The sequence below is a fragment of the Lactuca virosa genome, chromosome 7, assembly GCF_052849685.1.
Source record: "Lactuca virosa cultivar CGN04683 chromosome 7, Lactuca_virosa_CGN04683_v6, whole genome shotgun sequence".
In the NCBI taxonomy this organism is placed as follows: Eukaryota; Viridiplantae; Streptophyta; class Magnoliopsida; order Asterales; family Asteraceae; genus Lactuca; species Lactuca virosa.
In genome coordinates, this window is record NC_136432.1 from 70900270 (window position 1) to 70972358 (window position 72089).

General features: G+C 38.5%; 2 protein-coding genes across 2 annotated transcripts; one reads left to right on the top strand and one right to left on the bottom strand.

Annotated features, from left to right (window-relative positions):
* The first annotated feature begins 18406 nt into the window (after positions 1–18406).
* LOC145123956 (ARM repeat superfamily protein) lies at positions 18407–23587 on the top strand. Its single transcript, XM_079059146.1, has 13 exons — positions 18407–18991; positions 19303–20370; positions 20445–20855; positions 20931–21109; positions 21179–21329; positions 21406–21612; positions 21693–21806; positions 21891–22052; positions 22118–22246; positions 22332–22433; positions 22526–22605; positions 22679–22810; positions 22923–23587. Exons 1-13 carry the CDS (start codon positions 18479–18481, stop codon positions 23485–23487), a joined length of 3813 nt encoding a protein of 1270 aa, XP_078915272.1. The 5' UTR covers positions 18407–18478; the 3' UTR covers positions 23488–23587.
* Positions 23588–24270: 683 nt separating this feature from the next.
* Positions 24271–28293, bottom strand: LOC145124243 (3-oxoacyl-[acyl-carrier-protein] synthase II, chloroplastic-like). Its single transcript, XM_079059509.1, has 14 exons — positions 27668–28293; positions 26882–27087; positions 26589–26792; positions 26385–26495; positions 26196–26291; positions 26032–26077; positions 25699–25778; positions 25546–25614; positions 25368–25452; positions 25111–25265; positions 24953–25033; positions 24777–24836; positions 24541–24694; positions 24271–24452 (listed from the first exon to the last, which is right to left on the bottom strand). The coding sequence occupies exons 1-13, from the start codon at positions 28047–28049 to the stop codon at positions 24578–24580; spliced, it is 1692 nt and encodes a 563-aa protein (XP_078915635.1). The 5' UTR covers positions 28050–28293; the 3' UTR covers positions 24271–24452; positions 24541–24577.
* Between the last annotated feature and the right edge of the window lie 43796 nt (positions 28294–72089).

The window sequence follows — 72089 nt, forward strand, 5'->3', positions numbered from 1 at the left end:
GACACAGGCATAAGATTGATAGGAAAAGAATAATTGTCTAGGGTAAGAGTACAGCCTATGAATATGTCGTTAGTGCTCTCCTTCTTTCCGTTAGCCATCTCGATGGTAAATGTTTTGGTTAGAGGTTAGGATTTACATTTGATTAGATGTTTGAATGTATGACTAACAAAACTCCTTTCCGCACCAGAATCGAAGAGAATACATGCATAAGAGTTGTCAAGGAGGAACGTACCCGTAACAACGGTAGGATCAGCAACTGCTTCCTCCTGGCCCATCACTAGAACTCTCCCTGCATTGCCACCAGTTGTTGCGTTGGGGCAGTTTCTCCTGAAGTGCCCAGCCTCTCCACATCCATAACAAGTTTGACCAGCGCCCGCTCCCGGAGCATGGTTGGTTGGTTGAGCTGGTGTCTTGCAGTATCGAGCTGTGTGTCCTTTCTTTCCACAGCTGTTGCAACTCAGCTCACGGCAGGGTCCGTGATGATGGAAGTTACACTTGTTGCACAGAGGTAGTTTTCCAGCATAACCACCGGTAGGGGATAGGGTGGTTGGAACAGCAGTAGGAGCAGCAGCAGGAGCAGTAACATCATGAACTGCCACTATTTGTTGTTTCTTGGAGGGCTCCTGCGAAGACTGGCCCTTTCGTTTGTTACCAAACTTCTTCTTCTTCCCACCGCTTTCCTTTTGTGGTTCAGAGACAGCTGCCACTTCATCCAGATCGATTCCATGATCGATCAGAGTCTGTGCCAGATCCTTGGCGCTTTCAAATGTGGTCGGCCTCGCAGCCAAGACATTTCCTTTTGTTGGTTGTGTCAGCCCCCAGATGTACCTCTCGATTTTCTTGCTTTCCGGGGTGACCATTCCCGGACAGAGAAGTGCCAGATCACAGAATCTAGCAGTGTAAGCAGCAATGTCAGAACCCTTCATCTTCAAGTTCCAAAGTTTGTGCTCCAACTTTTGCACTTCGCCCCTCGGGCAGTTTTCAGCGAGCATGAGCTCCTTCAATCTTTCCCAACCCATGGCATTAGCCACTGGCAGGGTTAGGGTTTTGACCCGACCATTCCACCAGGTCAAGGCTCTGTCGGTGAAGGTGCAGGCGGCGAACTTCACCTTGTTTGCTTCAGAACAAACGCAAATTTCGAAGATGGATTCGATCTTCTCGAACCATCGAGTCAGGGCGATGACACCTCCATTTCCGTCGAAGGACTTGGGCTTCGCAGTCATGAAGTCCTTGTAGGAACACTCTTTTTGATGTCCCTGACTTCCATCTTGTCTCTGTGGGTCGGTTCTACCTCCAGCCCCACCAGCATTCACTTGAGCCATTGCTGCAGTCACGGCGGCTGTAACTGCTGCCTGAAACATGACGGGGTCGAACTGTGGGGGTGGTGGTGGAGGCGGAGTGTTGTCGTTCCTTATGATGGGTCTTGGTCGAGGAGGCATCTTGTTCTAGAAACAATCAGGGAGAAGAGGATGGTAAGTCCTCGAGATATAAAACAAAATATATCTCATCCTGATAATGAAAGTATTCTACCGAGCGATAAACACAGAAAGGTTACTAATACAAGTAAGTTATCGCTTAAGGAAGAAGAGGTAGCAACACTTAGAGTGAATCTGTATACTGAGTTTGGTCTTAGCGAAAATACTCCTATAGTATTTTATGTGAGATGATGTTTGGTAAGTTTTAGGCCTGCTGTAACACCACAGTCACTCCCAAGCACATGTTGGTCATGTCTCGACTGAATATAGTTGATCAGGTTATATTCACCCTAGACATGATTACATAACTGCCCAGGTTTAACCGCAACGTTCCAGCATCCAAATACTTTTGTTCTTTTCTACTAGCGACACGAATTTTGTTATGTATGCATGCTCGTATACTTTTTATAAAAATACTTTATATTTTGAAAGTATACTTTTAGCGTAGAGCACTTAGGCCCCTTAGTGTTTATAGTTGTATACCACGTAAGGTTCGGTATACGTAAGGTTCGGTATAAATAAGGGCTCTGATACCAATCTGTCACACCCCGAAACCGATGGCGGAAACGTTCTGGGGTGGAGGACGTCATGTATAGCATCACAACCAATGAATAACAACAATCATAGCAACACAACCATTACAGTGAATACTTAAGTAAAAATGTTTACATCAATTCTGAAACTTGTTTGAATTACATCATATAACTTGTATGAATATAACATTAAACTCTTATTGCTTCAACTCTTCAAAAACCCAGCAGGCACCTGTCTACTTATTTCGTGAGAATACAAGCAGTTTAAAAGAGTATCAGCATAAAGCTGGTGAGTTCATAAGCAGTGGTTTGTAGTGAAAATCGTTGATGAGTTCGGAAAATATTCGAATAGTTTCAAGAAAATCCGATATTTTCCTTAGTGAAAACGTAGTGTTATCAGTTCTGTAATAAACCATGAATATCTGTATGTTTCCAAGAAAATCCGATATTTTCTTTAGTGAAAAGGTAGCGTTATCGATTTCGTATAAAACCATGAATGTTCGTTACGGAAAACTGTAGTGATGTGCGAAAATATTACCTCATGTGACTAGCTAAAACTAATCATGAAGTATGAGTATTTTGCATGTGAAACCATTGCATAATCGGTTCTGTTTGAAAAACCCTGGCCTTAGCCAGATTACGTAGTGTGTATCAGTTCTATTTAGTAAAAATAGAACTGTTGAAGAATGTTAAGTTGTAAACTAAAGGTGATTTATACATATTGTGAGTCGTATAACCATGCTTGATATGACTAGAGACCTTTCCAACGTTCTTCAGGCGTCGCGTTAAATGACATTTGTACATCTCAGGCGTGCCCGCCTAACTGTAGCTAGCAGTCCAAATGTGGGATTGTCAGCCCCGAATAGATCTATTCACAAATCTCACGCTCTCCCTCCAGGAGACTCTGGTTATACAGTGGTAGGATTTATCCCTGTACACCTAAGGGTACAGTAGTGAAGTAGCGCCTCACAGTATCGTACAATCTAGTTTACATGTAGTGTAGTAGCGTTCTACCGTAGTGAAAATCCGTATGTATACCGTATATAATGATAATTACAGTTATGAAAAACCATGATAAAGTGGTGATGTAACTGTAAACTAATTTTGTCTTCGTGCATATGTTTAATAGTGAAAGTTTATGTACTCGTGATGTTTAGAAAATCCCAAACTATACCGATTATAGTTTGCATGAATAGTGAATAGCGTGTCCGAAAAACTATGCAAATTTTTGTGAAAACGTCCCTTATCCTCAACACAGTACAAAAGGGTTAAAGTATGAGATTTGCATAAGTTTTGAAAACATTTATGTTTAGCTTGTATTCCCCCCTGAAAACATTGAAAATATGGAAAAATGTAGGGGTATGAACTCACAGTTCTTGTTGTGAAATTGCTGACTGAAATGAAGATCCTCGAGTTGTTGCACGCGACACTTAACGGAATCCTATTATCAAATAAATACATATATGTATCTAAATTAGCGATTTCGTTAGATAACGTGTTAGAGGTACACTTGAATTCGGTTGAGGAATGTTACCGGGACTTGATCGAATCGAAGAAGGTGAGTTTTCAGTCAAAAACACCACTAAAAAGGTGTTTACGGTCGAAGAGGAGTTTACGGTTCTTGAAGGCTTGGACCGTAAACTCAAGAACAGAGTTTACGGTTTCTGAAGGTTTGACCGTAAACTCAAGAACAGGGTTTACGGTTCTTGAAGGTTTGACCGTAAACTCAAGAACAGGGTTTACGGTTCTTGAAGGTTTGACCGTAAACTCAAGAACAGGGTTTACGGTTCTTGAAGGTTTGACCGTAAACTCAAGAACAGGGTTTAAGGTTCTTGAAGGTGGACCGTAAACTCAAGAAAAATGGTTCTGATTGCTGATTTCGAAGAGATAATCGTTTCCAGGCGTTCCAAAGTGACTCCAAACTTGGTTTCTCGATGATTTCCGAAGTTTGAAGGCGTTTTGAGTGTTTACGGTTAAGGTTCTTAGAGAGAGAAAGAGAGAGTTTTTTTTTACCAGAAATGTCCTAATGAAGGTGGAGGCATCGTATTTATAGGGGTGTTGTGGGGGGTCCACTCTTCACTGACCGTAAACAGGTTTACGGTCGTAAACGAGTTTACGGTCGTAAACTAGTTTACGGTCGTAATCCTCACTTAGACCGGAAATGTTGATTTTTCGAGATTTTTGGGTTTCCGCGCGATTTTTGGTTCTGACTCGTAAATAATTTAATTAAATATAACTAGATTATTTTCTAAACCAAAAAGTTTGACGGAAAAGTTAACAAATTCGAATTTTTTTTAACGAAACTCGCGTAATCGGAAACGGACAAAGTTTCGGGTTGTCACAAACTTCTTCACTTCTTCTTCAAAATTTTCGAGAGTTAGGGCTTTTCAAGAAGGTTATTCCACAATAATCATCATGATTGGTAAGTTATTGTTTAGATCCATAACCTAGTCTCTTTATTTCATCAAAACTTCTTCCTAACTCACACAATTTTCGTGATCTACTCCTTAGAAGCTTCTTAAGTTCGAAATCAACCTAAGAAAGCTTGCTAGGGCCGAAAAATAGCATCAAACTCTTCCCTTTCTTCTTCAAATCGAAAACAACAAGCAAAGGTGAGTTCATACCCCTCTATTTTCGGTTTTCACAAGTTTTATGGGGGAGAATACAAGTAAAATGTGTAGATCTATGTGTATGTGTATGTTATGTGTGCTTTCATGTATGCATGTGTGATTTTATGTGTTTATGTGGTAAATATGTAACAAAAAGGAACGAAATCACGAGATCTATGGCACAAGAAGGAAAATAAACATGATCTAAAATATATTACACTAAACAAGTCAAGAAAAATTACCCTCTAAAGTTATAATAAACATATTGCAACATAAAACTCATTTTTGGACTATATTTGTCAAATAAACAAAAGTTGGGTTAAAAATTGTCATTCACGGTTTTCTTAAGGACCAAATGAGTCAAAACAGTTAAAATAAATGTTTTTATGAATATTATGCTCTTCAAGGGACTAGAAATGTAATTTGTAGCTTAATGGGCCAATTTTTGGGCTTTTCGGTCCATAGGCCCAAAAATTGCGAAAATATGGTTTTCAAGGGATTGAAATGGTAGATTTCTCAAAACAGGGGGTAAAAGGGTAAACAAAGCTATTTCAGGGGTCAAAATGACTTGTTTTCCAAAAAGGATAAAAAATGTAAAGTTTTTGGAATTTGGGCCAAAATTGTAAAAGTTGCGAAAAGCTTGGACTTTAACTGAAAAACTCTTTGTTAAAGGGACTGAAACTGCCAAAGAGTAAATTTTGAGCTAAAAACATTACTTAAAAAAGTCTATGGATCAAAAATGTCTTTTCTTTATATAAGGGACTAAAATTGTCATTTTTATTAAAGAATGGCTGAATGGGTCAAACCAATATTTTGAGTCAGTTATTTTATTATTAAGATATTTGGGTCAAAAATACCAAATTACAACTTATGAAAATAGAATGAAGAATATACATATATTTTCAAATATTGTTATAAACAATCGACAAGTTTCGTGCCGTTGCGAATTTAACAATTGTTCAATCAAGCTTCCGACAATTATACTATACCTAAAACAAGTAAATATTCAAATAGTTGGGCTTGAAAGATCCTAATCATGCTTATTGGGCCTTCGTGGCCCATTGACATGACTTTTGGGCCTAACGATGATAACACATGTCTATTGGGCCTCCTGTGACCCAATTACATGTTTAAGGGACCCTCAATGGCTTTTATGTGCTATTGGGCCTCAGTGGCCCATTAGCATTGCTAGTAAGGTCCAAATAAATCAAATGTGAAATGGGCCAACGCGTCCTTCGTATAACTAACAGCCTTAAATAACACACGTAATTAGCAGGACCTTGTAATCCTCTTCTCCTCGTTTGTTAGGCTTACCTTCAATTCAAGTAAACAAATACAGGTCGTTAATCAATGGTAATCAATTTCGTTTGGATTGATATGCAACTATAAACCAAAGAGGGACTAAAACAACTCTGAACAAAACAAATAAAACACAACGATAAAACACCTATACTTGTACGATATCGGGAAAAAGAACATAATACCAAATCAAATAAGATGATACTGACATCTCGGTTAAGTCGGGACTGTTCATAGTTGTATTAAGGGGTGAATGTAGCCTGATCAACTACATTTTCTCCGAAGTACAACTATCACATGCCCCGGGGAAACCTCGATGGTCGGTAAACCTAAAAACATACCCCTTTGTTACCAAGAAGAGAACATCAACTCAATTTACATAATAATTAAAACATCTTAGGAGTAATAATAGTTTATTCATATACCTCCTCTCAGTCACCATGGAAGGGGAGCACCAGGGCATTCAGTTTCATCAGGTCTTAGTGGCCCACGGGATGATCGAGGACGAACCCAAGGGAGATCAAGGGGGATAACACGGCGTTGGGCCCGACGAGTACACGGACACGGACTACGAGTTTGATGGGACCGATGATGACATGGAGGAAGAACAAGACACAGATGAGGATTCCGTCACACCACCTACCAGCGAGACGCAGCAGAACCACCCTGCCCCACCAGAGAACCCCGTGAGAGAGAATCGTTCACCGGAAGCTGAGATTGCCGCTCTGCGCCAACAGCTATTCGCCATGGAAGCACGAGCGGTGCAGGCTGAACAGGAAAGAGATGAAGTCATTGGATAAATGACTGAGATGGCCCAGTTGTTGGCACAACACTTCGGTATATGACCTCGATGTCGTCGTCGGGCGCTCCTTAGAGTGTTAGGACCAGCCTTACCCTACTAGTACTATGATCTATGCTATGTACCATCGACTCTATGTTTAAGTAATTACACTAATCATAGAGTCGTTACGCTGCCGAACTTGCACCACTTATGTATGCTCTTTCGAGCAAATTTTCATGTATCAAAGTACGAATATTATTAATGGAAAATATATGTGTTCTATTGTGATGTTGTTATCTGTTATGTGATTGTATGTTAACATGTGAAACTACTTAAGTACATGCAATACACCTAGTTTATAGGACCACAACCTCACAAAAATCATAGGCACTCAACGTCTTTCCGTTCAATGACAGAAAGATGCCTCAACGACCAACCCGTGGAAAACCTGAGCCAACCCCACCAGAAATCAACTCAGCTACATTTCAAGCAGTTGTATCTGCTGCGGTCACCGCAGCCATGACGCAAATCCACCAAGGGAACAATGGTGGAGGCAATGGACAAGGGGCTGGAAGTTTGAACAACGGAATAAATCAAGGACCTACCAAGACATGCTCTTACAAGGACTTCACCAACGCCAAATCACGAACCTTTAATGGCACAGGTGGAATGATAACCCTAAAGAGATGGATTGAAAAGGTGGAATCGGTATTTAAGATATGCGAATGCCCCGAGGAGATGAAAGTGAAGTTTGCCGCATGCACATTCGTCGACCAAGCTCTCACCTGGTGGAATGGACACGTAGAAGCCATGACTCTCCCCGTAGTCAACGTCATGCCGTGGGCGGAGTTGAAAGAAATGTTGATGGCCGAGTACTGCCCGCGAGGCGAAATTCAGAAAATGGAGCAAGAGTTATGGAATCTCACCGTCCGCAACTCCGACATTGATGCATACATATCAAGGTTTAGCGAACTGTCAATGTTGTGCCCTGGCATGATTACTTCAGAGGGAAAGAAAATCGAACGATTCATCTGGGGATTAACCTCCCCAATTCAAGGAAATATGATAGCTGCAAATCCCGAAACCTTCGACAGTGCCAAGAGGTTGGCCAAGAAACTGTACGACCACAACAACAAGAAGGGCGAGAAGCCAGGGGAAACTGAAGGCAAGAAGGAGAGTGACAATAAGAAAGGAAAGAATAACAAGAGAAAGGGGCGACAAGGCTCAGAGTCGTCAAAGAAGCAACAAACAGTGACAGTCAATGCTACAACCACCCAAGTTCCCTCCACACCACATGCTCCAGTCTCAGCTACTTCAAGTGCCCCTAGGCAGTATTCCGGGAATCTCCCAAAGTGCAACAAGTGAAGTCTCTATCGTAATGGTGAATGCAGGGATATGCATTGTACCAGTTGCAATTGAAAGGGCCACACGACAAAATATTGCAGGACCTATCCTCCCCAGAACCAGCAGCAAGGAAACAACAACAACAACAACACCAACCACAACGACAATAATGCGGGACCAAGCCACACCTGCTATGGATATGGAAAGACTGGGCATTTCCGTCGAAACTGCCCCAACATCAACAACCCTGGGAATGGAGGAGCAGGGAGAGTGCTGACCATGGGTCAAGGAGAAGCGGTTCAGGATCCCGCTGTTGTCACCGATACGTTTCTCCTAAACCACACTTATGCATGCATCCTATTTGATACCGGGGCAGAACGAAGCTTTGTAAGTAATAGATTCAAACACTTGTTAAAACAACAACCCCAGAAGCTTAATGAAACCTTTACGGTGGAAATGGCTAATGGGAAAACAGAATCCACTGGGGAAATCTACATCGGATGTACCCTGACCTTGAACCATCACGTCTTTCAAATAAACTTAATGCTTGTATCCATTAGGAGTTTTGATGTGATTATCGGCATGGACTGGTTAAGCCCCCACCATGCTGAAATTATGTGTCACGAGAAGCTCGTTCGCCTTCACCTCCCAAATCGCGAAACCCTAATTATATACGGAGACAAAACCCAGCACGAACCTTCGTCTTATCTTGTGCACTAAGGCACAAAAGTATCTACGAAAGAAGGACTTGACGTTTCTGGCTCATATAGTGGATAAGTCCAAAGAAGAGGTAAATATTCAAAACATCCCAGTGGCTTGCGATTTCCCGGATGTATTTCCTGAAGATCTTCCGGGGATACCCCCAGAAAGACAAGTCGAGTTCCGAATTGACCTTGTGCCAGGAGCTACACCCATCGCCAAATCGCCCTACAGATTGGCTCCTGCGGAGATGCAAGAGTTATCCAGCCAACTCAGCGAACTTTTGGACAAAGGATTCATCCGACCCAGTTTCTCACCTTGGGGAGCTCCGGTCCTCTTTGTTAAGAAGAAAGACGGTTCCTTTAGGATGTGTATTGACTACAGGGAACTAAATAAGCTCACTATCAAAAATCGCTATCCACTTCCGCGAATCAAAGATCTATTTGACCAACTCCAAGGAGCAAGTTACTTCTCTAAGATAGATCTGCGATCTGGATACCACCAACTCAAAGTCCGGGAAGAGGATATCCCCAAAACCGCTTTCCGAACTCGTTATGGACATTATGAATTTGTCATAATGCCCTTCGGTCTAACGAATGCCCCTGCCACATTCATGGACCTAATGAATCGAATATGTCGACCATTCCTCGACAACTTTGTCATCGTTTTCATTGACGATATTCTAGTCTATTCTCAAAGCGAAGAGGAGCATGGCCGACATCTCCGGCAAATCTTAGAAACCCTAAGAATCGAAAAACTATACGCAAAACTCTCTAAGTGTGAGTTCTGGCTCCATAGTGTGAACTTTTTAGGACATGTTGTTAGTCAAGAAGGGATACATGTGGATCCTTCTAAGGTCAAAGCCATTGAAGGATGGGCGATCCCAACGACACCCACATAAATTCGTCAATTTTTAGGTCTCGCAGGCTATTACAGGAGGTTCATTCAGATATTCTCCAAAACAGCCAAGCCACTTAAATTGCTTACGCAAAAGGGTGTACCCTTTGAATGGACGGATAAGCAAGAAGCTGCATTTCGAACTCTGAAGCAAGCACTCTGCAGTGCACCAATACTATCACTACCAGAGGGAACAGAGGACTTCGTAGTTTACTGTGATGCATCGAATCAGGGTTTAGGCTGTGTACTCATGCAGCGTTGGAAGGTGATAGCTTATGCGTCCCGACAACTAAAGACACATGAGGTGAATTATACCACCCATGATCTCGAATTGGGAGCTGTGGTCTTCGCCTTGAAGATTTGGAGGCACTACCTTTGTGGTACCAAGTGCACCATTTTCACTGACCACAAGAGTCTCCAACACATTTTAAATCAAAAGGAGTTAAACATGAGGCAACGAAGATGGGTTGAGCTGCTGAACGATTATGAGTGCGAAATCAAGTACCACCCAGGTAAGGCTAACGTGGTAGCTGATGCCTTGAGTCGAAAAGAACACTCGAATCGTCGTTTGAAGACTCTTTTAATAACCATTCAATTCCATCTGTCCACGCAAATCAAAGCAGCCCACTTCGATGTTATGAAGACAGAAAACAAAACAAGCGAAGCGTTACGTGGAATAGAAAAGAATTTCGAAGTGAAGGAGGACGGAGCATATTATTTCATGAACCACATTTGGATCCCTAAACTTGGGGGATTCAGAGAAGTAGTCACGAATGAAGCCCACAAGACACGATACTCCATCCATCCGGGTTCAGATAAGATGTACTTGGATATCAAGCAGCATTATTGGTGGCCTAACATGAAGGCAGAAATTGCCACTTACGTTAGCAAGTGCCTCACGTGTGCTAAAGTAAAGGTGGAATATCAGAAGCCCTCGGGATTACTACAACAACCAGTAATTCCCGAGTGGAAATGGGAAAGGATTAGTATGGACTTTGTGACCAAACTACCCAAGACGACTGATGGTTTGGATACCATATGGGTGATAGTTGACAGGTTGACAAAATCCGCTCATTTCCTGCCAATAAAAGAGTCATACAAGATGGAGCGATTGACAAGGACCTATATCAAGGAAATCGTGAGACTCCACGGAGTGCCAATATCTATCATCTCAGATAGAGATAGTAGGTTTACTTCACGCTTTTGGCAATCGCTTCAGAAAGCTATGGGAACACAACTTGACATGAGCACTGCCTACCACCCACAAACGGATGGTCAAAGCGAGCGAACCATTCAAACGCGAGAAGATATGTTTCGCGCATGTGTGATAGATTTTGGAAGGTCGTGGGATACCCACTTACCCTTGATCGAATTCTCGTACAACAACAGTTATCACTCAAGCATCAAAGTTGCTCCTTTCGAGGCATTGTATGGGCGTAAATGTAGATCACTGTTGTGTTGGGCTGAGGTAGGTGACACTCAGCTAGCAAGAGGACAGACACCAGGCAATACATTAACGGGACCAGAAATCATACGTGAAACAACCGAGAAGATAATTCAGATCAGAGCCCGACTGCAATCATCACTAGACAGACAGAAGAGCTACGCTGATAAGCGGCGAAATCCCTTGGAATTTCAAGTCGGGGATCGGGTGTTGTTAAAGGTCTCTCCCTGGAAAGGGGTGATTCGTTTTGGGAAACAGGGAAAAATAAACCCACGATACATTGGACCCTTCGAGATTCTTGCTCGGATAGGTCTAGTGGTTTATAGACTGCAGCTACCCGCTGAGCTCAACAGTGTACACCCCGTGTTCCATGTTTCCAATTTAAAGAAGTGCTTATCCGACGAAACTCTCGTCATTCCATTAGAAGAAATCGAAATCAACGAGAATCTCCTGTTCATCGAAGAACCAGTCGAAATCATGGACAGGGAAGTGAAGCGTACTAAGCAAAGTCGCATTCCGATTGTGAAAGTTCGGTGGAACGCGAAACGTGGACCAGAATTCACATGGGAACGCGAAGACCCGATGAAGCAGAAGTACCCTCACCTATTCTCACATCCTCAAATCTAGCTTTAAAATGAATTTCGGGACGAAATTCCCTCTAACGGGGGGATGATGTCACAACTAGGAATTCTGATACGTTGTAAACACTTAACAAAGAATGACATTGTAGCTAGAACTTGAAAGCATGTATGGTGTTTATTCAATGACAACAAAATTCCATCAAATACCCTATACAAACATTCAAATAGTCAACCAAAAAAAATTGGAAACCCTAAAAATCCCGGTTTAAGTCCATTTTGGACTAGGATCTTCTTATTGGGCTCAATGGACCAATAAGCTTCCAATTTGACTATTTTGGGCTTAGAACTCTTAAATGGGCCCTAATTGGACCCATTTGCATGAAACTTAACATTTTGGGCCTCATAAGCCTATAATGGACTAGTTTATCTTTAATGGGCCTTATTGGGCCATAACAAATCTAATTAGCCCCAATGGGCCATAAAACTCATACTTTGATGAATATTGGGCCGTGAACCATCTCGAAATACCAAATGGGCCGAAAATCATCAAAATGGGCCCATAATATGGACTCAAGAACACAAAGGCCCAAATTATTCTTTTTCTTCTCCCTCTCTCGGCCCAAGTAGAAAAAAAAGAGAAATTAGGGGATTAAGGAGGGTTAGCCACCTCCTTATTACCTATGGGATTTCCATGAAAATCTCACATACTTCCATGCATCCATCCTTTCACCTCTCTCTCTTCTCCTTCTCTTCTTCTTATCTCTCGGCCAAAGGAAACACACACACACACACACAATTCACTTAAGCTTCTCTCAAGAACTCACAACAACTTCTTCACTTCTCCTTCAAAATTTTCGAGAGTTAGGGCTTTTCAAGAAGGTTATTCTACAATAATCATCATCATTGGTAAGTTATTGTTTAGATCCATAACCTAGTCTCTTTATTTCATCAAAACTTCTTCCTAACTCACACAATTTTCGTGATCTACTCCTTAGAATCTTCTTAAGTTCGAAATCAACCCAAGAAAGCTTGCTAGGGCCGAAAAATAGCATCAAACTCTTCCCTTTCTTCTTCAAATCGAAAACAACAAGCAAAGGTGAGTTCATACCCCTCTATTTTCGGTTTTTACAAGTTTTATGGGGGAGAATACAAGTAAAATGTGTAGATCTATGTGTATGTGTATGTTATGTGTGCTTTCATGTATGCATGTGTGATTTTATGTGTTTATGTGGTAAATATGTAACAAAAAGGAACGAAATCACGAGATTTATGGCACAAGAAGGAAAATAAACATGATCTAAAATATATTACACTAAACAAGTCAAGAAAAATTACCCTCTAAAGTTATAATAAACATATTGCAACATAAAACTCATTTTTGGACTATATTTGTCAAATAAACAAAAGTTGGGTTAAAAATTGTCATTCACGGTTTTCTTAAGGACCAAATGAGTCAAAACAGTTAAAATAAATGTTTTTATGAATATTATGCTCTTCAAGGGACTAGAAATGTAATTTGTAGCTTAATGGGCCAATTTTTGGGCTTTTCGGCCCATAGGCCCAAAAATTGCGAAAATATGGTTTTCAAGGGATTGAAATGGTAGATTTCTCAAAACAGGGGGTAAAAGGGTAAACAAAGCTATTTCAGGGGTCAAAATGACTTGTTTTCCAAAAAGGATCAAAAATGTAAAGTTTTTGGAATTTGGGCCAAAATTGTAAAAGCTGCGAAAAGCTTGGACTTTAACTGAAAAACTCTTTGTTGAAGGGACTGAAACTGCCAAAGAGTAAATTTTGAGCTAAAAACATTACTTAAAAAAGTCTATGGATCAAAAATGTCTTTTCTTTATATAAGGGACTAAAATTGTCATTTTTATTAAAGAAGGGCTGAATGGGTCAAACCAATATTTTGAGTCAGTTATTTTATTATTAAGATATTTGGGTCAAAAATACCAAATTACAATTTATGAAAATAGAATGAAGAATATACATATATTTTCAAATATCGTTATAAACAATCGACAAATTTCGTGCCGTTGCGAATTTAACAATTGTTCAATCAAGCTTCCGACAATTATACTATACCTAAAACAAGTAAATATTCAAATAGTTGGGCTTGAAAAATCCTAATCATGCTCATTGGGCCTTCGTGGCCCATTGACATGACTTTTGGGCCTAACGATGATAACACATGTCTATTGGGCCTCTTGTGACCCAATTACATGTTTAAAGGACCCTCAATGGCTTTTATGTGCTATTGGGCCTCAGTGGCCCATTAGCATTGCTAGTAAGGTCAAATAAATCAAATGTGAAATGGGCCAACGCGTCCTTCGTATAACCAACAGCCTTAAATAACACACATAATTAGCAGGACCTTGTAATCCTCTTCTCCTCGTTTGTTAGGCTTACCTTCAATTCAAGTAAACAAATACAGGTCGTTAATCAATAGTAATCAATTTCGTTTGGATTAAGTGAGCAATAACGGGCGACACCTCTAAGTGTCGTTCGTAGTCTGTAGTTATAATCAAAGTCTCCTGGAGGGAGAGCGAGAGTTTGTGTATAGATCTATACGGGGGTGACTCCCCCACACCTCAGCTGTTCGCTACAGTTAGACTCGGCCAGTCTAGGGTGACAAAATCTTAAGATCAATTCCGGCGTTCGCTAGAATGTCAAGACACGAACTAGTCATTATCATGCATGGTTATAACGACTCACATAAAAATAAATCCAATACTATCCGAGTAATCAAGGAAAATCATAATCATTCGTTGTGGCGGTATAACAATTTGAAACAATTATATTATCTTATCGGAAAACATCGGATTTTTCGAGGAAATCAACACCATTCACTTGTACTTTTCAATAACTATAATGCAAAACTTCTCATTTATACACGCTTTGAAATCATTCATGCACAAACTTATGGATCTTCACACTTTGGTATAACACAATTGTCTTTTCAGAAAATATCGGATTTTCTGGGTTTTTTTATAAACTACACAAAACATTTTCATAACAACCCTGCTTATGAACTCACCAACATTCAACATGTTGACGTTTTTCAAAATAACTTGTATTCTCAGGTAACAGGTAAACTGAAGAGTAATGCCAAGTATGATAGGGTGTTATGTTTTGAAAACTTTCAAACAATTTACGTTATGGATATGTAAAATTTAAACAATGTACTTGATGTGAACCATGTCAGTTGTAATGTATTGATGCATGGTGAGGTTTATGTTATGTTTCATGTATATTCATTGTGATGATATTCAATTTGAGTCACGAGAGCCCTCAGACGTTTCCGTCGTCTGGTTCGGGGGTGTGACAAATGGCGCCTAAAGCCTAATATGGCCCAATCTACGAAAGCCCAAAGTACAAAAATTATCCATAGGGGTTAAGGGGACAAGCCCAAACAAAGAATAGCCCAAAGATCCACGCCCACAACTCCTTCGGCCCACAGTATAGCGTACGCTCGGCGTACCAGGCCTGTACGCCCTGCATACGCGATCGATTCAGAAACGGGTTCGCAGCCAGTATGCTCAATGTACTCAGGAGTACGCCCCGCGTACTGGCCTGGTCCCAAACGACTTAATCACTTCAGAACTTATCATCCAATCCACAAAATGTCATCATATTAAAGTCCTAATCCATAAAGTCGAAGGCTTTAAGCCTTTGCATGGCTAAAAACGCCCCAAGGTCCAATTCTAGCATCTTAGCTCCATTAAGTGAGACATCAACTTTGCATGGTTGCACGAAACCCATCAATGTGACATTTTTATGCATTAGGGACCTCTAAAACGTCCAGATCTAGAGACTAAGTTCTTGTAGTAACTTTTACTCACAAGGACAAACCAAAGGAACTAGAATGAGCCATAATCATCCCAAACTAGATCTATCCAAAGAGATGTCAAGCTAAAAACTTTTTACCTTCAATAGCTTGCAAAAGAGACGACAACTTTGGATCTTTAAGCTTCACTCCAAGCAATGAACCTTCAATGATCTTCTATATCTTAAAAATGCACAAAAAAACACTAATATTCTTCACAAGAGCTCAAGAACATTAAAATGGTGGCTAAGCGTCGAGATTAGGGTTTAGGAGATATGGAGGTTGATAAGAGGCAAGGCTCATGGGACATAATGAGCTTATATAGGGGTAAAACCCTACATATTAGGTTTTTAGCTGGCCGGAGTACGCCCCGCGTTCTCCCACGTAAGCTTAGCGTACGTGGATGCATCCATGATCCATCGAAGAGCCAATACGCTCATCGTACTCATAGGGTACGCCCCACGACCCACGTACTAAGCTATGGACCAAAATGAAAGATTTTTGCATAAAGGGTTAAAAAGAAAACATACCAATAATTCGAATGTTACAATTTTTTTTTTTCTGTTTGGTTTTCTTTGTGCTTTGGTTTGTGAGGGTGATCATGGTCTGTTTAGGTTCTTCAACTCCATATTGATGCTCTTTACTCGTTACACAATATTATGGACAAAAGTTTGATGAGTTTGTGCTTTGCGAGTGGGCTTCTTGAATTGTTTTGTGTTTCTTGCATCTGTCGTTGAAGGTTTAGCTGATAATTGTTGCCTTAGATGAGCATTGGTATTGAACCCTTGGTGATAACCAATCTAAAAAGATAAACATGCCCAAGTATTAAAACATTGGATACTAAACTTCTTTGAGTACTCTTTCTTCTGTCTCAGGTTAGTTATTTTCTTATCTTGTTATATTTTATCGGAAAAAAATTGTGCTACGTGTTAAAAAAAATTGGTTTCGCCCATGATTAAAATGACCATATTTGTAAGCCATAATATCAAGATAACCCTATTTTAATAGTCAATAACAAAATGATCAACACTATCGTGAAAAAATGGCCTTCGAATTTGTGACATCACCTTTTTTACAAAAAAGACTATTTCGCACAAAAGTGTGCAAGTTTGTGATCATAGATTATAGAGTGGAAATTAAATTAATAAAAAACAAATTTTCCCCATGAACATTTATGATGCATATAAGGCGATAAAAATTTCCACTGCCTAATAGATGGTGCTCACTAGGTATTCATATAATTTTGTTATTTGGCAATGGATTTAGTATTAGAAGTAAACATGTAATCACTAGCGATGTTTGTTTTTAATGGCTTATATAACGTAAGTAAAGTAAAAGTACATGCAAAAGTACAAATAATGGGTAAATCAATTACGATTTTTTTTTTCCCTTAAGAGAAAGATTAACAAAAGTAAACTAATAACAATGATTTTTTTTCCTTAAGAAAAAGATTAACAAAAGTAAACTAATAACAATGATTGCATTTGAGAAATGAAGAAGTTTGTTTGGTCATTCGATAGAGCAAGAAATATGGTGGGGTTTGGAAATACTCCAATAAAAATAATGTCAATATAGGCTTTAGTCTTGATTGGTCTCACACTTTACGGTAAACCATACAATGCACTTTGAGAACAATATGGAAAGTAGGATCCGTATGCTTATATCGATATGTTTTTGCGACATCTAAAGTTTATTTAACACACTTTTATAAATATCTCAAAATCATGATATAATAAGGTGTAAGGAAGAGTCAATGAATCAACATTGGAAATAAAATATGGGCTAGAAGGTGTAGATGCGCCGAAAGAATTCAGACATCTCGAATAAGGAAAAGGTGGATGTAAAGTATAATATTTACCCATACATCCATTAGTAATTATTATAGTGGTAAAAAGTGTTAGCACCATTTTCAAACAATGTTTTGGTAACCGTGGTTCATTTAAAACAATGTTAATGCTTATATACACAAAAATAGATGGTTGACAAGAAAAAGTGATAACATAATCTATTATTTCTTATCTTCTTCTTCTAAATGACATCGTCATTGTCTATATTAAGCTATAAAATAGGATGTTGACATGAAATAGTGAAATCAAAAGATTATGATGTGGAAACTCCACATACTTTGGGGACCCGTGGTAGAAGGTTTTTGGGATGCTCTAATTTCAAAGTTTATGTTTGTCTAGGTAGGAAGTGTAATGAAGTTATCTTTTACATCTATGTTTAATATGTTTGTTTGAAAGAACATGATGAATGACTATATATTTTAGATGAATAGATATGAAACTAACTTTATAAGGCTACAAATACTTACCTCATGTTGAAGAAAATGCATTTAGAATTGAAAAGAGAAGAACATGAATTGTATCTTGAAATAGGAAAAACATAAGTTTACAAGTGTTTTCGCACTTAAGGTTATTTTAGTCATGATAGTTGTGGTTTACACATTATGAATTATAATATTTATTTTGTTATAAAAATACATGTTATGAATTTGACATAATGTGGTTACTAATGATTATTTTAGATCTTAAATTTTGTTATGTTTTGTATGTTCATGTGGAGAACTGATAATTTCACGAATGTTTAGGTGGATCACCATCTTATGTACACAATATGGATATGTTGGTTAGAAAAAAATATCGTTTAGCATATTTGGTCACCATTTTCGGGTAAAACTTATTGTTTAGCTATTTAAAAGGTATCACTCTCCAAACAATAAAACATGATGAATATCCGACAATCTACTTGATCGGGAAGGGGTAACTCACAAAATAATATAACCTCGTGCGAACCTAAAAACGCTACTTTACATGAGGGGTTATCTGTGTAATTAAGCGAAAATCCAAGGACCGGTGATGCAATTGTCGTCAAATTAAGTCTTAAGCTTCACACATCTTCAAATCTTTTAGCCTAAAACCCTAGCAAATACGCCGAGACAGAGAGAGTCGGCATCTCTGCAAAACCCTTGCATTTCCGCTTCTCTTCTCTTCATGGATGCCCCAGAGATGCCGCAGCTTATCGGCGATATGGAACACGACAATCGCTCCGACGATGACTTCTGCAACTCGATCCTCTCACGGTTTTCTAACTCCACAGACCCCCAACACCACCACCTGTGTTCCATGATTGGCGATATATCTCAAGGTCTCAAAGACCTCAACCACCCTCTTACCCCCCTTGCCTATTTCGGCGCCACCTGTACTTCTCTCGATAAGCTCTCATCTTCCGACCCCAACCCGCCGTCTCACCACATTGATGCTCTCATCAGTATCATCTCCATGGTCCTACCCCGTATTAATTCTGCTGTTCTCAGGAAGGAGTCCGACTACGTTTCCGGTCTAATCTCCCGTCTTATTCTATCCAATGGTGTTACCGATAGCGTCGTGGCTTCTGGCTTAAAGTGCATCTCCCATTTGTTAATCGTTGGTCATAGGATGAGCTGGTCTGACGTTTCTCATTTATTTGGAGTTCTTCTTGGATTTATTGCAGATTCGCGTCCCAAGGTGATTTTTTGTTGCAAGCTTTCTTTGAACACATACATCTGCATCTTTGAATATATATTTGGAGTACTAGTATTCTACTTCTAGTTGATACTTTTTTTTTTCTTTTGAGAAAGCATCAAGTTATCCAAACTTGATTCCTGTTTATGTTTGTGAGTGAAAGTTATTTGTTAACTGGAAATTTACCTAAGAAGCTAGTAAATGGATTAGCTGAATTGTTCTATATTGCAGCAAGATTACTCCTTCATAGTTCATCTTGACACATGGTTATGATAGTTAGAAAGCTTAGAATAACACATGTCTTCTTCTTATAGGTAAGAAGGCAATCACATATCTGTCTCCGTGATGTAATGCAAGGCTTCAGGGAAACACCAGTGTTGTCACCTGCTAGTGAAGCCATTGCAAGCACCTTTGAGAGGTTTCTTCTACTTGCTGGAGGATCAAATACCAACACCTCAGAAGGTTCTAGAGCTCAAGAGGTCCTATATATTCTTGATGCTCTGAAAGATACTCTTCCCCTTATGTCTGTCAAGTTCTCAACAAAGATTCTGAACTACTTCAAATCTCTTCTAGCACTACACCAATCTGCAGCTACACGTCGAATTACAGATGCTTTGTATTTACTTTGCCTCCAACCAACTGTAGAGGTCTCTCCTGAAGTACTGATGGATTTGTTATGCTCATTAGCTGTCTCAGTCTCTTCAAATGAGATGTCTGGTGATAACTTGACATTCACTGCACGACTGTTGGATTCAGGGATGAAGAAAGCTTTTTCTCTTAACAGACAGACTTGTGTTATCAAGCTTCCAGTTGTGTTCAGTGCATTCAGAGATATTTTAGCTTCTGAGCATGAGGAGCCTTTGGTTGTTGCTATGGAGGCACTCAAGAGCTTAATACATACATGCATTGATGATAGCTTAATCAAGCAGGGTGTAGATCAGATTAAGACAAGTGGGAGAAAATCTGGGCCCACCATAATTGAGAAACTCTGTGCGACAGTTGAGAGTTTACTTGATTATAGCTATGCTGCAGTCTGGGACATGTCATTTCAAGTTGTGGCTGCAATGTTTGATAAACTAGGTGAATTCAGCTCTTACTTCTTAAAGGCCACTCTTAAGAGCTTGGAAGACATACAAAAGTTGCGTGATGAAGATCTTCCTTACAGGAAACAGTTGCATGATTGCATGGGAATGGCTGTAATTGCATTAGGGCCTGAAACCTTCTTAAGATTTCTACCTCTAAATCTAGAAGCTGAAGACATCTCTAATGCCAATGTTTGGCTTTTCCCTATCTTGAAGCAAAACATTGTGGGTGCCCGTTTAAGTTTTTTCAGTGAATCTTTGCTCGATACAATTCGAATATTGAAGCTGAAATCTGCAAAGGTAATAAGTGCTCTTGAATCTTTTCTTTCTGTTTTATGTCTTGTTCTTTCTACTTACATGTCTGCTTGCAACAGCATGAGCAAGAAGGGCGAATTCATTCTGCTAGAAGCATTGATGGAGTTATATATTCTTTGTGGTCTTTATTGCCTTCATTTTGCAACTACCCTCTTGATACTGCTGAAAGTTTCAGTGATTTAGAAAAAGCATTATGCCATTCTCTTCGTCAAGAACCTGATTTTCGTGGAGTAGTATGCTCCAGTTTACAGACTCTCATTCGACAAAATAAAAGAATAGTGGATGGGGAAAGTCAAAGTCAACCCTCTGATAACAAAGTCAGTGTATGTGAACAACGTGCAGTTTCCCGCTACACTTTAGAAGTTGCAACTTGTAATTTGGATGTGTTAAGGTCCTCTGCACGTGATATTTTGTCTACACTATCTGGAATTTTCATGAAATCTGATAAAGATGATGGTGGATCTTTACAGGTAGGATTGATGGCATTTTTGTAATTGATTAGAATTTAGAACCTCTGTTGGTTGATTAAAATTTCCATTTTGTAGAAAACAATTGGTGACTTTGCATCTATAGCTGAGAAAGGTGTAGTCTCAAGGTTTTTCAAGACCACAATGCAGAAACTATTGAAGGTCACAGAAGAGGCTGGAAAAGCACAAAATACAAAAAATTCTACTTCTATGGAAGTAGACCAATCATCGAATGAAAATTCTTTGTCACAAACAAGGTAAAGCTTCTTCGTTTGACTAATAGTTTTTATAAAATAATCTAACATGTTTGTATTTTTCTTTTACAGGGTACAATTATATGACCTGGCAGTTGCACTTTTACCTGGGTTAGGTGTAAAAGAAGTTGACCTGTTATTTGTTGCAATAGAACCTGCATTGAAGGACACTGATAGTTCAATTCAAAAGAAGGCTTACAAAGTTCTTTCAACAATCCTTGAGGTATTTATTTTAATTAAACCATTAACATAATCTTGACATAAAGATTAAAACTTTACATTCTTTTTTGATTTGACAGCATGCTGATGGTTTCATTGCAAGAAAGCTTGAAGATTTACTCAAACTGATGTTTGAAGTGATGCATTCATGCCATTTTTCAGCCAAAAGACACAGACTTGACTGTTTATATTTCATAATTGTCCATGTCTCAAAGGATGAATCAGAACAGATGAAGCGTGAAATTGTTGCTTCTTTTTTGACAGAAATTGTACTTGGACTCAAAGAGGTAGAATTTCTAGAACTTTCTGAAGTTTTGTACTTTGTTGCTTATTTTTTTTTATTTGTGGCTGATTTTATGATCTACAGGCTAACAAGAAAACAAGAAATAGGGCATATGATATTATTGTCCAAATTGGTCATGCGTGTGTGGATGAAGATAAGGGTGGAAACAAGGAGAATTTGTATAGCTTTTTCAATATGGTAATGTACTTTTGTAAAGACATTTTGGGTTCTATTTAGGTTTTTTTTTTTTTAAAAAAAAGTTGGTTGCTATTTTTGATACAGGTGGCTGGTGGCTTAGCTGGCGAGACACCTCACATGATAAGTGCAGCGGTCAAAGGCATAGCTCGTTTGACTTATGAGTTTACTGATCTTGTATCCACTGCTTTCAGTGTTCTTCCATCCGCTTTTCTCCTTCTTCAAAGAAAAAACAGAGAGATAATTAAAGTAAGTATTTATTATTATTATTATTTTATATTAAGTGTCTATTAATATGGTTGTTATTGGTGCAGGCGAATTTAGGTTTGATAAAGGTATTAGTTGCAAAATCACAAGCTGAAGGGTTGCAAATGCATATGAAGGGCATGGTGGAGGCTCTGCTGAGCTGGCAGAGTACGAACAAGAGTCATTTTAAGGCAAAGGTTAGTGAAAGATCTGGATTTATATCTTGTGATAAATTGTTATTGAAATATAATAAATGGAATGGATGATGATATGTTGTTACAGGTGAAGCTGCTGCTTGAAATGCTTGTGAAGAAATGTGGGATTGATGCTGTTAAGGAAGTTATGCCCGAAGAACATATGAAGCTGCTTACTAATATTAGAAAGGTTTGTTGAAGATTTAATGTTTTTTTTCTTCTTTAAGAAATTAATTTGGAATTAAAATTAAACAAGTTGGAATGGAATGGAATGGAGTGCAGACAAAGGAACGGAATGAGCGAAAATATGCTGCTAACACTGAGGAAACCAAATCTCGTATGTCAAAAGCAACCACCTCCAGGTTCTTTTCGCTTCTTGTCTTTTAAGCAAAGATATTTTTAGATATTATTTATAATTTTATATATAATTTACAGGATGAGCAGGTGGAATCATACAAAAATATTCTCTGATGATGAAACTGAGGATGGGAATTCAGATGACATGCATCATACACATGCGGTTTCTGGTCGACGCAGCTTGGTCAACTCCAAGAATCCTTCAATCCGGTTTGTGCTTTGGCCCCAACATAATAACTGTTTTTGGACCAGTTTTGTAAAAATCAGGTATGCCCAAGGACCAAACATGTAATTTAATGTAATGTCATGATATGCTTTGCAGGTCCAAGAGAGCAGGGAAGAGGCTACCAGAAGACGATTTCGACAGATTAGAGGATGAGCCGCTGGACTTAATGGACCGTGAAAAGACGAGATTGTCCCTGAGATCATCTCAGAGTTTAAAGCGGAAATTACAGTCGGAGGATGAGCCAGAGATAGATGATGATGGACGGCTGATAATACGCGAAGAAGAGACGAAACGCGAGGTGGCGGAGGAGTATGATGCGAGGAGTGAGGTGTCGGGAGGTAATAAGTCACGGAAAGGAGGAGAGAAGAGGAGGAAAGTGGAGAGTGGGTGGGCGTATACGGGTGGGGAATATAAGAGTAAAAAGGCAGGTGGGGATTTGAAGAGGAAAGGGAAGTTGGAGCCCTATGCTTATTGGCCGTTGGATCGCAAGATGGTCAGCAGGAGACCCGAGCAGCGGGCAGCTGCCCGGAAAGGGATGTCAAGTGTTGTGAAAATGTCCAAGATGATGGAAGGCCAGAGTGTGTCCAATGCCTTGAAAATGAAGGCCTTCAAGTTGAAGAAGAAAGGGAATGGGAAAGGGAAAAAAAGACAGCTTAATTAATTTATTTTCAAGGCTAGACGATGTGCTGTTTTTTGAGTGTATACAAAAATATTTATTCTATTTAAAACATTATATAATAGATGAGTTTGCTTGGACTGCATTTTCATGTCCTTTTTCCTTGAAATTATCATATACGAGTAACAATCCTTCATTTTGCAAAAAAGTCCGTATCCATGCTAAATAATATTTAAAGTTATTTTGCGAAGTCACGTGCTATGATCGAAACCTTATTTTGTTGGTCATCTTAGTGAAAACGCTCTACAAAACTAGTTATTATATTGTTGATCGACCATTAACCTCAGTTTCCAACACCAGATTCAGATTTAAAGTAAAAGAAATAAAATCTTAACTCAATTTTAAACGTATCATAGCTCTTACAATTAACATTTTTTTTTTTTTTGGGGGGGGTGAAAATTTTAGTAAAGATTGAACTGTAAAGAGTTGAGAACTTGGATCTGGTGTGGGAAATAAATAATACACACCATTAATTAAAAGGTTATCTACAGAAAAATCCGATTTTTTTTTTCAAAAGTTTCAATAAAGTCATTAAAGTTTTTTTTTAACAGAAAAATCCCAATATTTTGATTTTTTTGTCTAAATTAACGAAAAAGTCTTTTATATTTGAACAGCAAATGATAGATTATATGATTTTTTCAAAATATTGCGACTTTTTTGTTCAAATTTTTTTTTAGGACTTTATTGAAACTTTTGAAAAAATAACCCTTAATTAAACGACTATCTGTCTATGAGGCAAAACATATGATGAAAGAAAAGTAATACATATAACATCAAAATCCAACAAAATATTTCATTCATTCTCATCTACTTTCAAAGTACACAGATGGAAGCAACAACAGTCAGGTGAAGAATATCATTACAAGAACAGCATTCACTAGCATTAGCCATTTAGCTTTCATTCTTCCTTCATCTTCCACTGTTTCTCTTTTTTCCAAACAGACACACCCCTGCAACAACAGATATACACCACTGTTTAATAATAATAATAATAATAATAATAATGGGGTGGGGTGGGGTGGGGTGGGGTCATCTTACCATGTCATATCATGTCTGAATAAAGAGCAAGTATTGTCTATTGGAAAGGTGCAAATAATATGGAAGAGTTGTGACCCCCAAATCCAAATGAATTAGACAACGCCACCTTCACTTCCAGTTTCTCTTTCTTTGGCCCCACCAACACTTTTGTATCCTGCATTCATCATATGTCATTATTGTAATAAAAGAATTTTTATTTCTCAAATAACCATAGAAAAAAATTATATAATTCATACCACCCCTTCATCTGGATTATCAAGATTGATATTTGGATGAATCCAACCTGTCCTTATTGCCTGCCAAAACAACATCAATATTCAATACCATTATTAAATTTATGGCATCCAATAATATTCAAGAAAAAAATAAAAATGAAAAGGCAAATTGCATACTGCTGTAAGTATTGGTTTACCTGTACAGTTGCAACAGCTTCCACAGCACCAGCTGCTCCAAGAAGGTGGCCAATCATGGACTTTGTAGAATTCACTCGCAACTGCAAACATTCAAATTTCATAATCAATTAATTACCCAATAAAACTAAAAATATTTTCATTAAATCTCAACTCTCACATCTTGGTTCTTCCCAAAACAATGAAGAAGAGCATTATATTCTTTAAGGTCTCCAGCTGGCGTTGATGTGGCATGGGCATTTATGTAATTCACATCTTCCCTTGCCACCCCAGCTTGAGATAACGCCTTCTCTATGCATAAAATCACACCAGCACCTAATAAAACATAATTAAAAAAAAAAATCAATTACTTTCCATTTTTTTTCTTGAACAAATTAGTTCGTATTATCATATCTCTCATTATTGATTTCTTTCTACCTTGTGGATGAGGCTCTGTCATATGATAAGCATCACAAGTGAAACTTCCACCTAAAAACTCTGCATAGATTGTAGCACCCCTTTTCTGTCCAATTTCAACATTTTTAATCACATCAAATACAAAATAAATTATTACCAAAACCATATTAATATCATTACAATTAAAAAAAAAACAAACCTTAGCATGCTCAAGTTCTTCCAACAACAAAACTCCAGCTCCTTCACCCATAACAAATCCATCACGCCCCTGTAAAAACATCATAACCAAAATTATATACATTTTTTAAATGGTATAAAATTTATATTTTAAGAAAAGAATATCTAATATTACCGTATCCCATGGACGTGATGCTTTTGCAGGATCATTGTTTCTCTCAGATAAAGCCCTGCATGCCACAAATCCTCCCAATCCTACACCATGGATAATGAAATAAATATTTATCTTTTATGACCATTTTACCCTTATTCTCTAACAACTTTCACAATACGAGTATTGTGAGGAAAGAAGAACAGCAAATGGGTATACATGAAGTCATTTGTCTAGATTAAGTAAATAAAAAAAGAAATAGCCATGTATAATTGTCTAGATTAAGTGCTAAAACTATTAAGCTCATTAAGTCAAAAAGACAAAAAACACCTTACACAAGAAAAGATTTAGTAGTACCTATAGGTATAATGACAGCATCTGAGCCACCACAAAGCATCATGTCCTGCAAGATTCTTTACACTGTTAGATAACTAAACATAAATAGCTATTTTGGAATTTTAATTAATGACTTTCTTTTCTTTTGTAGTTAGAAGTATTATAGAGTAACAAAAGTCACTTACAGCTTCACCTCTGATGATGTGATTTGCTGCATTTAATATACAGAAGTTGCTAGTGGCACAAGCTGTAGAGATAGAATAATTTGGACCCATCCATCCCTGAAGAACAACAATATGCAAATGAACATCATTTACAATTTACAAGAATCTTGAATGCTTAAAATCCTTTTAGGATCATAAAAATCTGCTCACCAGATCCATGGCCAGCATTGCGGACCCCATGTTAGTAGTTGCAAAGGGTACACAAAAAGGATTCATTTTTCTATATGAAACCCTTAAAGCTTCTATAGCATCATTGAAAACCTAAGAAATTATAAAACAAAGAATGCGTTAAAACTCTTAAGATACAGAAATAGAAGTGAAAGAATAAAGAATATGTTTTCTTTGTGAAATTACCTTCATACCCCCCATAGCAGAGCCAATCAGAACCCCACATCTGGTTTTATCTAATTCATCCATTTGATCTTCAGTTATCCCTCCATCTGCAAGAGCTTTCTTTCCAGCAGTTAACATGTAAAGCATAAACCTATCCATCCTCTTGGATAATTTTGGTGCCACCCATCCATTTGTTGAAAAATTCTTTATCTCTCCAGCAATTCTCTGTAAATTTAAACTCTGTTATGTTAATGACTTGATTCTAATCAATAACTTTATAAAAAAAACAATAAAGGGTAAGAATAAAGACATACAGTTGGATAGTTGGAGCAATCAAAGGCTTCAATTTCACTAATGCCACTAACACCCTCTAGCAAATTGTTATAGAAATCATTTGGATTGTTACCAATTGGGGTCTCCACACCCATTCCTGTAACTACCACTCGCCTTTGTTTTGTTGGTGGTTTCTTTTTTGTCACTGTTTCCATTGAAGGTTGAATGGCTATAGCCATTGCTTCACCTACATGTTTAAGAAACCAAGAATCTGGTTGGTGACTAATAATATCATGAAGACTTAATATGCGTAAGTAAATGAGATAAAGAGAGAGGAGAATGTGAATTAATGCAACCAACTTCAACCAAACCTGCATAGACTTTAATATAAAGTTGAATATATATATATATATATTTGCATGCGTGTGCATATACCCAAATTTGAAAAAAATCAGAACAAGAAATTACAGAAACTAAATTGGTTAGACTAATTTGCAACTCCATTATCAATCTGGCATTTTATCTATTATGCTAAAAGATCTGTTAGGTTTTGAACAATCAAGCATACCAGCTTATACCAGCTGCATTAACTAAAAGTTCAATTCAGTGAGATCGGGAATAGAATAGAATCCAATTAAGCAAGTGTCTGAAGCCTCAAAGTGTAAAGAGAGTAAAACTTTGTTGGGGTTTTGAGATAAGAAACCTTTTCACCCAAAATTAAGAAACAAACGGAATCCCAAATTAAAGGACAAGTGAGAATGGGGGTACCACTGAAGCGGATTTGATTTATAAATTAAAAGAAAGGGGATAAGAAGTGAGAAGATTACCTGAACGGAGGGGGCGGCGGCGCCTGCCACCAAGGGGAACATTTCCGGATCGGAAAAGGGAAGCAGCACCGAAAAAATCAGAAGAGGAAAGTGAAAAACCATTGGAGCTATTGTATCGATCGCATGGAGATAAACAAGAGGACATGAAACCCTCAATGGTATTGGTAGCAGTTAATCGTCCAAAACCAGGAAAAGAGGTGTTGGCGTTAGCGTTGGCGCTGGCGTTACATTTAGATAAGAGTCTCCGTTTGCGAGCCCATCTGGTGTTGGTTGCTTGTGGCTTAGAAGACAACAACGAGGGATGTTGGTCGTTTTGGCAAGAGACAGACATGCAGGCCGCTACTATCCATGTACAAACCAGGGAAGAGGCGGATGCCTCCATCTCAGTGATTAATTGTTTATTTAGCTTCAAACTGAATCATATATGTGGGTGTCTGCTTCTGTCGTAATATATATGTTATCTGGGGGATTGTCGAGTGAAACTGGCGTAAGGCCGTGACGGCGGAGAGACAGAGGAGGGTTGTTGCTGGTGGCTGAGTGCGTTGAATCTGAGAGAAACAAGTGAGAGAGAGAGAGAGAGAGAGAGAGATACGTGGTTCGCGTGTTGTGATGAAGAGGCCAAGTAATCGAGTGGAGCCATGGCGGAAATCTGAGTCCGTCCAACTCACCCCACTGCCCACTTCCAGAGTGGGCCCGTGTACTCTCTAGCTCTACCAAATGTCACCACATCTTCCACCTCTTTCCCTCCGATTATACCATTATCAACAATATATACCCTTATCTTTAGTACACAATTATATTTCAATAAAGCTTATCAAAGTACAAGTACTATTATAAATTAGAAAAAAAAAATTATGAACTTTATCAAATATAATACCCTAGTATAAAGATTTTATTTATTGCAAAGATGGTCCCTAATTGAAACAATATTATCAATGTCCATCACTTCTTCTTTATTTTGTTTGTCATGTGTCGTGTGAAAGTCACATAAGAGTATTTATATCGTTTCGTCCCTATCTATTTCCAGTTGCTTATTGAAAAAACAATAAGTGGATTTCAGTTTTATTCTTCAACATTTATCGAATGTAAATCCTCTCATTTGAAAATGGCTTTTATGCACATGGTCGATATACTATAACACGAACCTCTTGGACATCCAACAACCATGGGCGAAGATTTTACTAATTCTCCGAAGTGGTAATGAAAGGGTACTAAATGTGGATTTTTTTCACTAGGTTGGTCCACCAATGTGTCCAATGGCAATCGATGCCATTCTATGACTTTGTCATTCCATGAATGCCCTAGAAGCTGATAACAACTTTTTTGTTGCACAAAACTGAAGAATGTAACATTTTATAAGGACTATTTGGTTAAGATGAAATAGTGGATACTCTTTGCAAATTTTGGTTTAGTAAGGTTGCATAAAAGATGAAATAGTTAGTTTAGTTCATGTTTATTTAGGAAATTTAGGTCGTATGTTGCATGTTGTCTTTGTGTGGAAATGTAAAGTACATGTTTCAAGTAATGAAAATGAAAGACACTTACGGGCGTGGACTGTTTTATTTCCAAATTTTGTATATTGGTGATTGGAAAAGTAGGATATGTTTAACATATGTGCACCAACATAACAAGTTAGTAATACTACTTGTAAAAACATAAACATATTGGGTTACACATAAGGCTCAATCCAACAACAAGAAATAAATAAATATAAGGACTAGTTTATTATAAATCAGTTGATGGTATAATTATAAACTAAAAGTCTTAAAGAGATGAACTTATTTTGTTATAAGACAAAGATTTAAATTATGGAAGGTAAGTATATAAGATGATTATATTAATCGGATAGTTGCCTAATTTAAACCAAATCTTAGAGAAAGGAAAGCTCTATGGATTATGTAAGTATAAAAAGGTAAGCCAATCCACGAGAGACTTATCCTAATCTCGATTTCTCTCTCTTCCTCCCATTTTCTCTTTTCGTTGATTGGGAATACATACCCCATAAGGGTTCTCGGTTTTGCTAGTTCAGCAAAAGACAAAGGTTTGATATGCTTTCTTTCTCGGATTGTTGCTTTAGGGTGTGACCTCGATAAATGGATTGTACATTCCTTCTATTGTGTTTGCTTCTTGATCTTCGAAAGGAGTACATACACACACAAACCTTCTTGTAGTTTAACATTTATTGCTTGAATATATGAACATAGATCCAATGGCTTGATCATGATGTGTTTTGATTAAATGTTTATGTTGCTTGTTTTGTTTATGGAATTCGAATAAGCATCATGAACCAACAAGATCAACGCAATTGTACTATGTAGGCTTACATTAAGAAAACACAATGTTCATAACACATCTTTAGGATAGTAGTTTAATTTCAAGTATCATCCTTCTATAATTCACACTAATAATAAGCTTTTCAACAAACATTTTAGGGTTTCACCATAAGTAACACAAACATAAGTATTTCATCACATATCATATCCATAACAAATAAGAATTCACTATAAAAAACATAACATAAACGGACATAAAGGAAATGTTTGTCAATACATAACCATTACATAACAAAATAAATGTAGTTTTCCTAAGAAACTATCCCATTTCACCACACACATAATCAACCCATCATTTGTTAAATTTTGATATGTTTGCGCTCTTCCCATGCTGTACTTACCTTATTTGGAACCCCACTAGAAGATTCAAGACTGTAACGCCCCATTTTCACAACAAAAAATTTCATTTTTAATTAAAATAAAACAATATGTTCATATAACCCAAGTTAAGAAAACCATTTGTTCCAAAATACAACTGTTTGAAAATCAGAGTAATGTAATAAATGTGGAATCTACTCTGCTACTGATGAGTGTGTACAGTCACGCCTTTGCCTTCCCACGATCACCAATAGTACCTGAAAAATATCTAATCCACAAATAGCCAAAGCTTAGTGAGTTCCCCCAAAATACAACATACCACAATATACATACAATGCATGCACACATAAGCCTTCAGTCTGTCTGGCCTGCCTCGCAAGGCCTACAACACACTTTGACTACTCCTGAGCCTACAGTTTGACTGGACCACCTTGCAAATCCTACAGTACACCTGGACTGCTCTCTCTCTCTCTCTCTCTCTCTCTCTCTCTCTCTTTCTCTTTCTTTTTCTCTCTCTCCCAGAGCTTACAACTGATCCACACCTAGTCTACAACATACCGCTGGCCTGTCAGGGAAGGATGCAGGAATACATAGTAGATGTTGTCGAGGTTGAAATAGGCGTTGCCGATGTAGAAAAAATAGGTAAAAAATCGAAAAATCAAATTTTTTTCCACTACGGACAGAAAAAGTAGGTGTTGCCGGTGCAACACCGGGACACCTACTAGGTCCGCCCCTGTGGCCTGCCTGGGTATCTTGGATACAACACAAAGCAGGACCGTCTTAACCCACCACCCAATATGTCGACATATGTAACAAACAAGCAATCAAGTGAACACATAAACACATGCAACTCTCTACATTAGTCTACTTGTCTAACAGCTCACTACCGCATATCAGGCCTCATACCGTACACTATGCCACGAACAACAGATCTCAAGGAATGCATAGCTATATGTAACTACAGGTGAGATAGACATTCGAACAGATGATCCCACTCTAGATCCACAACCAAACAAGGAACAGGTAAGAAAGCCTAGATCAACTGTTCTCAGGCTATCCTATGTGACTACATACAACCCTTAGGGAACTCCACTAGACAATAACCAACCTAATGATACTCTAACCAACATACTGCTACTCTTATATCGTGACACACAATGATATACACTGTAACACATAGTATAGTGAGGAAACTCACTTGAATCGAAGACCCAAGGAAAACATAGCAGCACCCTCACTTCCTGTATTGATCGCTCCTACGAACCAACTAGCACCAAGCAAAGGTAGAACCTTAGTCAATAACCTAATTCCTCCAAGTTAAAACCAAAGTTAAACTGGTCAAAAGTCAACGGTCAATGTCAACATAAAAGTCAACGGTCAATGGTCAACATAAAAGTCAACGGTCAACCAAGTTAACCCCCACTACGATGTGGAGGCCTCTTGGCCACGCCGTGGGCACATCAGGACAAAATAGTCGCGAAGCTGAGAACCACCACGTCGTGGCAAGCCCATTCCCACGTCGTGGGAACTAGCAGATTGCCATATTCTTTATTAAATGCTTAATCCTTATAGATCTAAGCCCAAAACTTAAAATCTACTTCTTTTCAATGACTTAATGGATAAAGTTTCCAACTTTATCCATTAGGACTTCACTCTAAGGCTAGATCTATAACCCTAAGTCCATTAAGTCCTTAATGGGACCAAAACTTGTGCATGAGACCAATAATCATCCAAAACAAAGGCCTTTTTCTCACTCAACAGAACCTCTGGACCATTAGAGAGCCATAGCAAGCTCTAGAGTTTCTTAAACTCCAAGAGCATTCATGGAAGGAACCAAAAGTACCCAAAATTGGCATCAAACTTGAATCTAAAGGAAGAGGTGTCAATGTGAGAACTTTATGTTGATTAAGATGTATAAGCCAATAACTAATTTGGTATATTATTAAATTAGAAGAAAAGACATTTTTGGGTTGCCATCATAACCAATAACTGAATAGAATGACTTTTGGGGAGAGAGGCTGATTAATTAATTTATTTGATTATTAAATAAATTAGAAATTGAAATAAATGATTTATTAATATGCTATGTGATTAATATATTAATTTGAATTATTATTAGTTAATTAAGAATTAATTAAGAATTAATCAAAAATTAATTACAATTAATTTCGGGATAATTAGAATTACTTGAAAGTGCAAGGGCTAAGATGTAATTGTTCAATAGTTAAACAATAGATGTTACAGAATCTTCCCATTGGGGGGGGGGCGGTTTTGGGAAGCCTCTTAGGGTTTCTAAAATGATTTCTTATAGATAATTAAGGAGTTGGATAATTACCACATTTGAGATATTATTATAATATTCAATTAGGGTTATCCAAAGCTTTCCTTATCAACTATAAACAGGACCAAAATTTTTATCTACCTCTCCTCTCTCCTCAAGTCTTCTAGTTACTAGGGTTTTGGATACAAACCATTAGAGGCATTCAAGTTTTTGGTGCTTGCTTTCCAAGGAACTTAAGAGGATTTTGGTGTGATTATTTGCTACAATAATCAAAAGGTATGTAACCTTATTTCTATATGAATTTTGATAATGGTAGGATTTCATTAGGGTTTCTTGATATTCATAGTTAGTTGCTACCAATAGAGAAAACATAGATCATTTCTAGGTTGCATGTGAACTTAAGCGTTTAAGTGTTTTCCGCTCATATGTATTTTTTTATAACCTGGAAAACTCATAAGTGGCATCAGAGCCTTAGTTTGATAGTTGATTGTGCATAATAGTGAATGGATCAAAATTAGGGTTTATGGAATTAAATCTTAAGGCTTAAAACTTTGGCAAAAGGCTAGGGTTCTTGACACCCTAACCTTACGGTTTATAGTTTTCTTAATTTCAATTTTAGATGCCTTAAAATTTGGATAATTAAAACTTGGTAACCCTATACCCTTTTTCGAAAATTAGAAGGTATATGGGATTAAGATTAAATTTAAATTATTTTATTAATTGGTTAATTTAAGATAATTATTTAATCCCTAATAATTTAAATTATTTTATTAATTGTTTAAATGAAGATAGATATTTAATGATTTAAATTAATTTAATTGGTTATTTAAAGGATAATTAGTAAATCATTAATTGGTTAAAAATTAATTAATATATTAACTGTTAATTTCAAAAAAATAATTTTAAAACATAGTATTTTTGGAAAGTTTAAAATACACGTTATACTATATATGACTAAATGAGTAATATACTATACGTATAAGAAAAGTCAGTCAAATCGCTACTACCCCTCGTTCATGAAGTCATACTATAAGGAGGTATAAGGAAACATCTTATTTCCTTACTCTTCAAATAATATGAAAAAATTTGACCTTGTTTTTTGTTTTATGAAAATGGAATGCCTTCTTTGTTCACAATTAAACTGTATTACAGTGGTGAGTTTACTAGATTTCCATATGTGAAGTACATTGGTGGTGTTATCTCATATGTTGATATGAGATATTGACGAGTTTTTGGTTCACTAACTTGACATAATGATGAAAGGTTTGGGCTATGTTGGACCCCCAGTGATTTACTACCACTTCCGCATACCTAATGGTAGCTTTGATTTTGGATTTCGTGCTTTGGGTAATGACGAATATGTATGCAACTGAAACATCCAAAAATTATGACCCAAAAATTTCATTTTTTATTTAAGTAAAAACAGTATTCCACAACATTGTTCATATATACCAAACAAATAAATATGTCAACATCATGAAAATCAGAGTATGTCCCATAAACAGAATCCATATGGTGTGTGCGATGCAGTCAACCCGAGCTCTTCCCATTGGAACCGAAAATACCTGAAACATAAACTAAAAACTGTAAGCACAAAACTTAGTGAGTTCCCCTAGATACCGCATACCAAACATATCATATAACGGGCCCCGCCCAATGAAATACGGTCCCCGCCCACACTCGCATAACGGGCCCCACCCAATGAGATACGGTCTGTAACGCCCGTAGATCAGGGCTAGTCAATTTAGAGACAATGAGCGTCAAAAATAACTTTTTGATGGAAGATTATTTAGAAGGAGTAATCTTAACTAAGTTGTAGTATATGTTACAAGGATTCCGTACATATAAAGAACGCCGAAATCTGAGTTATAACGAAGAAGTTATCACTTGTCGAAGTTTCGCGACAGAACCGGCACGACACAGCGCGACATAAATAGTGAATTTACGTTAGAGTGATATTTGGCCTTAGCGATCTAAATGAAAGTCGTAGAATACGTTAAACCGAGAGCGTGCATAAAAAGAACGTCCAAATCTGACTTCGTATGAGGAAGTTATGATTTTTCTAAGTTTCAGCTTAGCAGTATGCAGCCTGAAGTTCGAATATGAGATCGAGGGATTTCTAGACGAAACAATCTAAACGAGAATCAAAGATCTCGTCGATAGTAGTTCAACGGTAAAAAGACAAATGAAAACGGACGTCGGATGAAGAAGTTATGAGTTTATAACGGAGTTTTCCTGTCCCGGCCTACTAAAAATAATATAATAAAAATTAAATCAAAATTAGCCGACAGAGTCTAAACGAGAGTTGTAGAGCATAATCTCACCTACGCGTGGATATAAAGAACGTCAAAAATGGAGCTCGTATGCGAAAGTTATGAACTTATGAAGTTCGGGGCGCGAACCCCAACACTGTGTCAGAGTTCACGATGTGAACTCAGTGCTGACGTCTTCTGGAGCCTGACAGACTGAACATCGCGACTACGCACCTGATGACGTCCAAGGCCACGACGTGAAATGATGGTTCACGACGTGAAAATCGAAAAATCAGCCCTGTAAAAAGAATCGAAGGGCAGTCGGTTTTGGTTGCTACTTTCTTACTCTCTCACTCTCTATACCCTCTCTAATCCATCTGGAAGCACCCCCGAAGCCCCGATATCACCCCGACTGTAAGGGTTAAAATGTTGTAATTAGTCGAAATATATTTTGCCTCTTCGAATGTTTTGTAATGTATTTTACTAAGGCGCTTTTATTCGAAACTTAAGTGTCTATGCCTTAGTATATTTTTTGTACGTTTTCTGTTCCCTATAAATAGGGATATTTACTTGAGTTAGAAAAGAGTTTTTACAGACCTGTCGTTGTACTCTGTAAACATTCGAAAGCGTAATAGAGTTGAAACAAGATCATATTTACATCCGGTGTTCAATTTCTCATTCTTACTTGATTCAATACTTTGATTCATTTTATACTCGATTCTTTGATTCTTCAATTGGTATCAGAGCAGGAATCACATCTGTGATCTGATTTTCATCCATTCAAAAAGTTTTTGAATCAAATTTTTGATTCAAAAGTTTCCGCACTTTTTGATAGTGAAAAATTTGTCTAGATTTTAGTTTGTGATTTGATTCTGCATTTGAATTGTTGAATCGAGTGTTCTTATTGTAATTCCGATTTGATTCAACTTGTTTGATTTCAAATTTCCAAATCTTCTTAAAAATTTTCAAAATCATCTTCCGTACAACAATGGCGAGTTTCAATCTCAATTCGATGACCTCGTTTTCTCATTTGTTAGGATCATCAACCAAAATTCCAATGCTAATCCTTGAATATTATGATCAGTGGGCTGATCGTATGCAGGATTATCTGAATGGTCTTGATGAAGAATTATGGTCATGTATCACTGGAAATGTCAATGCTCCGGTGAATGTTCAAGCAATTGGATCATATTCTACAAGTTCTGGTGTTGATAATCAAACTGATCGTCTGAAGAAACTGGAGAAGAGGTGTATCAGGGAATTGCGAGGAGCTTTACCTCCAGTTGTGTACAATTATGTAAGGAGTTGTACAACTGCAAAGGAGATCTGTAACAATCTGAAAGATAAGTTTCAAGGAAGTGAGAAGACGAAAATCAATTCAGTCAAACAATGTTTGGTTGAGCTGAAAGATTTCAGACAAAAAGAAGGTGAAACAATTGAAGTCTACTATGATCGACTGAACCAGTTAATCTATCGTTGTAATCGCTATGGAATCACCAGGACTTCAATGGAATTCAATCTCATCTTTGTGATGGGTCTTCGAAAAGAATGGAGAAGCGTGAGTATGATGGTGAAGAATCAGCAAAGTTTTGATACATCAACTCTCAATGATTTGTACAATCAGTTGAAGACACACGAAACTGAGGTAAATGAAATTGTTGAGGAGACGAAGCTGAATTTGGGAGGTCCATTGGCACTTGTGTCAAAGATATTTGAGAAAGAAGCTGAAAATGGTGATTCTGAGGAAGAAGAGGGATTCATCATGAATTCGGATGATGAGGCAATAGCATTTTACTCGAATAATCGTGTCAAGAAGTTTTTCAAAAAGTCGTTCAATCCGAAGGCAAAGCTTGCTGAGGTAAAAGGAAGTAATGTGAGTAAAACTGTTGTTGAGGAGAATAAGAAGATTGAGAAGAAAGATTCGAAAATGTCTGAAGGAAAGAGTGAGAAAAAGCTTAAAGGTGATGCTGGTATTGATTGTCATTATTGCAATGGAGCCAATCATCTTGCGAATGATTGTATGCTTAGGAAGAAGGATGAGAGAAAGAATAAAGTCAAAGATGAGGCTTATTATGCAGAGAGGCTTGAGGAGGTTCGTGCGAAAGCCAAGAATTTATCACTAGTTGCAAGGGGTGAACAAGAGGAGGATGGAACATATCAAATATGGTCATCCGGATCAGATGATGAAGAAATGAGGAATCCAACACATGGAGCATTCTATGCGAAGTTGGAGGAGGACTCAGATGAAGTGGAATTCGAAGTGAAAGGAAGATGCTTCGTATCCAAGATAGCAGACAAATCACCAATGACAACAAAGGTACGTAATATTCTCGAATCTTTTAATATCCCTACACATGCTTATGACTCTGAACTAATATCTTTTGATGAGACTGTTACTTATTTTGATTCAATTGTTGTGTCTGATAGCAATGAGTCCAACAAGTTGTCCATGCAGTTATTATAGACCAAAAAGCGATTAGACATGAAAATAAGTAAAGTTGATTGTTTAGAATTACAAATAACGAATATTATGTGTGATAGAGATACTTTGTCAAATGAAGTCAAACTTTTGCTAGCACAAAGAAACATATACTGTAATTCTGCTAAAAGACTTTATGGCAAATTAACTGATTTACATCATTCAAGTGAAATAAGTAAAGAGCAACATAGAAAATTACTACCTTTTATAGCATTCGAAAGAGCTAAGGTAGATAATATTTCGTATGATTGTGAGAAAATAATAGCTGATTTTGACAAAGTTCCTGATGATAGATATAAATATGGAATTGTCAAAATTGATGAATGTTTTGATGCGAATGAGTTAGTTAACATAGTGAATGATACTTTGACTAAATCTGAACAAATTCAAATTTTGAAAAAGACTAAGAATTCAACATCTGATTCTCAATCTAATTTTGCTGATATTGAAGATAATTCTGACAATATTAGTGAAATTAGTGATCTTGAGGATGTTGATTGTTCCTAGTTGTCTGTTGTTAATGTTGCATCAACATTTAAAGGGAAAGAAAAAGTTAAGGACTTGATGGTTAAGAAAGAAACTGATATACCCTCAACTTCGAAAGTTTGTGATATGGACTTCGTGGATCTCAGAGACAGTCAAACTGATGATAGCGATGATGAAAAAGAAGAAGAAATTTCAAAGGAAAAGAAATCTTCAAAGGAAGAAGAAATTCCTCGAATAGTGGTTGATCAAGTGTATGGTGATACACAAAAGTTTGAAAAAGTGATGAATGAAAAAGGTTATCATTATCTTGAAACGAATATTGTGGTTTATCCAAATTTCAAGTGTACAGATGATGTTATTTTTCCAAATCAAGTATTCGTAACTACTGGAAATGTTGAGAATATCAAACCAGAATTAAAGAAGTTAGTTGAAGAAGATAATTTGAAAACAACTAATGAAGGTTTCTTTGCAAATCAAAGCACAGTTGAAAACAACCTAACAAAGAACTCGTATGTTTTTCACCGTCAAAACCCGCAAAGAAAATGGGTTGAAAAATCAAAAGTTGAAAAAGAGAATTCAAAACAAGTTGTAAAGGAAAATGAAAACATTGTCAAACTAAACTCTAAGGAATTCAAAGATCAAATTGACAAATTTTCGAAGGAAATTAACATTTCAAAAAGACAAGCTCGGAAGAAAATATTTTGGCAGATCATTGAGTCTCAAAAGATGTCTGAATCACAATCACCCAAAAATGTTTTTAAAGCTAAAAATTCCTCTTTTTCAACAAATAATCAACACTCATCACAAGCAAATCATTCAAGGTCTGAAGTGAATAGACAACCAAAGTTTTCGAAAGTCTCAAAAACTAATATTTCAAATACATCAAATCCAAATCAAAAAGTCTTTCAACGTCAAGATTTTAAATCCACTGTTGATACATCTTATGCTGAATCTTTTCTAACCAATCCAAAAGTTGATTTTGGTCCTAAAAAGCCAAATTTTCCTAATCATACGAAGAAAGAAACTATGAGAATTTCACATAAAAAGGGGATAACTTCAAGGAAGAACATTGATCATTGGCTTGAAGGCAAAGGAAAAATGTATCAGTCGAATACATTTTCAAAGGAATAAATTCACGAAGCCTATGAAAAGTATGTAAATACTTCATCAAATGGAAGTTTATCTTCTAAGGATTCGAACATATCTGTCAAAGCATGGAAACCAGTAATCCAAACAAAGAATGTACATTCACAAACTCAGAATACGAAGGGTAATGTCAGTGAACATTTGAAACCATCAAAATCTTATGTTTCGGTTCCTTTAAATGAAGATGTAAACTTAATTGATAGTCTCAAAACCAAAGTTTGTGATTGGGTTAAAAGTTCTTCATTACATTTGAAATTGAAATCTAATTTCCAAGGACCCAAAAAGCCTTGGGTACCTAAAATTTTCCACTGATTGTAGGTACTATGTGACGAACAATATGATAATAAATGGTACATTGATAGTGGTTGCTCTCGTCACATGACTGGGAAGAAGGAGAATTTACGTGATTTTCGAAGCCTAAAGAATGCTGGAGTTGTGAAGTTTAGGAACAATCAGAAATGTCAAGTCAAAGGATATGGGAAGATCACAAACGGACAATTCACAGTGAATCGTGTTGCGTATGTTGAAGGTCTTCAACATAACTTGATAAGTGTTTCCCAACTTGTTGTGGGCACAGGCAATCAAGTTCTTTTAATGAAGAAGGAAGTGTTATTTCGAATGTCAACACTAACGAAGTTTTACTTAAATCCAAAAGGAAAGGTGACATGTTCACTTTAGACATCAATCCGATAGTAGGGAAACCTGCTATATGTATTCTTTCAAAAGCAACATCAGACTTAAGTTGGCTTTGGCATCGAAGACTTTCTCATCTCAACTTTCGAAACATCAACAAACTAGTGGTACAAGATCTGGTAAGAGGTTTACCTGTAATTAAATTTGATAATGATTCTTTATATGCAGCTTGTGAAGTTGGAAAGCAACATAAACAAGGACATCCAATTACTATCGATTCGAAAATAGTCACACCTCTGGAGCTGTTACATATTGATTTGTGTGGTCCATCAACAGTTTCAACAATCAACAAGAAACGGTACATATTAGTCATTGTTGATGATTTTTCCTGATTTACGTGGGTTTATTTTCTCAGGCTTAAATCCGAAGTTGCACAAATCATGATTGACTTTATCAAAAAGATGGAAACAACATTGAAGAAGATTGTTCGAAAAATTAAGAGTGATCATGGAACTGAGTTTAAGAACAATGTTCATGATTCATTTTTGGTGGACAAAAGGATTTCGCATAATTTTTCATCTCCATACACACCACAACAAAATGGTGTTGTTGAACGAAGAAATAGGTCTCTATGCGAAGCGGCAAGGACTATGTTGGCATATGCAAATCTTCCACAATACCTTTGGGCTGAAGCAGTATCCACCACATGTTTTACTCAAAACAGATCTTTCATTCATCGTCGTTTTAACATCACTCCATATGAAATTCTTAACAATCAAAAACCTAACGTCAAATTTTTCCATGTTTTCGGATGCAGGTGCTATATTATGAATCTCAAGGATAATCTTACAAAATTTCAAGCTAAAGCAGATGAAAGGATTTTCTTGGGATATTCGCATAATTCAGTCGCATATCGTGTGTTGAACAAAAGAACACGAAAAGTTGAAGAAACTTTTAATCTTACATTTGATGATTACTATATTAAACAAACTGAAACGAAGTGTGAAAATCATCTCATTCTAAAAGAAATACAAGATGAATCTGAATCTTCACAAACCTTAGATATTGATTATGATTTAATTTTTGGTATTTCAGATCATGCTGTTGATGCTGAAATAAATGCAAATGATAATCATCTCTCTGAATTAACGAAGCTTACTAATGATTCAACATCAACTTCTCAAGAGAAAGGCGAAAGTATGCAAAATAATCCAGTGGAGGAGGAGCACTTGGATTCGAACACTCTAGTTGAGGGAGAGCATTCTTTCGAGGGGGAGAATGAAAGATTGAATGTTGATGTTGAAGGGGAGCATAATGTTGAGGGGGAGCATTTAGAAAACATTGAGATTAATAATGATTTTGATGATGTTTGTTCGATTGCAGGTTCAGAGAATGATGATTTATACGAAGATGCACCTTTGGAATTTGATCCAGCTTATCCGCCAATGGAAAAGTGGACAAGAGATCATCCGAAAGATCAAATAATTGGAAATCCACAAGAGGGTGTTTTAACAAGAGCTCAAATTCGTGCAAAGAATGAGGTATTGAATACTCATCAAGAATTTTGCATGTTCAATGTTTTCATTTCTAAAATTGAACCAAAAACAGTTAAGGTTGCAATGGAACACTCAGATTGGGTTGTTGCTATGCAATCTGAATTGTCTGAATTTGAACGAAACAAGGTTTGGAGATTAATTCCTAAACCTGAAAATATTTCGATTGTCGGGTTAAAATGGATTTTTAAAAACAAAACCAACAAAGATGGAAATATTGTTCGAAACAAAGTCAGACTTGTTGTTAAAGGATATTCACAACAAGAAGGAATCGACTATGAAGAAACTTTTGCCCCTGTTGCAAGACTCGAGGCTGTTCGTATATTTCTGGCTTATGCAGCTCACAAAGACTTTGATGTGTATCAAATGGATGTGAAGTGTGCATTTTTAAATGGAGAGCTTGAAGAAACAGTTTACGTGGAACAACCCCCAGGTTTTATTACCGAAGAACATCCAGATCATGTTTATATTTTAGATAAGGCAGTTTATGGTTTAAAACAAGCACCACGAGCATGGTATGCAACTCTTACTTCATTTTTGAAACAATCTAAATTTAAACAAGGATCTGTTGACCCCATATTATTTCGAAAGAAAGTTGGGAATCATCTAATGCTTGTTCAAATTTATGTTGATGATATTATTTTTGGCTCAACTGACCCTGCTTTATCTAGAGAATTCAAAGATTTGATGAAAAGTAAGTTCGAAATGAGCATGATGGGAAAAACTAATAATTTTCTTGGACTGAATATTCGTCAAAGCAGAGAAGGAATTTTTATTAATCAAGAAAAATATACGAAGAATCTGCTAGAGAAGTTTGGATTGACGAATAGCACAAAGTTACGAGTTCCTATGGCAACAAGAATAAAGTTGACACCTTCGTTAGATAAACCTGCAGTTGACATAACTCTTTACAGAAGCATGATTGGTTCATTACTTTATCTTACAGCAAGTAGACCTGATATCATGTTTTCTGTGTGTAATTGTGCTAGGTATCAGTCAAATCCACGAGAACCACATCTCACTGCTGTGAAGAATATATTTCGTTATCTTAAAGGAACAATTTCATTAGGATTGTGGTATCCTTCGAAAACTGGGTTCTTTGTACAAGCTTATTCGGATGCAGACTTGGGTGGTTGTAATCTTGATAGAAAAAGCACAAGTGGCGGATGTCAATTTCTCGATGGCAAATTGGTGAGCTGGCAGTCGAAAAAGCAAACATGTGTATCAATTTCAACAGCTGAAGCAGAATATGTGGCTGCTGCTGCTTGCACATCATAAATTATATGGATTCAAAGTCAATTGCGTGATTATGCAATCAATATGAAAAAGATTCCATTATATTGTGATTCTCAAAGTGCAATAAGAATTTGTCATAATCCTGTGCAGCATTCGAAGACTAAACATATAGCTCTTCGTTATCATTTCATCAAGGATCACGTGGAGGATGGAAATATTGAAGTACATTTTGTGAAAACAACTGATCAGTTAGCTGATATTTTCACAAAACCTTTAGATGAAAAATCCTTTGTGAAAATTTTAGAAGGACTTGGAATGATAAATGGAAATTTTGTTCCATGCGAAAAAGGAGAATAATGATTGACCAGGAATAATTCAGAGGCGCTGAAAGAAAAACAAAGCAATAACAGTCAACGTTCAGAGGTTACTGTTCATAGTCAACGCTTCGAATCCCTTCGAATTCGTAAATTTATCATATATTTTAAGGGTTGATTCAGAGGTTACTGTTCATAGTTAACGCTTCGAATCCCTTCGAATTCGTAAATTTGTCACTTATCAGGGGATGATAAAATTTCGTGTATATGCAACAAGTACAGTTGTCATTTAATTTTCGAAAAATTAAAAATCCAAAAAGATTTTCGTTTGTTTTTGTCATTCAATTTTCGAAAAATTAAAAATCCAAAAAGATTTTCGTTTGTTTTTGTCATTCAATTTTCAAAAAATTAAAAATCCAAAAACATTTTCGTTTGTGTTTGTCATTTAATTTTCGAAAAATTTAAAAATCCAAAAAGATTTTGTTTTGCTTTTGTTCTATATCTCTTTTCGAAAAATCAAAACAACAAAAATATTTTGTTTCTAATTTCTTTTTAGTATTTCGTTGCAGATATTTTTGATGATACATAGTGGATTATGCTTGCAGTTCTAGGGTCAGGTACATTTTTCGTACGACTCGATAAATTTTCAATATTTTGAACTAGTTAAGATTGTCCCTAGAAGCATGCTGCTGCATGTTGTCCAAAGCCTCCAATGACTCAATGTGTGTGTACGAAAGCCTTAATGAAATTAGTCATACGAAAATTTCTTCCCAATAAGGCTTATATTCACATTAGTCTCTGAGCTACCTGACTCTTCTCAAAATGAGTTAAGAGTTTACTGTTTTGTCCAAAAATAACAGAGGTACCTTTTGTGTCTTACACCAATCTTTTTAACCCATAAAGTTCTTACATGATCACACACGAAGACATATGTCTGAGAGGTCTCTGATCAAACCCATCGAGACTTAGATATATCAAAAATTTGTGTTAATGATCTGACATCATGAGACCGTGATGAAAGAGAAACCCAATTTTCTAAACTTTTAAGGAATTGACGGGGAACTATGTTCCAGATTTTCACGAAACATTTGGTTTAGTACCATCATTCGAAACTCCAAATCATATTCATTTCGTATGAGTGGTCTTGATCAAACATTCGAAACCCATGATGTTTGTTACCCAACAAGATCCAGCACAAATTTTTTTCTTGAAAATGATTTCCGTGTGAGTTTCATTCGAACTTCAATGTCACTTCAAATTTATCAAAACAAACTTGTCCCTGACTACACTGGTCAAACAAGTAATTTCTGTTACAATTTATCACCTTATGTTTAGGATGACATGTAACGAAAATTTTAAACTACCCACGAAGCATTATAAAAGAAGCCCTTTGATACTTATTTACAAGTATTCAATTGTATTTCACGGGAACCTACACAAGATGTTGATCATTGCTCTTAATGATTAATGAAGCAATCTTTGCCCGGGATTTTATCTCCCTTTGTGTCAAATTCATATTTTGACATCACAGTATCCCAAAATTTTCTTATATTTGTTTCTTGTCTAAATTCTTTGGAACACTGCACTCACGAAATCCTTGAGGTGCTGAGTAATACCAACTCAGGTTGATGATTTCAAACATCTGGCATATGACTTCGCTTTTCATCCCAAAAGCGAAAGAGCCTTGCTTCCATACGAAGGGGTCTGACGGTTACAATCTTCTTGGGGATAACAATACAGACTGGTTTTTAATGGCGTATGGTATTCTGTCCGGATTTCAAGGTGATGTGACAGATACTTTTTGACGCATGGCTACTTTTACGCAGTAATGGTCCGATATTCAAGGTGCCACGTCAGATATCATTAAATATACATCCCGCTTCAAATTCAAACTTCAGGGTTACATATAAAAAGGGGATTCAAGGGTTCATTATCAGTTTACGCGATCAAAAAGAACAAATTCCCAAATTTTCTGATCTTCAAAGTTTTCAAACCCTAACAATGACAACTTCTGTTCATGTTGATGCTGATCTTTCTCAAACCACTGAAGATGTATCTTCATTGCCAATTATGGAGATTCAAGCAAATAACTATTACTTGGAGGGTGATGTTTCTAAATATCCGGAAGAATTGAAGATGTTAATCGTTGCCTTGAAGAGCTCTGTTTTGTCTAAGGCGATGTTCAGTTCATTCTCTGTTCCAATGTCATGGCTTTCTCAAGCTGGATCAACCGCTACTTACAATAAAGCTTCTGATACAATTACTTTCCATCTGGTGAATGACAAAAAGGTCAGATTATCAAAGAAACTCTTTTGCCAAATTCTTGAAATTCCGAATTCACCTCCGTATGTTGCTTTCACATTTCCTCAAATAGTTCATATGTTTAATGAGATGGGATATCAGCCTCAGTTATCCAAGATTAGTGATTTTAAGAAATCTGGTCTTCCAAGTATCTGGAATTTCTTATTTGGTATTTTTCTACGATGTTTAACTGGGAGATCAGTTGGTCTTGACAAAGGAAGAATGGAAGTATATGCCATGGTTGCTGGGCTATACTATGATCTTCAAGTAGATTATTCTACACAATTGTGGAAGGAATTCCAAAAGAGTGTAGAACACACGAATGTTATTCATGGTATTTCGTGTGCAAGATACTGGAGCTTGATTTTGCAACATTTTTACAACAAGGAAGGGATTTTGGTACCAAATGAAGAAGAAAAGCTATTTTTCAATCGTACCACTATCCGAAGGATGTCACAGATAGTGTTGAGGTTTTTCCATCTGTTGCTCGTATTCCAGATGCAATGCTCAAACGAGTTGATCCTTCGAATTCTGTTTTAGTGGCATATTTGAAGACTATTTATTCTACAATCGAAACTGGGATACTATTGGAAAAGGAAGATAAGAAATCCAAGAGGTCAAAGAAGACTGAAACTACTTCTCATGACGACAAAATCACAGAATTGAAATCTTCGAAATCTCCAACGAAGAAGCCTCTAACAATTGCAGTGTCTGTTGCTGAGACACAAGTGATTGAGCCTGTTGCTGAAGAAACTCAAGAGCAAGTGATCATTCCTTCGAAGACTGGTATGTTTCGAAGAATCAAAATGAAGTCAACACATAGAAGCAAGTCTCCAACACAAAAAGTGGTCCGCAAACCTCAAATTACTCATCAAGGAGTTTTAATTCGAGAAGTGCCAGCACCTGTTTCTCCTGTGTCCATGAAACGAAAGGCTGAGGATATGGCCAAACATCTGTCGAAGAAGAAGAAGAAGACACGAAAGCTTATGCTTTCCACTGAGTCAACAAAAGATGACGATGAAAGAATTCCTGAAACACCAGAAGTCACTCTTCATGTAGAAAGTTCAACTCCTGAGCAGACAATCGTCATACCACCCGAAGATTCGGTTGCCAAATCAGTTTCTGAGGAGGTACGAACTTCAAGTATCCCTGAAAACGTATCTGATACGGATGCAAATGTCAATAAGGGTGAAGGAGATTCGAATAAAGAAGATCAAGGTCATCCAACTTCTTTTGTTTTTGAACATATTGTTTCTTTACCTCCACCAATTATTCCAATTACTTCCACCACTGATTCCCCTACATTCGAAAACATTATCAATCAACCCTTCACTTCTATTTTTTCTTCTCAATCCACTGATACACCCAAACCTAATTCAACCGTTCAAGAAACCGTTCTTATGGAAACCGAAACTGATACTGAGGGTTTTGGAGGTACGTTTGAAGAATTAGAGTTTCATGAAGAAGAAGAGGAGTTTCCAGATCATATGCTGATGACAATGAAGCAATTTAAAATGTTGAATCAGAAGTTGAATTCTATAATTCAATCTCAAGCTGATCTGGGGGTGGTTCGTCGGTGTCGAGTTTAGAGGTTGATTCATTATTGAAAATGTTTGAAGCTAGAGTTGTAAGTAAAGTATCTGGGATGATTACAGACTCTGAATCTCGAATTTTGGAGAAAGTTGATCATAGTGATCAAAATAATGAACTCCGAATAAATTCTCAAAATTCGAAGTTTGCCGGAGATTTGAAAGAATTAAAGAATGCAACAAAGGAAATGCATGTTCTCTTTATTCAAGATGTAAAGAAAGTCAGGGAGGATATCAATTTGCAGATTCATGAACTTCGTGAAGATATGCAAAAAGAAATTGCAAATGTTCAACAAGATTATGCATATCTGAATCAAAAGGTTGATATTATTTGTGACGCAGTCACAAGATTTGTCAAATTATATGAAAGTTTGAGTCCTCAACTTACTCAACTTTCAACAACAGAAAGTGCCAACTTTTTGGAAGTGACTACTTTGCTAAAGGAATTAAAAGACCTATCTGTCCAGCCGGTTTCCTCTTCCCTGATTACTCCTGAATTTTTATCTCAAAAGTTCCTACAATTCGAAGCAATTCTCAACAAGCAACTTGCTCCTCTATCTCGCATATCAAGCCTTCTTCCAACAACAAATGCCCCACCTGTTTTCACAGGGGTGCAAGGGGGAGAAAGAAAAAATGGTGATTCGAAGGCCGGTGGTGATGATGCGAAGGTTGTAGGAAAGATGTTTTCTTCAAAGATCTCAACAACAAAGCCAGTTATAGCATCTGCTGGGCCGATTACTTCAACAATCGTAACAACCATGCCAATTACAAGACCAATTTTCAAAAGGAATTGTGATTGGTAAACCTACTGATAATGTTGGGAGTAGTTCGAAAACAATGGAGGTGAAAAATGATTCAGTTGTGAAAGATAAAGGGAAAACAATTGTGGTGGAAAAATCGAAAGAAGAAAGGAAAGGCGAAGCAGAAGCTGAAATCGAAAAGCTAAGATTGATTCAAAGCATAATGACTCAGCGTGCAAGTGATCCGAAGGGAATGGACAAGGGTGATCCGGCCAAACATTACAATTATGAAACAATTGAGGCCAAGGTAGCTTTTAATCATATGTTTTCGTTTGAGAAGAAACCAAAACAAAGTTATATGGTTACGAATACTGATTCAAGTCAGCTGGACTTTCCGATAAACGAAATGATGTTCATCATGCCTCAATTTAAAGCAGAAGGTAATTTCAAAGATAAGGATGATGGAACACACATGAAAATTCGATTTCATGCTGTTCTTGCAAAAGCCCCTGAGGAAGTTTGGTCATTGATAAAAATCAAGAAAGTGATCAGTATGAAAAAGGATGTGGTATTCGGAAACACAGTCCAAAATATCAAGTATGTGGTTGCCAGGGCAAATGGAAATATTTGCGAATTTACAATTGCAGATTTTCCATTAATGAACTTGTATGATCTTATACAAGTTGCATTGATTCTAAAAGACAAATCATTTTCATATCTTCAAAACACGGAACCTGATGAATTTAAGCTTGGGGTTGCCCACATCAAGATTTTCATTGAAAATTATTATGAGTGCTTGGCTCTAACAGATGTGGAGTTAGCTATGGCTAAAGGTATGGAAATTAAAGCTCCAATGGCTCCTACGAAGACTCAGGCAGAATTGAAGAAGTATGCTGATGGTGAAATCTGCTTGAAGCCTTTTAGATTGGTCTTCGCAGGAAAAGACAAAGTTGGAAAAGCAAAACGTTTCTTGTTCCAGGCATGCGAAGTGAAAAGGTATTCAACGTCTCAATATACGAACTTAATTGTTCGTATGAATCATTGCAAGAAAAACAATGAAGGAGATAAGAAAGAGCTTAAGAAGATTATTTCTTGGTACACGGAAATTCGAAGAGTGATGCTGTATTCCATCTAGCTTCTTACGAATTAAGATGTTCGACTTTGATTACAAAGGGGGAGATTGTAAGGGTTAAAATGTTGTAATTAGTCGAAATATATTTTGCCTCTTCGAATGTTTTGTAATGTATTTTACTAAGGCGCTTTTATTCAAAACTTAAGTGTCTATGTCTTAGTATATTTTTTGTACACTTTCTGTTCCCTATAAATAGGGATATTTAGTAGAGTTAGAAAAGAGTTTTTACAGACCTGTCTTTGTACTCTGTAAACATTCGAAAGCGTAATAGAGCTGAAACAAGATCATATTTACATCCGGTGTTCAATTTCGCATTCTTACTTGATTCAATACTCTGATTCATTTTATACTCGATTCTTTGATTCTTCACCGACACCCGAAGCAAGTCCCGACGCTCCGAAGAACCGTGAAGAAAAGAGTGTTCTAGCCGAAGCTCTGCCCGCGAGAAGCCCGGTGTGAGAAGATATCCCGGTTTCATCAAAGAATACTACTTTACTAGCCGTAGTGCTGTCTGATCATCGTCTAATCATGTGAGTGTGTAGTTACTTTCTTCTACCGCATAGATATGAAGTATTTTCTATGAAATACGTGCTATGTGTTTATATGTTGTCTGTTTACTTGAGATGGTTGTTGAATGAATGTTTTATACAGGTTTTTAAATGATTTAAACTATATATGTAATTTATATCTACAAATATGTTGGGTAGAACATGGGTAGATGAAATAGTTGGTGTGTGACGAAAGATGACTTTGAGGATGAGACGAAAGATGATATAGATCATGAGATGAGGGTGACAGGTGAAAAATGAGTGAAACCTTTACCCAAACGATGGCCCCCGTCATTCAGCAGAGTAGGGATGACAACTACGGACTATTCTAGACAGTCATGTGGAACACTAGCAGGCTCGCAACTTGTAGGTGTTGTGGACTTGATGTTCACCGGTGTACTCTAAAAACCCATTGATATGTATTGCTAGAGGAGTCTCGGAACCAATACTGTCAATAAACGAGATAAACCCCGGCGACTATGGAGTTAGCGCTTGGTAACTACGAATATAGTGTATGTTGAGAAAACCCTGGCAACGATGGATTTCGTGCCGATTCCTTAGGATAATCCTTAGGAATAAATGAACGAGGAATAGTTGATTTTTAGGGTAATCTTTAAGAAATAAAAAGGAGATAATGAGGTGGGTAATTGGGTTGATTGTGTGATGATTAAATATAATATAATATTTCATTGTGGGTTGAAAACCCTATATACTCACCAGGATCCCAAGCCTGACCCACTCAGTTTTCTTTGTATCACATGTATCGATACAAAGACATATTTTACTGAGAGATTAAAGGAGATGTAAATCATTAGTGTAAATAAATGTAAGTTTTGTTTATGCTTATGTGTCTGTATCGGAACATGACATCCCGTGATTTTGTTAAATAATGAAAATACATTTATTTAAGAAATGCTTTGATAAATTCTTATCATATTTTGTTTTGGGAAAAAATTCCGCAACACTTTTAATAAATGAAGTACTCTGATTTTTATAAAGCATAAACAAATCGGTCTTTTCTGGTCGTGAAATTGGGGATGTCACAGTTGGTATCAGAGCATTAGTTTAAGCGAACTAGGAAATTGTAGGATTTCTAGACTTAAACTTAGAATGCTAAGCAATGATTGCGAGATGAGTGTCTACCATATTTTAGACACGAGCACTGGTATATTTTAGGAAAGATGACTAAAATGCTTCTATGTGCTAAATGATATATGTTTGCCATATATGAAATTGTTTGTTCGAATCTATGGTATGTTGCCGACCGGATCTAGAAACCTTATGTGTTTAGGATTCTAAGCGTACGGCTACGATATTACAACTAGCATGTAAACGTTTCGGAGTGATAAGGATGATTTGAACGTCTATCGAAATAGAGATCTAAATTCACTTAATTTGGTGTATAGATCGAAATGGCAAGCACGCAAAATGGATTGGGAAACGATAACCCGCAGTCTGAGCCACACGTGATTGAGAGTGCATCAGAAATAAGAGCTGCACCTGAGCCAATCACGATGGAAGGAGTACAAGCAATGGTACGGACGATGTTGGATCAACAGATGGAAGAGACAAAACGTTTACTTCAACAAAGTAAGGACGAACTTACTGTGCCAGTACACCAGGCACCTACTCTTGAGACAACTATCGGGGTTGCTAATTCAGTCGAAGAAATGATCAACGATAGGACCATCAACAAGGTTGAGATTGGAAAAAAGAGGAAATTTGAGGAGTCCTCGAGGTCCAACAAGAACAACATGTTCTCGAAATCTAGCAAAAGAGGAGGTAAAGAAAAATGGTGCGGGAAATGCAAAAAGAAAAACTCTAGAAAAAGTGGCGAGGAGGTAACATGTTTTAAGTGTGGAAAGCATGGGCATTACGCCGATGAATGTACATTCAACGAAAGGGTATGTTACGAATGTAATGAAGAAGGTCACTTCAAGCAGGATTGCCCAAAGAGGGAAGAAGCTACAAAGCCAACTGTAGCACTGAAGCATTATGAGAGATGCGACGAAGAGGTGACTTGCTACAAATGTGGAATGAAAGGTCATTACGCCAACAAGTTCACATCCGACAAGAAGGTGTGCTACGGATGTAACAAAGAAGGGCATTTTTCTAGAGATTGCCCAAAGAAGAATGAACCAGCAAAGCCAAAGGCATTCCACATGATCCTCGATGAAGCAGAAAACAACGCGAGGATTCAAGAATGAAGACCTCATATCAAGATATAGTCTGTATCAGGAAGTGTAGCCTATTAGAGGCATAGTATAGGGTGAACTTGAACCTTTGTGTAATCGTTTCAAGAAATAATATAAACCCTAGTTTTGTTATATGATGTGTTGAATGATGGTGTGATTTTCTTGAATGGTGACTTGGTCGACTGCGGGACAATACTTGGGACGAGTATGAGTAGGTGTGAATAGTAGTAGAGATCTATACTACTGGAAGCACAGGACTCACGCTTGGATCAGGGAAAGTCACAAGGTTACCAAGAAGCTAGTGATTGGTCTCGTTTTATTCAAGTATGTCGTTACCATCGTTTCGGTAATGACTAATGAGATGATTGTTATTCCGACCCTAGTAGTCATATCAAATTGAGTCCGACTACGATGAGTTTTTTACATGGTTCGGAGAACCAAGTTCGATGTAGCATCTGACTTAAGCCGGAAGATTGAAATCAAAGCGATCAATTGTATCGCGCTCGTTGTTAAAGAAGTTAGTAGCTATAAATGCTACATGCTAAAATATAATCATAGCATATGAAGGAAGGTATATTCCATTCTGGAATTTGACTTAAGTCTAAGCGTTGCATCATACGATGAGAGATCATTAGAGCATGACCCATCGGTCTGTTACAATAGATAAAGGAAAGTACTTATCCTAAGAAGAATAAGGAGTCCTCAATAAGGATTTATTTTGTAACTCGTAGGTTATGATTGAAAGTCCAACATAGTACGAAGAGGAGGTGCAAGATTGAGCATCGCCTGCGGTCAAGAAGTCCAAGAGTTAGATACTCATTCGAAGAAACATAGAAGTTACGATTATTACCTAGGATGAAGATATAACGTATGGAATCATTATACAAGCCCCATTTTCTTTGATGATTCCGAGACGTAATCATCCTAAGGGGAAGATAATTGTAATGCCCGTAGATCAGGTTTAGTCAATTTAGAGACAATGAGCGTCAAAAATGACTTTTTGATGGAAGATTATTTAGAAGGAGTAATCTTAACTAAGTTGTAGTATATGTTACAAGGATTTGTACATATAAAGAACGCCGAAATCCGAGTTATAACGAAGAAGTTATGACATGTCGAAGTTTCTCGACAAAACCAACACGACACAGCGCGACGTAAATAGTGAATTTACGTTAGAGCGATATTTGGCCTTAGCGATCTAAATGAAAGTCGTAGAATACGTTAAACCGAGAGCGTGCATAATAGGAACGTCCAAATCTGACTTCGTATGAGGAAGTTATGATTTTTCTAAGTTTCAGCTTAGCAATATGCAGCCCGAAGTTCGAATATGAGATCGAAGGATTTCTAGCCAACTTGTAGGTGTTGTGGACTTGATGTTCACCGGTGTACTCTAAAAACCCATTGATATGTATTGCTAGAGGAGTCTCGGAACCAATACTGTCAATAAACGAGAGGCGACTATGGAGTTAGTGCTTGGTAACTACGGATATAGTGTCTGTTGAGAAAACCCTGGCAACGATGGATTTCGTGCCGATTCCTTAGGATAATCCTTAGGAATAAATGAACGAGGAATAGTTGATTTTTAGGGTAATCTTTAAGAAATAAAAAGGAGATAATGGGGTGGATAATTGGGTTGATTGTGTGATGATTAAATATAATATAATATTTTATTGTGGGTTGAAAACCCTATATACTCACCAGGCTCCCAAGCCTGACCCACTCAGTTTTCTTTGTATCACAGGTATCGATACGAAGACATATTTCACTGAGAGATTAAAGGAGATGTAAATCATTAATGTAAATAAATGTAAGTTATGTTTATGCTTATGTGTCTGTATCGGAACATGACATCCCGTGATTTTGTTAAATAATGAAAATACATTTATTTAAGAAATGCTTTGATAAATTCTTATCATATTTTGTTTTGGGAAAAAATTTCGCAACACTTTTAATAAATGAAGTACTCTGATTTTTATAAAGCATAAACAAATCGGTCTTTTCTGGTCGTGAAATTGGGGATGTCACACGGTCCCCGCCCACACTCGCATAACGGGCCCCGCCCATGAGATACGGGCCCCGCTCACACTCGCAATACAACCCCTGCCCAATAAACATACATATACAAGCACATACAAGTATCACATAGACCACAAGTATATCAACATAACCAATCAAGGTTTGGCCTTGGTGCCTTAGACCCGCTAAGCCCAGTGTGGAAACTCACCTCGAAAAGCTGAATGAAACGAATGATCCCTGACTGCTGGTCCTACAGCTCCCCGAGCTATTAATTGCCACATAAAAACTAATTAACATTTGGGATCTACATTATAACCCAAAATCTCTACTTGGGGTAAAAATACCATTTTACCCCTAACCTAGCTTGGTCCAAGAATGAAGCCCATAACCATAATCCAATGGGCCCAAAAGCTAAACAATCCATCAACGCCCAAATATGGCTCAATTTCCAATTGGGTCTAATCCCTTCACATGGGCCTTAGCCCAAGGCCCAATAACATATGTGGCCCAAAAACTACCAAAATCAGAGGGCCCAGCTAAACCCTAACCTTCTAAGCCCAAACCAAGTCCCAAACCGAATGTCCAACATCGAAATGCCATCAGACTGAGTACGCTGGGCGTACTCAGCTGGGACACTAAGCGTACTGGCTCGAGCGCCTGTACGTTGCGCGTATAGGCTTGTACGCCCAACGTACTCAACCAGATCAGCCACCTTCTACTTTAATCACTTAACTCGTTAAGACTTCACCCCAAAGTGCAGATCTAACCTCCTTAAGCTGAAATATCACGTAAAGTTGCTAACTTTACGTCCATGCATGACCATAAGAAGCCCTAAAGCTCAAAAAGGACTTAATGAATGCATGAGGCCCCTAACTCCATAAAGTTGGCACCTTTATGCCAAAGGAGCCCATGAAGACCTTAGATCTGAAAGAATAAGGGTGCGTTTAGTTGCGGAAAAATGGGCCGTTTTCCGAAATTTTTTTCCAAAAAATATGAGAATTTTGAAAATGCGTTTAGTTCATCTATTTTTCTAAATTTTTCACGGAAAATGAAAATTTTCCATTTTCTAAAATTACAAAGAAGTTGGAAATTTTTGGAAAACCAATAATCATTGTTTTCCACATTTTTCTAATTCCAAATTTTTTCTAAAATATAAGCACCCACCCACCCTACCTTAACACCCCAAACCCACCACACCCCTACCTACCCAGACCCACCCACTCACAAGCCCACCCCCACAAACACACACACACACCCCCACACCCCCACCCATACAAACAGACAAACACACAAACACACCCACCCCTACCCCAACAAATACACACATACACACACACACACCACCCCCACAAACACACATCAACACACACACACCCACAAACACACACACATACAAATACCCCCCCCCCCCCACACACACACACACACCCCGCCCCCCACAAACACACACACATAAACCCACCCAACACCACTACCACAATCACCGACCTACCATCACCACCACCGTCATCACCACCTCTGCCACAATTGTCGCCGCCGCCATCACCACCTCTGCCACAATTACCGTCGCCACCACCATCGCCATCATTGACACCACCAGTGCCCCCACCCTACCACCACTACCGTTTTCCAAAAATGAATACGGATAGAAATATACACATCTAAACGCGTTTTCTAATTTTCTAAAACTAAAAATGAAAAATGAATAAGTTTTAACTAAACGCGTTTTCTAAAATTTCCAATGAAAACTGAAAACGAAAAACGAAAACTGAAAAGGGAAAACGATAAATGGAAAATGAAAACTGTTTTTCCGTAACTAAACGCAACCTAAGCCTTTGGGATGTCCTAAACTCAACATCCATCCAAACCATGGCAAAAACATAACTATTTAACCCAAAAAGAGATCTAAGCATCTAGCAACCAAGTTAAGAACTTGATACCTCAAACTTCTTGCAAAATGGGTAGAGGTTCTGGATCCAAGACTTCCTTCTCCAAGCTTAGAAACCTCAAGATCTTCTAACTCCTTCACAATGAACAAAATGAACATCAAACTCTCTTCAAAGGCTCAAAAGCTTGAGAATGGAGGCTACAACTCGATTTAGGGTTTTAGAGGCTTTGGGTGCTGGTAAGGAGGCCAACCCCAGAAGATAAGGATGCTTAAATAGGGTGCAACACCCCCATTTAGGGTTTCATTAAAGTCTACGTACGCCCAGCGTACGCAACCTAAGTCTCGTCTCGCCACCAACCCAGTACGTTAAGCGTACCAAGTGGTACGCCTTGCGTACTGGCTTCTCAACCAGTACGCTAAGCATACCAAGTGGTATGCCCCGTGTACTACTTCAGGGACCAAAATGCAAATATTGAATACTCATGGGGATACAAGGCACATACCAGGGCACAAGTGTTACAATTCTCCCCCACTTGGATCAGACTTCGTCCTCGAAGTCCGCTGCCCCGAACATCTTTGGATAGTGCTCCCTCATCTCCACCTCGGGCTCCTAAGTCCACTCTGATCCCTTGCGGTGCTGCCACTGCACCTTTACCAACTCAACTACCTTGTTCCTCAAGGTCTTCGTCCTTCGGTCCAAAATTGCCATAGGTCTCTCAATATAATTTAGGCGGTCATCCGCCTGAATATCCTCCAATGGTACCACTGAGAAATCATCCACTAAACACTTCCGCAGCTGAGAAACATGAAATGTGCTATGAATCTGACTGAGCTCGGATGGAAGATTAAGATGATATGCAACCCGTCCCACCCGAGCCAAAACCCTGAAGGGACCAATATACCTGGGGCCCAGCTTGCCCTGCTTCCTGAACCGGATGACACCTTTCCAAGGTGAAACCTTAAGGAGAACCATATCTCCCACCTGGAACTCCAAGTCTGACCGGCGCCTCTCGGCATAGCTCTTCTGCTGACTCTGAGTTGTCTGGAGCCTGCTGAATCATCTAAGTGGTCTTAAGCACCACCTTAGTACTCCCCACAACTCGCTGACCGACCTCGCCCCAACAAATCGGGGTCCTACACTTCCTCCCTTTAGAGCATCTAAAAAGGAGGTCGATTGATGTTGGCGGGATAACTGTTGTTATACAAAAATTCCGCCAACGGAAGATACATATCCCAACTCCCACCAAAATCCAACACGCATGCACGTAGCATGTCCTCAAGAGTGTGAATAGTCCGCTCACTCTGACCATCGGTCTGCAGATGAAATGCCGTACTGAAATGGAGACGAGTACCCATATCGTCATGAAACCGCTTCTAAAATCTGGAAGTAAAACGAACATCCATATCTAAAACTATTGATACCGGCACCCCATAACGTGCCACCACCTCCCAGACATAAATCTCGGCCAATTTTTCTGCAAAAATACTCTCCTGGATCGGAATGAAATGCGCGCTCTTGGTCAATCGATCCATGATGACCCAGATAGAATCCACTCCTTGCGCAGTCCTAGGAAGATTCATGATAAAATCTATATTGATGTCTTCCCATTTCCAAACAGGAATCTCCAACGGGTGCATCTTGCCGTGAGGTCGCTGATGCTCGGCCTTGACTTTCCTGCAAGTCAAGGACCGCTCTACGTACCATGCCACATCCCGCTTCATGCAAGGCCACCAATAATCAGGACAAAGATCCCTATACATCTTCGTCGCCACGGGATGAATGGAGAATCTCGACTTGTGAGACTCCTCCATCAGAACTTGGCGCACACCACCCCAATACGGAACCCAGACTCTCCGATGCAGAGTCAACAATCTGCGACTATCATAATCGAAGGAAGCCACCTGCTCCACAATACGCTCGCTCTTCCGGTGCTCTTCCTTTATAGCCTCCACCTGTGCTTCACGAATCCGCTCCAATAACGGAGTAATCACGGTCATCCTCAAACATAGGTCTCTGATCGGAGCCGCAACCGCCTTGCGGATGAGAGCATCGACCACCACAGTGGCCTTCCCCGGGTGGTACAGGATCTCACAATCATAATCCTTCACCACATCCAACCATCGATGTTGCCTCATGTTCAGATTCGGCTGATCCATCAAGTACCTCAGGCTTTTGTGATCCATGTAGATGGTAAACCAGACCCCATAGAGGTAATGCTGCCAAATATTGAGGGCGAAAACCACAACCCCAGCTCAAAATCATGCGTCGGATAATTCACCTCATGTGGATTCAGTTGCCTCGAATCGTAAGCGATCACGCGACCCCGCTGCATCAACACTTCCCCCAAACCTGTGATCGATGCATCATAATAAACCACGAAGTCATCAACACCCTCGCGCAGGGTCAGAATCGGCTCCGCACATAACCGCTGGCTAAGAGTTTCCAAAAGATGCTTGCTGCTCAAGCCCCCAACGAAAAGTCACCAACTTCTTGGTCAGTCAGGTCAATGGAACAGCGTTCTTGGAGAAATCCTGAATTAATCTCCGATAATAACCAGCCAAACCAAGAAAGGTTCGAATCTCAGATGCAGACCTCGGAACCTCCCACTGCATCACGCCCTCGACATTGGCCGGATTGACCAGGACACCCTTCTGGTTGACAAGGTGCCCTAGAAATTGCACCTCGCGCAACCAGAACTCGCACTTTGAGAACTTTGCAAAAAGTCTCTCCTTCCTCAAGGTCTCCAGCACCTCCCTCAAGTGCTTCTCATGCTGCTCCTGAGTCTTGGAATAAACCAATATATCATCAATGAATATTACCACAAACCGATCCAGCATCAGTCGACACACACAGTTCATGAGATCCATGAACACGGCTGGAGCATTGGTGAGCCCAAAAGGCATCACCACGAACTCGTAATGACCATATCGAGCCCGGAAAGCTGTCTTCTGCACATCCTCATCCCGAATCCGCATCTGATGATAACCCGATCGCAAATCAATTCTGGAGAACCAAGATGCACCCTGAAGCTGGTCAAAAAGATCATCAATCCTCGGGAGGGGATAACGGTTCTTCACTGTTACCTTATTCAACTCCTGATAGTCGATAAAAATATGATGAAACCCATCCTTCTTCTTCACAGACAGAATCGGGGCTCCCCAAGGCGAATTGTTCGTCCTAATAAATCCTTTTTCTAACAGCTCTTGCAGCTGTGTAGACAACTCATGTATATCAGGAGGATCCAGCCGATACGGTGCTTTGGCTATCAGAGCCGCACGTGGAACCAAATCAATCCTGAACTCCACCCGCCTCTTCGGAGGTACCCCTGGAAAATCCTCTGGAAACACATCCGGATAATCCCGCATGATCGACACATCATCCATAGTCGCCTTACCCTTATCCCGAGTATCCATGAAATAGGCGATAAAACCCGAACAAACCTGAAGAAGATAACGCCTGGCCCTCGCTGCAGAACACATAATCGGCCCACGCTGCGGTCTCTCACCTTGAATCACCAGCTCTCCCCCACTTAGGGCCCGAACCCGAACCAACTATTGCTCACAGTCGATCAGTTCCCCATTTAGGCTCAACCAATCTATGCCCACGATAACCTTGTTCCCACGCAGAGGAATGGGAACCAGATCAACCGGATACTGCTCGCTGAATAATTGGAGAGTACAACCTCGATGAACCCTCGCAACCCGAATGGACCTATCATCAGCAATCTCAACATCTAGAGGACAATCCATATCCCCCGGAGCTCCAGCAAATCTCTTGCTAAGTGCAAGAGATACAAATGATCGGGTAGACCCCGAATCAAATAATACCAAAGCAGAGATACCGTTCACAATGAATGATCCTAAAATAAAACACATAAACATAATCAACAATTCAATATAGATAAAGAGATAAGGAGAAGATACATACCCATCACAACATCGGGAGCTGCATGCGACTCCTCCCCGGTCAGTTGGAAAGCCCTGCTCTTTGCCGTAGGCGCATCTGCCCGGCCCTGGCGGCCGTCAGTAATCCGGAGAGTCGCAGGAGCGGGTGCTGACACCGGTCCTGCTGCAGCCAAACTAGGGCAATGGGCCTTCTTGCGGCCCCTCTGATTGTACTGAAACAAATCAAATCAGATACCGGGGTGATGGTGGTGGTAGCAGTACAATCCCTGCTGATATGACCAGTCCGAATGCACTTGAAGCAGCCAGAACCACCCACTATGCACGTCCCCTTGTGCGACCTGCCACACTTGCCACAATGGCCTCGGCCCTGCTGGCCCTTCCCCCTCGTATCAACCACCTTGGGCCTCTTTCCCGAACCCTCAACACACAGAATCTAGCTTCCTCTTCTTCTCCATCTCCAAATCAGTCTCCCTCTCTCTAGCCCTCGCTATCATGTCTTCCAGTGTCTTGAGATGGATCGGCTAACAAATTGCCGAATATCACTCCTCAATATCTCATGGTACCGATCCTTATTCATATTCTTGCCCGCCACATACTGCGGAACCAAAAGTGCCCTCTCCATGAACATAGTGGTGATGTCAGCCACCGTCTCAGTAGTCTGGCGGAGATCCTAGAACTCTCGTGCCAGCTGCTGCACCTCAATCACCGGTGTAAACTCGGCTCAGAACCTGGTCGAGAAATTTGTTGGATAAGGTGTCTAAGTCCATAACTACTTCTGGTATGTACTTGACCCGGTTGGCATGGTACATTTGGGTTGCATGGCATTGCAATACTTGGATAGACCAAAATCAGAGAAAGGACACTTAAGGTTTATTAATATATTATAAGTTCTAATATATTAATAATATCATTTAATTAGTATTGATCAAATAATTAATTTGGAATTAATTAAGTGATCAAAAAGAGACTAATTAAATATATGGGGTTGATTGTGTAAATCATCTATTCTTGTATAGTGGGCTAATGATTCATGGTTTGTATGGATTGTGCTAAAACCCATAAGGTGCTCCATGGATAGTCCATGGAGGTTACAAACCCATGGATCATGGAATATGGAAAGCCATTACAATTAGGGTTTACATGGTGTAACCCTACTTGTGTCACAACTATATAAAGACCCCTTGTTTAGCAAAATTGGCATTACTACAAGCAAGTAAGAGGGCTAGCCGAATTTTGGAGTATAAGTGAACTTCTCTCAAGGTTATTCCAAGTATTGTGGTGTTGTGTGAGACATTTGAGGCATCACACTTGAGGTGCTAGGCTCACAAGGTTCTCAAGGAATCCAAACAACAAAAGGTATGTTCTACTTCTAGCATTTATGTTTGAAAGTTCCCCATGCTATGCTAGATAGGTTAAGAACCTTGGAAATCAAATTTGCATGTATCTTAGTAAAACATAGATCCAAGGTTTCTAGGGTTGCATGCACACCTTAGGAGTGTTAGAATGCTCAAAACCCTTCAGTGGTATCAGAGCCTAGGCTTGTTTTCTTGATACTTGATGCAAATTGTTGAAAAAACTCAAGTTTTCTGCATTCTGCGACATGAACTCGCCGAGTCCATGAGGGGACTCGACGAGTCCATGTGATAATTCATCCTACTCGTTGAGTAGGTTCTTGCACTCAACGAGTAGGAGCCCCTGAATGCAGATTTTCGAGTTTTGTTGCTGGAAATGGACTAGAAACATTACCCTAAACTGTTTTGGTCTTATAAAACTTGTTTTAGATGGTGTAATGGTAATGCTAATCCATTTTCAATAGCTATTATCAAAATTTCAAGTCTTATATGTGTTTTTATGATTCTTGAAATTGTTGATATGAATATTCATACTCTTATGAGTTTAGAAGATCATAGGAATTATTTGCAACTTGCTTGTTAGTTTAATTCTTGATCATTATGTGTTTTAATGGAATCCATAATTTGTCCTCAAGTTATGGATTACCAAAAGTCACTCTTTTAAAGTCCATTAAAGAAACACATAGGTTACATAAAATGAAAAGTCTCTCATTTTAATAAACCATTAACTCATAAGTTCTGAAAGATGAAAAGTTTTGAAAGTTACAGAACTTGCCCTCAAGTTTTGTAACATGTAAAGTCACTTAAAAAAAACTTTAGTTCCAACCCCTAGAATTTTGAAAGTTAAAATTCAACCCTTATACTTTATAATATTATAAGTTTTAAGAATTATTATATATGTTTACGAACAAGTCGTTTTACCGTTAGTAGGCCTCATTCACGAAGCCGGTCTATAAGGGGGGTATAAGGTTGTTGCCTATAAAATGGCAGCTTAATGGGTGTCCACTCTCACCCACTGCTTCCTTGACTGGTGGAGGGTCGTTAGCCGAACGGGTAGGACAATGACTTTAATCCTCATTAAAAGTATGATGAATGTAAAGTAACTAAATGTTTTTTATAAATTCCCAATCTTAGTTACTTTAGGAACATGTGAATAAGGTGCTAACCCATGAAATTACACTTTGCACTTTAATTAAGTCGTTAATGGAGCGTGTGTGGTTAACCGACACACTAACCTGGACTTAACAAGGTAGGCAAAGGGTGGCTTAAGGTTTATCATAGGTCGATGGAGCGCGTGTGGTTAACCGGCACATCGATTGAGTGATAAACATTAAGAGCACCAAGTAATTTGCATGGTTACTTCACACCTTGTTTTGTGATCCTTGGCATCCCAGTCACAAAACTTGAAGGGTACACTCGAGATTGAAACATGCCATTGAAAAGTTCAATGAATCTCAAAGAATCTAGGAGTTTCAAAACCAATTAAAACCTAATAATCTATTTCGTTTTTCATGGTGGAAATTGGTGAATCGTCATTCATCTACCTTCAAATATATTATAGCTTGGATTACGGCATCCCTCTTCTAAGTTATAAAATATTGTTTGGGTCCTAGCCTTAATATTACATTTGGGTGTCTTATTAAGGATTATCTTTATATCTAATCTAAATTTGTCTTTCTTCTTTTCAGATGTCTTCCAACAATGCTGCTTCTGGGTCAAACCCTACCGGCTCCCTTTCTCTCATGAACCTTTGTGGGAGAGTCATCTTTGATGGATCCAACTTTATGGATTGGATCCGGAACATCAGGATGGTCACTCATTATGAGGACAAGGAATATGTCCTCGACAAGGAGCTTAAGGAACATGAGTCGAATGCTACTCCTGAGGAGATTGCTGAATACTAGGCACATGAGAGAGATGCTACCAAAGTGGCGTGTATCATGTTGGCCACAATGACAGCCGAGCTCCAAAAGTCCTATGAGGACTACTACCCTTTTGAGATGCACCATGACTTGATGGACCGCTACCATCAGAGTGCTCGTCAAGAGCGGTATGAAATCATCTCCTCCATGATAACAACCCGGATGAAGGATGGAGAACCCATCACTGGCCACATGCAGAAAATGCAAAGGTATGTGGACCGTTTGTTGAAACTGAATGTGAATTTCCCAGAGGAGTTTGCAATTGATATCATTCTGCACTCCTTACCTTCGTGTTATGATCAATTCCTAATGACATACCACATGAACAAGGATGAAGTCACACTCAGCTTCAAGGACTTTTGAAGACCGCAGAAAGTGGTCTTAAAGGTAAGTCGGTTGTTACTACTCCTACTCCTACCGCGGCCCCTGTCTTGGCAATCGGGCAAGGCAAATGAAAGAAGAGGAAGAGCCCTTTGAAGGGTACCAAGGGAAAGTCTCTTGATGGCTCCTCTTCAAGTGGAACCAATAAAGGTTTCATCACTCCTTCTGCTAACCCTAAGAGGCTGAATGCTTCTATTGCCATGAAAAGTCGCACTGGAAGCGAAACTGCCTAAAGTACTTGCAAGATGTTAAGGATGGGAAAGTGAAACCCAACCATGCAGGTATTTACACTATATTGTCTAATAACTCACCCTATTCTAATTCTTGGGTCCTTGATACGGGTTGTGGTATTCACATTTGTTGTGATTTGCAGGGACTAAGAAGAAGTGAGAATGTGGGGCATGGAAAGATAAACTTGATCATGGGAAATAGGAAAGTTACACCTGTCACCAAGATTGGAGTTTATTCTTCGTTGCTAAGTAGTGAGTTAACATTAGATTTGAATAAATGTTGTTACTCGCCTGAAATGGCAAGAAATATTATTTCCTTTCATGGTTTGTGCAAACAAGGTTTTACCTTGTCGTTTGATAATGAATGTGGTGGTATTAATGATTTCTTTAATAATGTTCTTTATTTTAAAGCATTACCTTGTGATGGTGTGTATGAAACTATGTCGGTTGTAGATAACCTAGGAAATAATGTGTTATGTATCGATTCTTCCTCTAGCTTGGATAAAGCATCATTATGGAATTGTCGTTTTGGACATGTAAGCAAGAAACGCATAGGCCAACTCCAAAAGGATGGATTCTTGGAGTCGTTTGATCTAAAATCAGATGATAGTTGTGCATCTTGTTTACTTGGGAAAATAACAAAGTCACCATTCACTGGTACTTGTGATAGGGGTGAAGGTTTGTTGGATCTTGTACACACTGATGTGTGTGGACCCTTCAGAACCGCCACAAGGGATGCTAACCGCTTCTATGTGACTTTTACTGATGATTTTAGTAGATATGGATATGTCTACTTAATCAAGCATAAGTCATAAACCTTTGAAAAGTTCAAGGAGTTTAAACAGGAAGTGGAGAATCAGTTGGGCAGGAATATTAAGATGCTTCGTTCCGATCGAGGTGGTGAGTATCTTAGCACAGAGTTCCTTGACTATCTTAAGGAATGTGGAATTGTCTCACAATTGACACCTCCCAGGACACCGCAGTTGAATGGTGTGGTTGAGAGGTGTAATCGAACCTTGTTGGATATGGTTCGTTCCATGATGAGTCGAGCTTCACTACCAATCTTATTTTGGGGGTATACCTTAGAGACTGCCGCCCATATCCTTAATCTATTCCCTACCAAAAAGGTTGCCAAAACACCTCACGAGATGTGGACTGGAAAATTTCCCAATCTGGACCACATCAAGATTTGGGGTTGTGAGGCTTTCGTGAGGCGCGAGACTCACGATAAGCTCGATTCTCGAAGTGAGAGGTGTATTTTCATCAGCTACCCATAGAGATCCTTTGGTTACCTCTTCTACAGACCCAGTGATAATGTGGTCTTTGGAGCAAGGAGAGAGAGAGAGAGAGAGAGAGAGAGAGTTCATAAGCCAAGGAAACAGTGGGAGGCAAATTGACCTTGAAGAAATTCAAGAGTCAAGTGGTGAAGGAATTCAAACCCTAGCAATCAACTTGAGGAGGAAAATCCTGTTAATCCGACAGATGAGTCTGTACCTCTGAGGCGTTCCACGAGAGTTAGGAATGCACCTGAGCATTACTATGGTTTCCATATTACTGCATTACTATGGTTTCCATATTACTGCGGAAGGTGATACACTTATCAGTGATAGCACACTGGTAAGTCTGGATGAACCTAATAGCTACACGGAAGCCATGGAAGGCCCCGAGGCTGCTAAATGGAAAGAGGCTATGGACAGCGAGATACAGTCCATGTATGACAATCAAGTTTGGAACTTGGTTGACAATGTACCAGGTCGTAAGACAGTCAGGTGCAAATGGATCTCCAAGAAGAAGACCGACATGGATGGTAATGTGCACACTTATAAGGCGCGACTGGTTGCAAAGGGCTTTTCTCAAACTCCGGGAGTTGATTATGATGAGACCTTTTCACCAGTAGCAAATATTAAGTCTATTAGGGTTATGTTAGCCATTGCTGCATTTCATGACTATGAAATATGGCAAATGGATGTCAAAACCGCTTTCCTTAATGGGAAGTTGGCTGAGGATGTTTACATGAGTCATCCAGAGGGTTTTATCAGTACAGAGTACCCTAATAGAGTGTGTAAGCTTGAGAAATCCATCTATGGATTAAAGCAAGCACCTCATAGATGGAATCTTTGTTTCGATGAGAAAGTCAAAGAGTTTGGCTTTTCGAGGAGCGAAGATGAGTCCTGTGTATATGTCAAGGCTAGTGGGAGTATAGTTAGCTTTTTGGTATTGTAGGTGGATGTCATACTACTCATAGGAAATGACATCCCAACTCTGCAGAAAGTGAAGTCCTTGCTTGGGAAGTGTTTCGCTATGAAGGACCTTGGAGAAGCTGCCTATATCCTAGGGATAAGGATTTTGAGAGACATGAGTAAAAGACTAATTGGACTTAGTCAGAGTACCTACTTGGATAAGGTGCTGAATAGGTTCAGCATGCAGAAAGGAGAGTTACCTATCCAGAGTAACTCCAGACTGAGTAAGACTCAGAGCCTGAGTACAGAGGCTGAAATAGCTGAGATGGGTCGAGTACCGTATGCTTCCGCTGTAGGCTTGATCATGTATGCTGTGACTTGTACTCGTCCTGATGTGGCCTTTGAATTAAGCATGGTCAGCAGATATCAGGGGAACCCTGGCAAGACGCATTAAGCATGGTCAGCAGATATCAGGGGAACCCTGGCAAGGCACACTGGACTGCGGTAAAGAATATTATCAAGTACCTGTGGAGGACTAAGGACTGGGTCCTTACCCTCGGTGGGACTGATGAATTGAGAATAGTAGGGTATAGTGATGCTAGCTTTCAGACTGATAGGGATAATTTCCGCTCTCAGTCAGGCTGGTTCTTTACCCTAAACGGGGGAACAATTTCTTGGAAAAGTTCCAAGCAGGGGACAGTGGCTGATTTAACTTACGAATCAGAGTATATAGCGGCAAGCGAGGCAGCAAAGGAGGCTATATGGCTAAAGAACTTCATTGGAGACCTTGGGGTTGTACCAGCTATAAAGGAGCCTATATAGATTTTCTGTGATAGTGAAAGTGCAGTTGCCTTAGCCAAGGAACCAAGGGATCACGGGAGATCCAGACACATCGACAGAAAATACCATTTCATCAAACATCAAATAGAAGAAGGACTCCTCATGGCAATGAGGGTATCATCGGATGAGAACCCAACAGATCCTCTCACGAAGGACTGGGTAGGGTTAAGCATCTCCAGCATGTGAGGCGCATAGGGCTGAAGGATGATATTAGTTTTAGTAGTTAGATAATTTTGAAATGTGTAAAGTGTAATTGACATTTGATGATGAATAAAAGTTGTTGTTTATTTATGAGTAAAAGTGTTGCTATCTTTTGTTAAATCGTTTACTATCATTTCATTTTGCATGTTTTAACTTCCAGAATAATTATGTTATGGTATATCATATTATTCAAATTCTCCACAGTCGGTCATATATTGGAAGTAGATATGAATCAAGACTGTCATGAAGTTGGTTGTAGATGTCTAAGATGTTGGACATAGCAAAGTGTTGCTACAACACTCATGAGTACTCATAAGTTCTGAGTATTGGATTCAACCCACGCTCACTTGCATCACTTCATTGAATTTATCTCGAGTGATCGTGAGACGGTAATATCATATAAGTCTTCAAACCTAGAGATATGAGTTGTTGCCTATGAGTTGGTTATAAATTGATTATACAAAAATGCATTGGTAACTCGATGTTATAAAACGTGCCTTTGTGTATAATTCAACAAGTAGTAGAACAAGCATACGAGTCGAAGTTTATATGTTCCTTCTTGGATTAGAAGCGATATTTGGGCCCCTCGATGATTTTGTGTTGACTTATGTACCGGGCCCGGTCAGAACTAAATTGATGTGTTCAATTAAGTTCTATGTCAAACAAATCAGAAATCGAGAAACAAACTGCTGGACAATAAGTAAGACATCGTTCTATGTATTTGTCCGGCTGATATCTAGAACAAATGATTATATGATCACTTATCTTAAATGGCGTGTCATCGTCATCTCAGTTACGCGAGACCTTGAAAGAGCTACGATTGCTGATCGGTTCCTGAAGTCATACTTGCAGTTATAGTTATTATACTTATCCAAGTGGGAGACTGTTGGATAAGGTGTCTAAGTCCATAACTATTTCTAGTATGTACTTGACCCGGTTGGCATGGTCCATTTGGGTTGCATGGCATTGCAATACTTGGATAGACCAAAATGAGAGAAATGACACTTAAGGTTTATTAATATATTATAAGTTCTAATATATTAATAATATCATTTAATTAGTATTGATCAAATAATTAATTTGGAATTAATTAAGTGATCAAAAAGAGACTAATTAAAATATATGGGGTTGATTGTGTAAATCATCTATTCCTGTATAGTGGGCTAATGAGTCATGGTTTGTATGGATTGGGCTAAAACCCATAAGGTGCTCCATGGATAGTCCATGGAGGTTACAAACCCATGGATCATGGAATATGGAAAGCCTTGACAATTAGGTTTTACATGGTGTAACCCTACTTGTGTCACAACTATATAAAGACCCCTTGTCTAGCAAAATTGTCACTACTACAAGCAAGTAAGAGGGCTAGCCGAATTTTGGAGTATAAGTGAACTTCTCTCAAGGTTATTCCAAGTATTGTGGTGTTGTGTGAGACATTTGAGGCATCACACTTGAGGTGTTAGGATCACAAGGTTCTCAAGGAATCCAAACAACAAAGGGTATGTTCTACTTCTAGCAGTTATGTTTGAAAGTTCCCCATGCTATGCTAGATAGGTTATGAACCTTGGAAATCAAATTTGCATGTATCTTAGTAAAACATAGATCCAAGCTTTTTAGGGTTGCATGTACACCTTAGGAGTGTTAGAATGTTCAAAATCCTTCAAAATCACCCCAGGTCATCGAATCAATAACATCATCATCTTTCACAGCACGCCCTACCTCCTCCTACGAATCAGGTGCCCTATCCTTCAAGAGGCAGGAAGCTAGCCTGACATTGTCTGTAACGCCCGTAGATCCGGGCTAGTCAATTTAGAGACGATAAGCGTCAAAAATGACTTTTTGATAGAAGATTATTTAGGATGAATAATCTTAACTAAGTTGTAGTATATGTTACAAGGATTCCATACATATAAAGAATGCCGAAATCCGAGTTATAACGAAGAAGTTATGACCTGTCGAAGTTTCGTGACAGAACCGGTACGACACAGCGAGACGTAAATAGTGAATTTATGTTAGAGCAATATTTGGCCTTAGCAATCTAAATGAAATCGTAGAATACGTTAAACCAAGAGCGTGCATAAAAAGAACGTCCAAATCTGACTTCGTATGAGGAAGTTATGATTTTTCGAAGTTTTGGCTTAGCAGTGTACAACCCGAAGTTCGAATATGAGATCGAGCGATATTTAGCCGAAACAATCTAAACGAGAATCAAAGATCTCATCGATAGTAGTCCAACGGTGAAAAGACAGTCGAAAACGGACGTCAGATGAAGGAGTTATGAATTTCTAACGGAGTTTTCCTGTCCCGGCCTACTAAAAATAGTATATTATTAATATATTAAAAATAAAGTCAAAATTAGCCTACAAAGTCTAAATGAAAGTTGTAGATCTTGTTTTTACCTATGCGTCGATATAAAGAACGTCGAAAACGGAGTTCGTATGCGAAAGTTATGAATTTCTGAAGTTCGGGGCGCGAAACCCCAAAACTGTCAGAGACCACAACGTGGCAACAGTGGCCACGACGTGGCATGGCTTCTGACGCCTTCTGGAGCCTGATAGAGCAAGTGGACGATGACGCATGCAATGACGACCAAGCCCACGACGTGGAAGAAGTGCCCACGACGTGGAAAATGAGAAAACAGCCCTATAAATAGATTTGAAGGGGCAGCCGTTTGTGGTTGCCAAATCTCTTCTCTCTCACCCATATTACCTCGATTTACGTGCAAAGAAGTACCCCCGAAGCCCCGGTATCATCCCGAGACCCGAAGCAAGTCCCGAAGCCCGAAGATCCCGAGAAGAAAAGAGTTTCCGGGCCGAAGCTCTCCCCGCGAGAAGTCCGGTGTGTGAAGAGATCACAGTTTCACCAAAAGAATACTACTTCTACAAGCCGTAGTGCTGCCCGATCATCTTCTGATCAAGTGAGTGTGTAGTCACTTTCTTCTAACACATAAATATTAAGTATTTGTTATGAAATACGTGCTATGTGTATAATATATTGTTGTTTATTTGAGATGATTGTGGAATGGATGAATTGTATAAGTTTTAATGAGTTAAACTATATATGTATTTTGTATCTAAAAATATGTTGGGTAGAACATGGGTAGATGAGGTTGTTGGTAGGTGATAAAAGATGGGTTGGACCATGAGATAAAAGAATAAAGAGATAAACTTGTTTTAGATCTGGATGTATGGATCAGATCAGGAGGTTAGTTTTAGATCCGAGAGTATGGATCAGATCAAGAGGTTAGTTTTAGATCCGGGAATATGGATTAGGTAAGGAGGTAAATTTTAGATCCGGGAGTACGGATTATGTATTTTTGAATTATGTGTTCATTCGATAAGGTATCATGTGTATAGTCCCTTTTAGGAATGTGATTTTAATACGAGTATTGATTAAAGTATGAAATATACATATGTATGTGAAGTATTTGTTCTTGTCCGAAATACGTGTTAGATATATTTGATGATATACAACGTGCGAATCAGTTATGGTTCAATATGTGTTAAGATGTTTATATATGATATTATTACTTAAAACCTTGTGTTAAGTATACACTAGTTGGCGTTGCCTAAACGGAGATAGTATCAAAAATTGATTATAAGCATTGTAGGTTTGCCTAGTGATGGGTTAAGACTTAAGAAGGGATGTTTAGTTCAATTAAGTTTGGACATTGGGTAGTCTCTTATTAAGAGTACGTGCGTTGCAAGATTGATGATCGGTGGAGTATGTCCTACGTACAGAAGTACATTTTATGTACGAAGTCCTTTTCAAAGCTCTGTGTCTTGGGTGCTGCTTGTGCCAGGGTACTATTATGTTCTCGGGTACGAGTCCTTCGCATACCAGAGTACTATAATGTGCTAGAAGTACTATCATGTACAAAGTCTTTTTTGACAATATTGTGTGTCGGTTACGGGAGCGTACGGAAGTACTCTATTAGTATTTCCCCATACTTTTATGTTGAGAGAGCTTTGGAGTCAGCGTTTCTTTTATGAAGTGATCGACCGAGCTTCATATGTCAGCGTTTTCTTTCACGAAGTAATTAAGGGAACTTCGTAGACTGCCTAATAAAGTGTGTCGGTAATAGACCACTGCTAGGTATGTATGGTGTTATATTGTTGGATAGGGTGCGTCTGGGGGTGAAATACCTCATGTATTCAAGCCACTGCTAGGCAAAGTTCGATGCTGGGATAGGTAGAGTCTGGGGGTATAATACCTCATGATAGTCAGACCACGCCTAGGCATTGTTATCTAGATAAATACCCATGACTTAATTGTCTGGTGGTTGTTTCTTTTACGAACGAAGGTTCGTGGTGAAACTTATTCCATTCCCCTCATTTTATGTCTTAATTGATCCTCGTTTGCTGCCAGGGAATTTCCGAAGCAGCCTCGTCAGTTTGTTGTTCATATCGATTCCTTAGGCTAGATCTCGTAAGATCATTGTATAGGGTCAGTATGTGGGGAATCGACGGGATGGGATAGATTGTTTTAGAAATATGATTTATAGGTGTTAATAATATTAGTGGTTTTGCAAGATCGAGATATACATTATTATCACATTGTTTGAACTAAGAGCTTTCGTACTCTATATTCCTTAGGTGATTGGGTTCACCAGGGATATTTGAACTAAGTGTTCATTAGGTGTTCTTGAACTAGGCGTTCATTAATTATTGTGAACTACGTGTTCATCAGAGGTAATCTAAGAACCTTGGCAGCACTAAACTTTGTGCCAATTCCTTAGGGCAATCCTTAGGAATGAATGGGAGAAGGGTAATCGGTTCTTAGGGTAAATCTTTAAGAAATAAATGAAGATAATGGGGGTGGGTAATTGGATTAATTGTTTGATAAGTGAATATAATAATTATATTATTGTGGGTTGAAAAACCTATATGCTCACCAAGCTCCCAAGCCTGACCCTCTCAGTTTTCTTTATATTACAGGTTATGGCACGAGAGCATAAGTTGGCTGATATAACGAGAGAATTTGGATTATAGGCCAGTAGTTATGAATAACGGTTGTAAGGTCTATTTTGTTCTGTTTGTGCTTTTGGTCTGTATTGAACATGACATCCCGAGATTTTGTTATATAATGAAAATACATTTCTTTAAAGGAATGCTTTGATAAATTCTTATCATATTTTTGTTTTGGGAACAAATTCCGCAACTGTTTTCTTTAAAAGATTACTCTAATTTTAAAAACAAAGCATAAACAAATCGGTCTTTTCTGGCCGTGAAAATGGGGATGTCACAGTTGGTATCAGAGCATTAGTTTAAGCGAACTAGGAATTTGTAGGAAATTTCTAGACTTAAACTTAGAATGCTAAGTATTGTCGTGAGGAGTGTGTCTAAAATATGTTAGGTAGTACACCTAAATGGACACAAGCACTAGTTTATTTTAGGAATGATGCCTAAAATGCTTTTATGTGCTAATTGTTTTGTGTGATAGCTAAATTTATGCTATTATTTGTTCGGATCTATGGTCTGTTGCCGACCGGATCTGGAAACCTTATGCGTGTAGGATTCTAAGCGTATGACTACGATATTAGAACTAGCATGTAAACGTTTCGGGGTGATAAGGAGATTTATACGTTTATCGTAATTAAAGCTTTCTTATCTTAAAAATTCTCGCTTGGTACACCGAATGTCTGCTTGGGTGTACAAAGGGTCATGGTGAAGACTCGTAGAGAAATTGAGTAAATGGAGGAAATGAAAAAGGCTTATGATAGTGGATGACACCTATCAGAATATATCGTAAGAGTGGTATCTTGCCTTTAGAGTATGTCTTATGAAATAACAGTACGTTTAGAGGAGTATGGTACGTCTGAAGTACACCTTCAATTGGCAGGATGATGGAGAGATTGGTGTAATTCTTGAGGTTGTCTCATCACCCGGTATTTCCATCACCAATCGAGTTGAAGTAGAATTGATGATTGAAGATACGCAATGAAGAAGTCCTAGTAGAGTCTAGGGAAAT

Coding starts and splice junctions, on each gene's coding strand:
- LOC145123956 (XM_079059146.1), top strand. CDS start 18,479: ATGGATGCCCCAGAGATGCCGCAGCTTATCGGCGATATGGAACACGAC. Junction 18,992..19,302: donor TTGCAGATTCGCGTCCCAAG/GTGATTTTTTGT, acceptor TTCTTCTTATAG/GTAAGAAGGCAATCACATAT. Junction 22,053..22,117: donor AAAACAGAGAGATAATTAAA/GTAAGTATTTAT, acceptor TTATTGGTGCAG/GCGAATTTAGGTTTGATAAA.
- LOC145124243 (XM_079059509.1), bottom strand. CDS start 28,049: ATGGAGGCATCCGCCTCTTCCCTGGTTTGTACATGGATAGTAGCGGCC. Junction 25,779..26,031: donor TGCTGTCATTATACCTATAG/GTACTACTAAAT, acceptor TCCATGGTGTAG/GATTGGGAGGATTTGTGGCA. Junction 24,837..24,952: donor AAGCTGTTGCAACTGTACAG/GTAAACCAATAC, acceptor TTGTTTTGGCAG/GCAATAAGGACAGGTTGGAT.